At 42.0% G+C, this 61,096-nt stretch overlaps 1 protein-coding gene, 1 long non-coding RNA gene and 1 other non-coding gene across 3 annotated transcripts; 2 read left to right on the top strand and 1 right to left on the bottom strand.

The window, feature by feature from the left end:
- Positions 1-498: 498 nt before the first annotated feature.
- Positions 499-30,782, bottom strand: BPNT2 (3'(2'), 5'-bisphosphate nucleotidase 2). Its single transcript, XM_077751822.1, has 5 exons — positions 30,701-30,782; positions 13,999-14,161; positions 12,804-12,899; positions 5,965-6,126; positions 499-4,499 (listed from the first exon to the last, which is right to left on the bottom strand). Exons 1-5 carry the CDS (start codon positions 30,770-30,772, stop codon positions 4,228-4,230), a joined length of 765 nt encoding a protein of 254 aa, XP_077607948.1. The 5' UTR covers positions 30,773-30,782; the 3' UTR covers positions 499-4,227.
- A 61-nt stretch (positions 30,783-30,843) lies between these two features.
- On the top strand, positions 30,844-41,807 carry LOC144221388 (uncharacterized). The gene is made up of 3 exons (XR_013332065.1): positions 30,844-31,348; positions 39,460-39,562; positions 41,726-41,807. It is a non-coding gene; the product is annotated as an uncharacterized LOC144221388 (long non-coding RNA).
- A 17,508-nt stretch (positions 41,808-59,315) lies between these two features.
- Positions 59,316-59,422, top strand: LOC144221396 (U6 spliceosomal RNA). The gene has a single exon (XR_013332071.1). It is a non-coding gene; the product is annotated as a U6 spliceosomal RNA (small nuclear RNA).
- Positions 59,423-61,096: the final 1,674 nt, after the last annotated feature.

The raw sequence follows: 61,096 nt of genomic DNA, 5'->3' as shown, positions 1-61,096 counted from the left end.
TTAAGTCACATAATACACGGTATTTTGTAGCATTAATAAATTATTGATATGGTATCACGAACAAATTGCTAATTTTTAAAAAAACAAAGCAACTCAGAGGACCAGTAGTAGAACAGATACAACACACTAAAATGATTTCAAAGTCAAGTGAAAAAAAATGTACCTTACCTTGGTCATGTATTAATTCAAATTAAGAACCAAAGGATGAAGTATCATTTCAGACCTATATACATCAAGATGCCAGTTCTTATAAAAATGTACTTCAGTTGTAAATGCTAGATTATGCAAAAATAATTTTATATCAATTGTATTTAACTTTAATGAACTTTCCCCAACTCTAATATTAAAAATGTTAAAAGAACTTAAATTTTAATGGCAAAAAGTTCCTATCTTCCCCATCTATTAAAAAAAGATTTTGTTTTCCCTTATTAACATACAATGCCCTATTGTTAAGGCACAACTTTTTTTTTTTGTTTTGTTTTTTTAGGATAAAAATGAGACCACAGAATCGGTTTATTTTATACAACAGTTACAAGACAGACGCTTTGTACGCATAGACTGAAAATAATACATCTTAAAATTCAACCCATCAAAATGAAAAATCACTGTTTCTAACCAGGACCAGTCAACACACACCCAGCATAAATCGTCACGGCTAGAATAATCCACGCAGTTTCTATTTTCAACCTGCCAAAGACGGTCGTCCTAAGGCCATGTTCAAGGTGTTATCAAGGGTTGACAAGCTGGATGGCAGCCCCCCCAGCTTTCTTTACTTACTACGCTAGGCCATCAGAGCGAGTTCTCACCTTCAAAGCCTGCGGAAGATCCGCTTTCTGAATATCCGGGTCAAGGGCAGAGTTCCTGATCCTAGGGGCGGTCGATGCCTGACACCTCCCTCTGCAACCCTTCCCCGGAGACTTGCCCCTCCCGCACTTCTTCCGACCCAATTTGCACAATATTCCAAGGGCAAATGGAATTTGCACAATTGTTACTTAAACCACAGAAACCAAAGCACTTCTCAGCTTCATCCTACGGCCACTAAAATCAAGAAAAAAACACTAAAATGGGGGAAAAGGGCAATGAATACCAGACACACAGGATCCATCTTGTCGGTCCTCTGTAATCTCAACTGAAATAGGGGCAGAAGCGTGGAAACAGAAAAAGCAAGTTTTAAGCAGGCTCATATACCTAATTCTCATCTTTACTGCATTTTCATTCTGTGACGAATGGATGGGAAGAAATGCTCTGTATAGACAGAAGTACTGGATTAGACTTGACAGTATAAATCTTTGTGGTTTTGAATGATTTTCCTTCACTTTCGGAGAAGTCTTTGGAAAGGACTGGTCAACCAAACTCTAACAGGCTTCATCTCTCTGACCGAGAACTTAGCTAGAGTCTCCGTTCTACTTTAAGATTTCAGCAGCCAATCCTGAGAAAAGTAGGCCTATGAGAGAATTCAGGGGTTAAGTGTTGGGGTCAAGAAAGAGGGGCAGATACTGAAGAACATGAAGGGGCTCAGGACATCGAGAACGAGGTAAAGATGAAGAAGGGCAGAGGAAGGGGGCAGCTGATAAATTACTGAAGTTACTGGCGTCACTGTTTTCCCTAAATGTGATGTGTAGAACTCAACATTGTAAGGGAACACTGTGCTCTAAATGAGGGCAAAGGTAAAGGAAAGGGAAGACCAGGAGCTGGGGAGCGTACGAAATGTTAAACTCTAATGATTTTGAATGTTAAACTCTAATGATTTTGCTACATTTTATAGGTGATTTTCTTTATGTAATTCTCGGAGGTAGTACATGCGTTACTTACTCATGGTGGTGTACTGGTGTGTCCTGGCACAATGTCTCACATAAATATAAACACTGTTCTTTGTACTTCTCTTAGTTCTGTAATGTAGACTGACTTAAAAAAAAATTTTTTTAATGTTTTATTTATTACTGAGAGAGGGAGAGATACAGCATGAGCAGGGAAGGGTCAGAGAGAGAGAGAGAGAGAGAGAGAGAGAGATACAAAATCCAAAACAGGCTCCAGGCCTCTGAGCTGCCTGTCAGCACAGAGCCCGATGTGGGGCTCGAACCCATGAACCGTGAGATCATGACCTGAGCCGATCATGATGCTTAACCGATTGAGCCACCCAGGCGCCCCTCGACTGACTTTCAGAAACAAAAAAAAATTGAAAATGAACTTTCTATTAAAAGCCCGTAAAACCATTCGTAATTAGACTATACCCAATGAATTATAAAAATAATGCATTTAACTGCCAGCATCTATGTTTTGCACATGAGCCCTTCACAAAGTCATTATCTGCATGCAGATTAATGAAATGAAAACGTAAAACCAAAGCAATCACGCTTGCTAATATGAACTAGTTTCATTTCCATTAAACTAGAAAGTTTCCATCTATCATTGGAAAAAAAGAAAAAACAACTCCCAATCAAATGCCACTTGCTAATACTCTGGTCTTACTCCCCCATGTTTGACAGTACAATCCAACGCTTCTGCCTCTGCCGTGTCTCCCGAGAAAAAGTGTTCTCATGTCATTGCCAGGTAAGAAGGTGAGGTCTCTGACATTCTGTTCTGAATCCCTAAGTCCTATCTACATACCAAGTGTTCCAATGACCAAAACAGTGTATGAATTTTCACTGACCAAAATTCTACCTATTGAGGCCCCCTACGCTACCAGATTTGTGACCAGTTGCTGGATGTTGAGGATAAACATGTGCACCCTCCTAGAGTCCATTCCCTAAGGAGGAATTAAAGGGCTTTGGAGACAGTGTAAAATGCAGACCTACAGTTGTAAGCATATCGCATCAGGTGGGGATGTCCATTCTCGGTCAATTTTATCTCCAAGATAGGAAAATAAATGGAAAGCTATTTTAAAGAAAAGAAAATAAGGCATCCCTCCCTTTTATCAGTATATTATAAAATACAAAATCACGTGAAATAACGGTATTTGTTTACACAAAGTTTCCAGATATCACACGGAGAGAAATCCGGCATCCCCGTGAAGGACAGTTCACAATGCAAGGGTCTAATTATAGGGACTCAGCGAATCCTCTACCACCTCTCTTCCAACCAGATTCTGCATACGGAATTTTAAAAAATTAATCAAAAAGTAACGTTAACCATCATTCTTTTAATCTCAATGGAAACTTCCAAGTATCTTAAAAGTTATTACTTTTGAGAGTTTAGTTAGGTTAGGTCCATTTATTAATGGTAAAAGCAACCATAAATCATTCTTGAGAAGGAGAGAATCTCTACATACAAACCCGGCAAATTTTTTAAGAAGTACTAAAACAAAGTGTTTTAAAATAACAAGAGCTAGCTTCATTCATGGAATTATCAAGTAAGCCAATTAACAGAATCATTTATATTCTTGTAGTGCATCATTTATCCCGAATGAGCCAATGTACCCAAATCCCAGTGCAAACCCTGAAACCTTAATCCAGACCTGACGAGTTAAAGACTAAATGTTGGTCAGGAGGGAAAAGAGGGAACCTCCACCCTTAGAGCAAACGAAAATCAACAGGAAGACGGCAGAAGTGTTGAACCCAGGGGTACAAATACACTTTTCTGCATCAAAACCAAACCAAACCAAGCCACACACCCGGAAGCTACAATTACGACACAACCATCATACAGCTACATTCTCGACTCGCTGGTGAACCAGTTATTAAAATCTCAAAGAAAGAAAACAATTTCTGCTTTTTCTACTTTAATCCTTAAGAAATATTCAGTAACAGATAAATAGAGCATTTGTTGCATATTAACGAATGTGTGGCTTCTTGTGCTTTCTATTTGAACGAGGGGTAGGACCCCCAATTATTTTCAATGAGATACAGTTGTAATTATTAAATCTACACAAAATCAATCCTTTCTTCAGCCCAATTCTATATGAAAGTACTAACAAATAGTGAAGATTCATGATGTTGTGTGAAAATGGTGACTCATAACAAGGTACTCGGCTATAGATTTTAATTCACAAATATATATATATATGTGCCTTGTGTATGACAACTGTACGAAAATAGTCTCAAAAATAAAGACAATACTTGAGACAGGAAGCAGCCCACTTTCCCTGATCTTGCATCCTATCACAGGGAAAATAAGTCTCTGATGCTTCATAAATACTTAAAAAGTTCAGGATGGCCTTAACCATGCATAGTCTCTGCCGCTGCTTTGACCGTTTGACTCGGAAGAGCTGTGACCTGTGGCGAACTTTGCTTATTTATGTCCTGTCTTCTCGAGATCTGGGAGTTTCCTGACCAGGGCTTGGTGGTTCATTCTGATGCTGGCAAGGAGCCCTCCTTCAATGCCGTCAGAACCAGTGTAGCTGATCTCTTCACCATTCAGGGTAGTCATGTGGCCCCCTAGGGCTTTTAAGATGGCATTGCCAGCACATATATCCCACTTTTTGATGTATGTCACGTGGATGTATAGATCGGCTTTTTCTTGACTCTTATCGGGCACATCCAAGAGCGCTAAAACTTTGTAACCTAAAAGATGAACACAGAATTTAGGTTACTCTTCGGAAGATTTGAAGAGAGTAGCTTACTGTTTAAGGGCACAGGATGTGGAGTTCTCTGGACTGTGTCTGCAACTGCTACGTCTCAAATTGTGGGAAAATAATTTTGTTCTGTTTTTTAAAAAAAAACTAACGGCACAGACCTGAAACCCAAATGAGCGGTTAAAAACTACTGCAAAGTAACTTACGAAGCTATTCTCCAGTGTGACCAAATACACGTCTATCATCTTCTAAATGTGAACCTCCTCTGTGGTTGTTCTCTGTGGAATGACACACTCACTATGACACACTCACTAAGTCTCGTTTCCTATGGACACTACGCAGAAGCCACGTGCCGTGGGTTTCCTCTAAATACCTGTGAGCGCTGGGCCTGAAAGAAGACCAAGTAACACTACAGTCTTAAGCCCTTATGGTAAGGAGGCAAAGCTTTTACAAAAAATAATATAATAAAGCAAATGCACACGAAACCAGCTCTAGAATCTGGTTTATCCCATTCCCACCGGTATTTCGAACCTCACGCTTCCTAACCAGCCAACAGACGGCTTCTAAGAAAACAGCAAAGTCCTATTAAGTAAGGTTCATATGTGTAATCGCTAAATTAAAATTATAAGGCTTAAAAGTGAATGAGCATTACTTTTTCCTTGATTTCTGTGGTGAAAAGGTCTTCAAACGCACGTTTCTGACCATAATGTGTTCTTCATTGGAATGAAAACATTTCTGACCTATTAAACAGCGTGCAAAACCAGTGTGAGCAAACGGCCTGTCAGCCGAATCCAGGCCAGGCACCTTCTGGGTAACCCTAAAGCTGCGAACGGTTTTCTGTGTTTTAAAGGTACTAAAACCCCAGAAATCCGAGAGGGTCCAGATGTGGCCTGCAGCGCCTTACATATCAATGGCTGGCCTTTGAGAGAAGGGAAGCCAACCCGATTAGTATTGGAGGGAAGAAAATGGTACAGAACACGCAGCAGGCTGGCGGCCGCTAGACTCTGGCTCCTCCCAGACACGCAGGCTGCAGAGTTCACGGGAGTCAGAGTGATCCACGGCCCGGCCGTCCGAGCCACGCTTCGGATAATGCCTGGCAGCTTTCTGCCGTACAAAGCATCGTAATGTGCTGGGGCCTCCCTTTCCTCCCTGCTATTAATACAGATGAGCGAATAGCACGATTATTTCATCACGCACGCGAAGACGCTTCTGCAGTATTCGCGGAGCAGGGGTCATGTGGTGAGACTGGTCGCGGCTGTGACACTGGAGCGCAGGGGCTCCTGTGACTAGCATCCCACCGCGACGTCACTGACTAGGAGACCAGGCCTGTTGGGGAGGGACACGGTCTCTCCTCATTTTCTTCCCCAGCACAGGACAACTGGTGCGTCCCCCGGGAGGGCCCTGGGCACGCTGGGGACGCCGGGCACAGGGGCCGCGGGGCGGGAGGGACGTACCGGCACCACCGGCTGGGATAATGGTAGTCTGGTTCCCAAAGGTCTGAAGAGCAACCTGCTTGACCATTCCTGAGTGGGAGCGCGACACAACGATCCTTGGGGTCTTCTCATTGTAGGAAGCGCGGGCTCTCACGTTTGACCCGCCGTCCACCATGGCCCAAGCTGCAGAGCGAACACAACACCCATTAGTGGCACTGAAGCTTCCTCAAACTAAAACTCAGAGTACAGAGAGCTGATGCAGAAAATACCCTTTGACACAGGATTACTTGTATTTTCTTCCAAAACAGAAGTGTTTGCTTTTCTGAGAACAAGAGTAATATTTAATATTTTTTACATTAAAATAGGCAAATATTAAGACAAAGTTAAAAAGAAAAAGGCCACATAATCCTGCCCAACCAGAGAGAATGTCTACTAAAGACTCGAGTTAACAACCCCCAGGTTCCAGAGCTCTCTGTGAGGGCCGAGTTCTCACTGGGACTGCGCTACAACTCACCACGGCCCTGCATCTCATCCCGCTTCGTTCCCTCCCTGACACAAATAGGATCCCAAGGGAACACTTCAGTAAACGTCCTGCACGCTAATCTCCATCTCAACAATCTGGCTCCCGTGCCCCTATAGATCTTTTTTAAAGATGTTTATTTATATTGGAGAGAGAGAGAGAGAGAGAGAGAGAGAGCCAGTGTGCACATGAGCAGGGAAGGGGCAGAGAGAGGGCGAGACACAGAGTCCAAAGGAGACTCGAGGCTCCAAGCTGTCAGCACAGAGCCTGACGCGGGGCTCGAACCCACGAACTGAGATCATGACCTGAGCCGAAGTCGGGCGCTTAACCGACTGAGCCACCCACGAGCCCCACAGCTCTAATAGATCTTAAAACTATTTTGTGAAAGGCTTCATGGAATCCTAATCTCAAATGGTGCCAAAGTATTTCTCCAGACTACCGGCTGGCAGCCAGAGAATCAAAATAATTTACAACAGAGACCCAGTCATGACCACTTTAAACATCTTCGTCTCACTAGTAACGAGACAAGATGGGATATGACACGTAAAATCACGCACCAGCAAGTACAGGGTGAATATCTACAATGTATTCTTGACAAAAATGCTTAGCCTTAGTCCTGTCAAGGCTTCAGACCTCATTTGCACTCGAGAAGAAAGAGAGGAGGAAAAATAGACAAGCTAACGGACACCCTGAGGAAATAATGAGAAGAATCCAAAAAGCAGGACATTATGTAACAACTAACTTGATCTTAACAAGTAAGGTCATGGGGAGAGCAGGACGGGAGGTTGTTCTAGGTTAAGAGAACTTAACAGAACAAGGAAAAACTGTCACTTGGCTGGATCTTGGTTTGAAGTAAGCAGTTATAAAACCCACTTTAGGAACAACTGGGGACGGGGTGTCTGGGCGGCTCAGATGGTGAAACATCCGACTCTTGGTTTCATCCCAGGTCATGATCTCACAGGTTCGGGAGTTCGAGCCCTGAACAGGGCTCCGTACTGACTGTGGACCCTGCTCAGGATTCAATCTCTCTCTCTCTGCACCTTCCTTAATCATGCGCACACACACTCTCTCTCTCTCTCAAAATAAATAAATTCAAAAGAAACAACTGGGGAAAATATGAGTATTGGATCAATTAGGGAATAAATGTTAATTTTAATATTATAGTAACAGTTCTATAGAAACAAGTCCTTTTTAGGGATGCACAGTGAACTATATAGGGATAAGACATCATGATCCTTGTAATTTTCTTTAAAGTACATGAGAAAAAAATAAGGAAGAAAACATAAAAATGTTTTAACTGTCAAATCCAGGTGAAAGAGCATATGCAAATTCAGTACAATTTGTGTTTGCTTGAAATTATTCATAAAAGTGGAAAAAACAAAAAAATTCTCTAAGTTCTTTTTAGCGGTGATCAAAAACCACACTTCTACTAAGAAGTGAATTTACAGTGCTACAGCTCTAGAGGTCAGTATTGTGTAAGAGAAAAAAGACGGTAGATCTTTGTAGATAGTATCAGAATAATTTAGGTAAGAATTACTAATTTAGTATTTTAAAGATATACTTCATGTCATATGCTCTCAATATATTCTCTCATAACACAGGGACAAATATTTCAAGCACATTAAAAATTCAGTAGGTACTTAAATAAATGATTGATGATGAAGAGGTAATTGTGAAAAGGTAAAACAGCAGCTAAAAGAATGTTTCATTCTATCTGTAAGATATGCCCCCCCCAAAAAAAAATCCAGTGGGAAATAAAAAGTGGTGGGTATTTTGCTACATAGACCTCAGACATGATAACTTCTAATAGCTACAAATTTCCCCTGCGTGGATACACCACACTTACGCATGTATGTATTACTTTTAAAATACTGTTCAGTACCTGTTGCTTCCAAGAACTTCAAACCCAGTGAATTACTTCTAATTAAGTATGATAAGGATTTTGATCAGTTCTGCTCTAAGTGCTGCCAGTAACAATACTATCCAGCTCCCAAGTGCAGCTAAACTCTGGTAACACACAATACTTGACAGTTGGCACGCTGCCAGTATCAAATACAGGCTGGGTCTGAAAATAACAGTCTGGAAAGAGGGACAGAAGGCCCATGCACACCTCATTAAGGATATACCGATTCTTCTGGAACGTTTGCTGACTGGCAAGCCCCTTATGCTCCAGGATACGGGACAAGTCGGCTGCATCACCGAAGAACAGGGCATTTGATTCGAACTTACAGAAACGTTTGTGGGACACAACTTGCTCCTAAGTTAGAGACTTCTAGCTTTGTTATTTTAAAGGAGGTAAGACTATTGGGGGTGAGGATACATGTCCTTACAGAATAAAGATTTTTTTTTAAATGGGATTTTTATTATTCCTATTCTCCACCACCCCTAAAATGAACAGATGTGGAAATCAGGGCTCAAAGAACATGAATCTCTTTGCCTATCCAGTATCTGCTTCCTCTGTATTTCCTTTTCTCTTCGGAGGGGCAGGCTGTTTACAGCTAAGGTGCCCTGTGACATTTGGCCAATGACGTGAAGCAGAGGGCTTCAAGTTACTCCTTCCTAACACAAAGAGTATCTGGGATAGATCTTTCGTCCCTCTTCTTTCCTCTTTCTTCCAGCCTGGAATAGAGCCATTGTAACCAGAAGCACCTATCTTTGTGAAGGTGCCAACAAAAAGCCACCTTTCTAAGAAAAGCAGTGAAAAGTCAGGTGCTTAAGGGTATTATAAAGCCACTGAACCATTCTACCCCTTGGCCATCTTACTATGTGAGAAAAAGAAAACCTTTACTTGTTTAACTACTGTAATCAGATTTATTCTGTATGCAACTAAATGCAACCTTAAGTGATACAGACAGGCAATGAGAAGCACTGTCAAAGGATGAGTCAACTATACTTCAATTAAAAAAAAAAGACAAGAAAAGAAGCAGAGAGAGGACTTAAAGATGTAAGCCCTGTACATAACCTTTAAAATTTTTTTAAATGAATATTTATTTTTAAGAGAGAGAGACAGACAGAGTATGAGTAGGGGAGGGCAGAGAGAGAGGGAGACACAGAATCCAAAGCAGCTCCAGGCTCTGAGCTGTCAGCACAGACCTGACATGGGGCTCAAACTCACGAACTGTGAGATCATGACCTGAGCCAAAGTTGGATGCTTAACTGACTGAGCCACTTAGACACCCCTGTACATAACCTTCATATGTCTGTTTTCTCTTTTATTAATTGAAAGTCACTATTATTCCTCTTTTATATGCTTTCCAGAGTTATTCTGAGCTTGGAATGGATTGATGTCAATACATTTCATAAACTGTGAAAATACTAAACAAACATCAGCTATTAATATGGAGTAGTTAGCTCTTGCTGTACCACTTTGAACTACGTGGCTTTCATGATAAGAGCTGCTAAGCACCTTTTCTCATCTATAAAAAATGGCAATGTCAACACCTTCCCTTGTCACACAGTTATCACAAGCTTCAAACGAGATAACTTAGGTATATTTCAGATGGTTAAACACTACACAGATGTTAGGAATTGTGGAGTTATAAAAATGGTGACATACACTGAGTTGCATAAAATTTGTGAGGTTGATTGCTCCTAATGCAATTGGATGACCTTGAGAAATATATCAAACTTCTGAGTTGCACTTTCTCATCCAATAAGTGGGAGTATCAGTAGAAAGCATATCCTTCCCTTGTGAGTTGTACTAAGCAGAACAATACTGCTAAGTTGAGTTCTACTCCAACAGCTGCTTGCCCACATCTGCCCTGAGTGACAGAGCCCCTGAGCTGGGTGCTTGGACGGCCATCGAGAATAGAGGCTGCATTTCCTAGCCTCCCCGCAGCCGGCTTTCAGCTACATTCGTGTCAACGGGATGTGAGCTGAAGTGATGTGTGCAACGTAGGGTCCAACCCTTAGTGGGAAACGTCCTCGACGTCTGCCTTCCGGGCAGTCTGCACTGGTGAAACGCATCAGAGCAGAGCCACCCTGGGTCATGCAGACGCAGGCAACAAAACCGGGCAGAACAGAGCAGTAGGTGACAGTGGCCTGCACACCCGCCCTGCCTGCACGCCATTCTCAGCGGAGGCAGGAATCAGCTAGTTGGTTCAACCTCGGGTATTCTGGCGCATTTTACTATGGAAGCCTACCTTAGCAGCCTAACCTGGATCCTAACTCACTCACTAAGGATGAAAGGAAAGATGTGAGAGCAATTGACAAACCATAAAGCAATTATGTAATTAATCTTAAGGCACATTGTCGTAGTAACGGCCTCAATCTTCTGTAGCTCATCAAATTGTCAAGTGCAAAAACTATCTGAACTGTGAAAAGAAGATAAAAAGTCAAATAACACACAGCACATTTGGTCTCCACACCACTGAGATGAAGCGGAGGAGGCTGCAGTCGATGGTGCAGCCGAATGCACGCGGGGTGTATTCGTTTCCTAGGGCTGTGGCAACAAGTCACCACAAACATGGTGGCCCACGGGGAAGAGATTTATTTTCTCACAGTCTGAAGGATCAAGGTTTAAACTCAAGATATTGGTGGGATTTAATCCTTCTGGAAGCTCTAAGGGAGCAGTCATTGCATGCTTCTCTCCCGGCTTCCACCACCTCTGCCTCCAACATGCCACGCTCTTACCCCCTGCGCCTCTGTCATCTCACTTCCGTCTAAGGCCACTCTCGTTGCATTAAGGACCCACCCTAGTCCAGGACGACCTCGTCCTGGCGCCTTAATTACACCTGCAGAGACCTGACTTCCAAGTAAGGTCAGATTCTAAGTCTGAGGTCATGGGTTTATGTTCCCCAAAAGAGATGCCGAAGTCCTAACCCCCAGCGGAGCAGAAGTCTGAACTTATCTGGAAATGAGGTCATTGCAGACGTAAGCAGCCAGGAAGAGGCCGTGTTCGGGCAGGGTGGGCTCTTAACCCAATGCGGAGTCTTTAGAAGAAGAGAAGCGGCACAGAGGTGGACGCACAGGGGCAGCACAGAGGCGCACGCGCACACACGGGCAGCAGAGAGGCGCGCGCACGGGCAGAACGCTATGAAATGGTGAAGGCAGACACCGGAGTGATGTGTTCACAAGCCAAGGAAGAGCATGGGCATGCGCTGCTGTCAAACTATTAGAAACTAAGAGAAAAACATGGAGGAATCCTCCCTTCTAGGTTTCAGACAGAGCATTTCTCTGCCAACACTTTGATTTTCAACTTTGAAGCTTCCAAAACTGTGTTAATACATCTGTTGTTCAAAGACAGCTTGCGGGGTTTTGGGGGTTTTTTGTTTGTATGGCAACCCTAAGAATTAATTTGGAGTGAAAATGAATTGGAGAGGGGCTTTACTTACCACACTACACCTTGTCAGTAGCGCTGCTTTCAGCACTGGCACTGGCAAAACGGAAACTGTCACCATCAAGAACCTGATCGTAGTGGAGCCAAAAGGCCTCGTGACGGGGACTCCCAGTGAAAAATATGATGAGTCCCTGCAGACTGTCAGGGATACTGTTTACACCGCTAACTGTCACCCTCGACCTCTACATCATGACAACTCACGGTGTCATTCTGGACTTGTGACCACGCTGCACGCTATCCCTGCTCTCCAGGAGACCATGGCTAGTCTCTCTAGCAAACTACAGCATAATGGCTGTGGTGACACCAACATGTCACGTCCGGATCCACCAGCAGTGGCGAGGCTGCTGGTGAGGTCACCTGAGCTGCCTGGGGAGCTCTTGGGCACGGTCCTCCACGCTCCACACTCCCAACGTGACCACCGCTGATCTGACCTGCCATCCGCACGAAGCTAGCACACGTGACTACCTCAAGCCGGTGGGGGAGGCAGGGTCAAATGGGGCTCTGCACAGTGCCCGGGGCTACGTGAGGACTTTCACCATGACGTCCTCTGTTTTTGATGCTGACGTTGCCAGGTTGCCACTGCCCTTCACCAGCACAGCATCAGGCTCATTTCCTGACATGACCACAGATCTGGCTATAGCCACTTGATGGCAGGTCTCGGAACCCACATGGAGCCCAATGTATAAGAGCCCCAGACCTTGGCCCCAGCAACAGCACAAGAGAAACAGAGAGGAACGCAGTCTGTGCCCAACTGGATTCCTCAACACTGTCTATCTCTCACGGTCACAGTTCCTGTCCTCTAAAGAGAGTTTAGAAAGCTCCTCTAAAGAGAGTTTCGTTAGCAACACCAAATCCTCACTGTATCCAATCAAAGGGTGAGCAATGGTGGGGACTGACTTCAATAATTACTGAGCTACAGTTGCGACTCTGATAAGACAGTTAAGTACTAAATACAAATGACCTAATAATATTAGCTCTTGAGAGCTTTAGTTAAGCTCTTACCTGTATATTCAGAAAATGGCTTATGTATCACTCCCAGCACAGGTTTACCATTCACAGCCACACACACCATTGTAGTGACGTACTTTCGAAGATCCTCTGGGAGAAAAAAAAAACAAAAAACCAAAAAAAAAAAACCCCAGTAACAAAAATTATTAGAATAAGTAATTTTAAATTTTAGTTTTAAATCTGAAAATCAAGTTAAATACTTAGAATAGTCCCTGCACAAGAGAGGAGCTCACATTTATTATCACTATTATATAATCAGGCCAATCTCAGTGTAGGAAAACTTTTTATAAAAAGCCCCTCAATGGTCTATATTTCTATTACCTACTTCCACAAAATAGTTTCTAATTTCAGTTGCTATGAGACACGTAGTGTCTTCCTCCTGTTCTCCAAATAGTTACCTACTGAGTGTCTATTATGGGTCAAGTTCAGTGCTTGAGGAAGAATACAAAGATGAAAAAGTAAAAGGCCCCACATTCAAAGAACTTACCATGTAGAAGGGGGGCACACAGATAAGCAACTAAATTTACTATATACGCCCACTGAGCGGAGAGAAAGCAAGAATTGGATCTATCTGGGTAAGAAGGCAAGAGAGAGGACCTACAGAAATGAAATCTGAGTTAGGCCTGGGCAACAATACAAACAAACAAAGAAAATGGGGTGGGGGCAGTAATTCTCCATTTTGCTACTTACTTCCCCCTGGGTGCCTAGGGTTTACTATTCTGAATTCTAAAGATAGATGTGTATGCAATAAACCCTCAATTCCTCAAATCACGAGTAAGCAACGTATTCTGGCTATATATATAAATACCTGAATAATGTGCGTCTCAATATAGAGTAACTCAGTCTGTAAACAAACACCAACAGGTGTCTACCAGGAGCCATTCTGTTGTTGCCCCTGATAAAAACGTCCCTTCGCTGAAGGATGGGTGATGCAGTGAATCCCTATCAGCAGCAGGAGGTGCCATAATACAGTGGTTTTGGGGGGAGAAAAAGGTTGAGAATAACAGATTCAATCCCAAGGTTTCATACCACGCCGCAATAACCCAGCTCTGTCTTAAAATCTAACTGGAAAGGTTTGTGCGCAGCTGGTAAAGTATTTACCACCAAGTATATACCGCCCGGCTTTGTGCGGATTCTCCAACACGTAACGGCAATCTGAAGTCTGACATAAACGTTAACGTAAAGTCACCTGTGTATTCCTGTGTAGCATCCAGTGGATCGATCCAGACAGTGACGCTCTCTGCCGGGACCTCCTTAGGGGTGCCTATTTCCTTCAGGATGTCCTCGGGGACTTTACGGTCCCATACGATCACTTCCTGGTCAGCGGCATCCACTCGCTCCTCTGTATTGATCTGCACCAAAAATAGAGGACAGTTAACACACTTAAAGACAAAAAAGTACCCCTTCGGAAAATAAGAGAGAAACTTTTCACACCAGATCACATAAACTGGAAGTGGGTAAATCAGTATTTTTATTTTGAAGCATTTCGTTGCAAAATGGAGAAATAGAAAAGAAATTCCAGCAACATTCTGTTTTCAAGTGCTATGTAGTTAACTTAATATTCATAAGACAGAGAATCCAAATATAGAGAAATTAATCATCAAAGAAACAAGCTATTTAAAGCTTAACGATATTTATAGTATATGTGCTGCCGAAGCGAGCACTACGATATTTATAAAAATAATAGATCTGAAGTGTGCAATATTATGGAACACTGAGCTGAACACAGTAACTATGAAGAGGAGAAAAATGACAATGGACTTAAAAGAAATATGCTTTAGAACAGATAATTTATGGAGGCTAAGAGACACGATGTCCTAGAAAAGTAATCATCTAAAATACACCTTTGATAAATAGAAAAAAGAAACCTGGAAATAAGGAAACATAATAACTTAGCATATTAAAAAATGTAAACAAGGCTGAAATGAATAATCTAAAGGGACCAAAAAAAAAAAGATCAGTCATTTAAACTTTCATTTGAACCAAAGGTTAAGTCACAGGATAAAATGCCAAAGTCAAATTTTCTATTTTTATATACTAGAAAACAAAATTAAAATATAAAATAAATCAGAATTGCCACATAGACATGTAAAGGTGTAGATGGGTAGAGAACCACTGCTTTCAATACTAAGCTTCTTAATGAATACTTAAAACATATTCTGGTTTATGAAACAATGATGTAAGGTATTACAGGGGCTCCTGGGGGGCTCAGTCAGCTAAGTGTTCGACATCAGCTCAGGTCACGATCTCGTGGTTTGTGGGTTCGAGCCCCGCGTTGGGCTCTGTGCTGACCGCTCGGAGCCTGGAGCCTGCTTCAGATTCTTGTCTCCCTCTCTCTCTGCCCCTCCCCTGCTCATGCTCTGTCTCTCTCTCTCAAAAATAAACATTAAAAAAATTAAATAAATTGATGTATTACATTTACATTTACTTTTGTAAATAAAGACCTACTGAAATGAGGCAAATCGAAGAACTGACTACGTTTTAAGAATTAGGTTAATAACAGACTGTCATTAACTTTATTCATTTACTACCTTATCAAGAGACTTCCTCTAACAAATCATAACATACACATGCAAGATAAATGTCCCCAAAAGGTGAATTTCCAGTAGGGATTAAGACTTAAGGCAGACAGGTTTCTGGGAACTGTGCTTTCTGACAAGCCCCCTTTCCAGAGCAGATCCCGTGTTTACACTGCGTGTGACGCCATGCCCATACCCCACCCCACAGTGTCAGAGTGAGGATAACACTGACAACTACATAAGTAAATAGTCGCACACAGTAAAAACCCTACAAATACCAACAATGTCTGAAAAGTGCCTGAAATATCCCAAATTGTCACAAAGTTAAAAACAGTAATATCTCAGAAACATAAAACCACTTAAATAAAAAAAAATTTAATATAGTGTACAGTAAACGTCCAATTCATCCATTCACTTATTCCTTGATGGACTCAGCCAATTCCTACGGATCGCCGACCACATGCGAGCCAGCTCCGGGAACTGACGTACAGCGGCGATCAATCTGAGATAAAAATCTCTGCCCTAGTGGAGGCTAGATCCTAGGGAAGGGGTTACACAATAAACAAGTATGTAAAACATGTGATATGCTTAAAAGTGATGACAAGGAGATGTAAAATCTAGCAGAGAAGCACAGGCCGTGTGTTGTAGGAGATCAGAAGGGTTACTGTTTAAGACAGGGTGGCTGGGATTATTCATATTAACTGAAAATAGCAAACTGCCAAATGTCCATCAACTGATGGATGGAGAAACAAAATGTGGTACATCCATTCAATGGAATGTGATTCAGCCATAAAAAGAAATGAAGTACTATTCATGCTATAGCAAGGGTGATCCCCAAAACATGTTAAGTGAAATAAGCAAGAAACAAGAGACCACGTACTGTATGATTCCATTTACGTGAAATGTCTGAAACACGCAAATCTATGGAGACAGTAGATCAGTGGCTGGCTGGGGCAGGGGCGGGAACACAGATTAGTGGTCACTGGGCACAGGGACATTACTAGGGTGATGAACATGTAAAACTGATTAATGACAATGGCTGTACAACACAGCCAACCTAGTGAAAACTAGGGAGTTGGATATTGGCAATGGGCAAATTATAGTGATATGTAAAATCACGCTGCAATAAGGTTGTTTTCAAAGATAGGGAAGCCAAGGAAAAGGTGGTATGAGAGTGAAGATTTAAAGCAAGTGAGGCATCTAAAGGAAGCACCGTCCGGCCCATGGAGTGAGTAACAAATGCAAAGGCGCTGAGGTGGGAGTGTGCCTGGTATATTCAGAGCAAGCAAGCAGGCAAGTGTGGCCAGAGCAGAGTGAGAGAGAAGGAAGGAGCCGGAGATGAGGCTGGCAATGAATGGAACGTGATGGTGAAGGTCCCCGCAGGCATGTCACAGAATCAAGCTGCCCTCCATCATAACCTCTGTTTACAATGTGCACAGGGCCCTCGCCACTGCAGAAAGCTAAGGTGGGGGGGTGGGGGTGGCAAGCGTAGGGAGGCAAAGGCATAGAAAGGAAGAAGTGAAAACTGTAACATGCAATTCATGACTTCTTCCTGACAAAATCCAGAAGAACTTGTAGATAAATTACAGAATAACAGAATATAGCAAAGCCTCTAGGTAGAAGATCAGTATTTAACAATCATCTGCATTTTTTATACACCAGCGACAAATATTAAAAATTATTTAACATAAAAATGGATCCCATTTAAACTCACAAAAAAAGTAAATTTATCTGGAAATAAATCTATCCAAGATGTACAAACAGTACGGAGAAAATTAAGCTGTACGAAAAAACAGTAATATTTAAAAATGATAAAGAAGTCGATTCTTCCATCAGTAAACTATAGATTTACTGAAACTCCAATCAAAATCCCTATACTTTTTTTTAAAACCCCTTCTTGGAAAAAGAACAAGGCATTTTGGTGAAAAGGGGGCGGAATCATGGTGGGATGACTTTCCTTACCAGCTATCAAGACTTACCTCGATGCCAGAATAATTAAGATGGTGGCCCTGGGGACATAGTTGCCCTTTCCCTGAAGCTTCCCTGAGAAAGCTACACACACATCAGAGGTGCACAGTGCAGTGACTTGATATATGTATATTCTGTAAAATGATCACCGCAATCAAGTTAATGACTACATCTATCACCTCGAAGATTTACTTTTTTGCTTGCGGTGAGAATGCCTAAGACCTAGTAAAATACAGTATTATTATTCCCAGTCATCTTCCTACATATTTGAGCCTCAGAACTTACTCTTCTTAGTTATAATTACCGGTTCACACCTTAGACCAACACCCCCCTCTTCCCTCATTCCCTAGACTCTGGCAATCACCATTTTACTCACTGTTTCTAGGAGCTCAACGTTTGTTTTTTAATTAATGGCAGAATAACATTCCATTTTATGTATGCATGTGTGTATACACACACACACACACGCACATGTACACACACAGACACACACCATATTTTCTTTATCCATTCATACACTGACAGACACTTATCCATCACTTTCGTATTCTGGCTATTTTAACTATTGCCACAATGAACACCGGAGTATAAATATCTCAAGACATTCAGGTATATATCCAGAAGTGGGATTGCTAGATCATATGGTAATTCTAATTTTAATTTCTTGAGGAACCTCCAGACAACCTTCCACAATGGCTACACCAATTTACATTCCAACCAACAGTACAAAAGGGTTCTCTCTCCTCCACATGCTTGCTAACATCTACCTCTTGTCGATTTGATAATAGGCATCCTAACAGGTAACAGAACATTTCAATTGTGGCTTTGATTTCTATTTCCCTAATGATTACTGATGCTGAACAACTTTTCACATAATTGACAGTTACTTGCAGGTCTTCCTTGGGGAAATGCGTGCTCAGGTCCTTTACCCATTTTTAAACTGGATTACTTATTCTTTAGCCATTGGGTTGAATGAGTTCCTTATATATTCTGGATTTTAGCACCTTATCAAAATACATGGTTACAAATATTTCTGGCCATTCCAAAGGCTGCCTTTTCCTTTAGTTGTTTCCTTTGCTGTGCACAAGCTTTTATACTTGAAGTTGTTTGACTTGCTTATTTTTGCTTTTGATTTCTGCACTTTTACTGCCCTTTCTAAAAAATCATTGCTGAGACCAATATCAAAGAGCTTTATAGTGTCAGGTGTTAAATTTAAATCTTTAGGCATTTTGAGCTAGTTTCTGATGAGTGGTATTCGACAGGGATCCAGTTTTATTCTTTTGCATATAGATAACCAGCTTTTCCCAGCACCTTTATTGAGGAAACTATCTTTTCCTGGTGGTATGTTCTTGATGTCTTGTCAAAGATGAGGTAAATGTACACGTGTGGGTTAATTTCTAAATTCTATTCCTTTGGTTTGTTATGTTTTATGCCACTGCCACACTGTTTTGATTGCTATAGCTTTGTAATTTGAAATCAGGAAATACGATGCCTCCAGCTTTATACTTCTTGCTTAAAATTGCTTTGCTATTCAGGTCTTCTGTGGTTCCACATGAATTTTGGATTATTTACCCCATTACTTTGAAAAGTGCCATTGGAATTTTGATAGGGATTGCATTAATGTGTAGACTGCTTTGAGTAGTATGGGCAGTTGAACAATACTGATTCTTCCAATCCAAGACATATGATACCTTTCCATTTAGTTGTGTCTTCTTCAATTACTTTCATCAGTTTTCAGTACCCAGGTCTTTCACCTCCTTGGTTAAATTTACTCCTGAGTACTTTACTGTTTTTGAATTACTGTAAATGGAAGTGTTTTCTTAATTTCTCTTTCAAATAGTTCACTGTTGCTTACATACAGCAATAACACAGGGGCGCTTGGGTGGCTTAGTCCACTGAGCATCAGACTTTGGCTCCGGCCATGATCTCATGGTTCATGAGTTCAAGCCCCACATTGGGCTCAATGCTGTCAGTCAGAGCCAGCTTCAGATCCTCTGTGCCCCTCTCTCTCTCTGCCCCTCCCCTGCTCATGTGGTCTCTCAAAAATAAATAAAACATTTAACATAAAATAATAATTTTTGTTGAATTTGTATCCTGCAGCTTTACTGAAGTATTAATATTAGTTGAACAGTATTTTGCTAGCAATCTTTTAGAGTTTTCTTTCATAATATCATACCATCTGAAAACAATTTTACTTTGGACGCATTTTCTTTCTTTTACTTACCTAATTGCTCTGGCTAGGGTTTCAGTACCATGTTCAGTGGGAGTGCTAAGCATGGGCACCCTTGCCTTTCTGATGTTAAGGAAAGCTTTTAGATTTTCATGACTCAGTATCATGTTACATGTTAGCTGTGGGCCTGTCATATATGGCCTTTATTATGTTGAGGTGTATTTCTTCTATACCTAATTTGTTGAGAGTTTTTATAATAAAAATGTTGCATTCTGTCAATTCCCTTTATATTTTTGAGACAATCACATAACTTTTGTCTTTCATTCTGATAATGTGGTATATCACACTGACTGACTTGCATATATTGAAACCGTCCTTCATTCCAGAGATAAATCCCACTTGATTATGGTGTCTCATCCTTTTAATGTGCTGTTCAGTTTTTCAGTATTTTGTTGAGTATTTTTGCATGTATGTTCACAAGGAATGATGGTCTGTAATTTTCTTTTCCGGTAGTGTCCCTACAGAGCTGTGTGGTATCAGGGTAATGCTGGCTTCATAAAGTGAGTTTGGAAGTGTTCCATCTTCAATTTTGGGAAAGAATTTCAGAAGGATCTGTATTAATTTTTCTTTGCTTGATAGAATTCACCAGTGAAGACATCTAGTCCTGGGATTTTCTTTATTGGGAAACTTAATTAACGATTCAGTCTCCTTACAGGTCTGTCCATCTATTCTATTTCTTCATGATTCAGTCTTGGCAGGTTGTCTGTTTCTAGGAATTTATCCATTTCTTCTAAGTTATCCAATTTGTTGGCCTATAATTGTTCATAGTAATCTCTTACGATCATTTGTATATTGTAACAATCAGGTATAATGTTTATGCTTTCATTTCTGATTTACATAATTGAATCTTTTTATCTTTGACTAGCCAAAAGATTTGTTAATCTCTTTTCAAAAGATCAGCTCTTGGTTGGTATTTTCTATTGTTTTTCTAGTCTCTATTTCTTTTTTTTTTCTTTTTCTTTTTTTGTCTCTATTTCTGATCTGATCTTTGTGATTTCCTTCCTTCTGCTAACTTTGGGCTTTGTTTGCTCTTTTTCTATCTAGCTCCTTAAGGTGTAAATTAGGTTGTTTACCTGAGATACTTCTTTTTTTCTTAATGTAGGCATTTGTCACTATAAATTTCCCTTTTAAGACTACTTTTGCCGTATACTGTAAGTTCTGGTATGCTGTACCTCCATTTTTGTTAATTCCAAGATTTTCTTCCATTTCCCTTTCGATTTCTTCTCCAACTCGTTGGTTGTTCAAGAATTATGATGTTTAATTTTCACATATTTGTGCATCTTTCAGCTTCTGTCCTGTCGTTGACCTCTAGTTTGATACCACTGTGGTCAGAGAAGCTGTTTAATATCATTTTAATCTTCAATTTGTTAAGACTTGTTTTCTGGCCTTACAGGGTTATCTGCCCTGGAGAGTATTCTATGAGAGCTTGAGAAAAATGTGACTTTGATGTTGTATAAAATGGTCTATATATGTCTCACAGTACCTGTTATCACTCTGAAGTGTAGTATCAGTCCACCATTTCCTTATTTATGATCTGTCTAGATAATCTATCCACTGATAAAAGTGAGGTTTTGGGGTCTCTACTATTATGGCATTCCTGTCTGTTTCTGTCCTCAGATTTATAATATTTGCTTAATATATTTAGTGCTCTGATGCTGGGTACCTATGTCCTCACAATTGTTATATATCCTCTTGATGAACTGACCCTTTTATACCGTTATATAGTATCTTCTTTGTCCCTTGTTAGTTTTTTTTACTTAAAAGTCTATATTGTCTGATACCACTATAGCTACCCTGTTCTCTTTGGGTTTCCATTTGCATGGAATATCTTTTTCCACCCCTTCACTCTGATCCTGTGTGTGTCTTTAAAGCTGACGTGTGTCCCTTGTAGGTAGCATATAGTTGGGTCTTTTTAAAAAAAATCCATTCACTTAACTCTGTTTTTTGACTGGAAGATTTAGTTCATCTACATGTCAAATAACAATTATTATTAGTAAATGTGGACTTGCTAATGCCACCTTGTTAATTGCTTTCTGGCTTTTTGTATCTTCTTTGCTCTTTTCTTACTCTCTTGCTGTCTTCCTTTCTGATCGGAAGATATTCCAGGGTGATATGCTTTGATTCCCTTCTCTGTATCCTTTGTCTATCAGAGGTTTTTACTTTGTGGTTACCATGAAACTTACATATCTTATGCTTATAACAGTCAACTTTTAGTCAATAACAACTTTGCATATAAACTCTTCCCTCCACAACATTTTATTTTTGATGTTATAAGTTACATCTTTCTATATTGTATATCCAGTAACAAATTTTTGTAGCTAGTTTTAAAAAATACTCCTTTTAACTTTTATATTAGAGTTAAGTCCTTTATACTCCACTATTATATTAGAATATTCTGAGTTTAACTATATACTTACCAGTGAATTTTATACTTTGTCTTCATGTTACTATTTAGCATCCTTTGATTTCAGCTTGAAGAACTCCCTTTAACATTTCTTATAAGGCAGGTCTAGCGATGATGAACTCCCTCTGGTTTTATTCATCTGGGAAAATCTTTACCTAGTCTTCGTTTCTGAAGGAGAGTGCTGCCACCTAAAGTATTCTTGGGTGGTGCTTTCATTTTGTTTTGTTTTGTTTTTCTTTCAGCACTCTGATCAAACATTATCAGCCCACTCTCTCCTGGCCTGCAGGCTTTCACCTGAAATATTTGCTGATAGCCTTAGGAGTGGTTCCCTCGTATCAGATGAATTTCTTTTCTCTTGCTGCTTTCAAAATTCTGTCTTTGATTTTTGACAGTTTGATTATAATATGTCTCAATAAAGTTCTCTTTGAGCTGAATTTATGGACTTATGAACTTCATATAAGTTCCCATTCTCTTCCCCAATTTGGGAAGTTTGCAGCCACTATCATTTAAAGAAACTATCTGCCCTTTTCTCTGTCTCTGTCTCTGTCTCTCTCTCGGAGGCTCCCAAAATGTGAACAGTTTCACTTGATGGTCCCCCATAATGCACACAGACTTCTTCCCTCTTTTTAACTTCTGTCTCTGTTGTATCTCTCCTTTTGTTCAAGTATTGTTTTCCTGATTTCCTTGAGTTGTCTGAGTTCTCTTAAGCTCACTGAGCTTCCTTAAAACAATTATTTTGAATTTGTTGACAGGCAGTTTGTAGATCTCTGTTTTTGTGGGGGGGGGGCAGGTACTAGAAAATCATATTCCTATGGTAACGCTGTGTTTCCTTTATTTTGTGTATTCCTTGACATCTTGCATTGCTGCCTTCACATTGATAGGAGTTACCTCCTCCAGTCTTTACTGATTGACTTTGGGAGAGAGTTATCTTTACCTGGAATCTGATGTGGGATTCTAGGGTATTCTCTGACATTTTCTACTGATCTGTCTTCTCCAGGCTTCTTGTTCCCTCTTGGAGGCTAACTCTTAAGATTATAAATTTTATCTCAATCCCACAAAACCCTCGGGGTGCACGGAGCCTCCCGTTTGTTTTCTCTAGGGTGCTACCCCGGGGCCTGGGCCTTCTCCCAATCCCGCAGTCATGTGGCTTTCTGCACCTGTGTGCTGGCCATTTACAACGGCTCGGCCTCACTGTCTACAGGAGTACATGCTAAAATCAGGCCATCGTGGGCGAGTGGAGTAGGTCTGGGAGAGACATGAAGAGTGCTGGGGGTGCCTGTGGGCCAGCTGAGGGGCTCTGACGGTGAGAAGTCCCCAGCCACACGTGGGCAGCCTTCCCGATGGGGGTCTACAAAGAGGTTAGTAGCGCCCCTTCAGGTGAGCCCTGGGGTAGTGTCCTCACAGCCTCTCCCAGCTCCTCAGTCTTGCCGATCACTTCAGCCATGGAGGTGACAGGGGACAGAAGTGGTTTCTCGGGCTGTGTCCCGCATGGCTGGAAAAGGCACGTCCCGTGGGTGAAACGGCAGGCTTCCGGGGTCTCGTGCCGTCTCGAGAGGGGCGGTGGTGAAAGCAAAGTGAAACATTTCTCTTCCTCTCATCAACGCATCCACTACCAGTTTGGTTTCCCCAGTGGTGTGCTGGGACTTCTCCGGCGGACTCCAGATGCCTACAAAGGAACGCCTATCTGGGGGTGTGGACCAAAGTCAACATTCTGTGAGGGGTGAGGGGATGGTGGGGGAGAGCTCCTATTCTATCGCCCTGCAGCCATCACCTTGAAGGATCATAGCTCTGGGGCCCACATACGTACTGACAACACAACGTCAGGCTACATCAGATAAATGAAGGTAAGTGTAACACCAAGCAAACTCCACAGAAGAAACTTCAAACAGCAACAAACGTGACTCCCAGAAAGTACAAGGTAGTTTCCGGGTCTGGAGCATGAGAGTTTACAAAACTTGTGGTGCCCAGTCTGGGGAGCAACTTTCGGGCCTTGTGATGAAGATTTCTGCCCAGGGCTCAGATCCGCTTCTCCAGGTCCTTTCGTGTGAGTGCGACCTAACAAAGCGTAGGACTGCATTTCCCTGAGAGTCAGGTTAGGAAGAAACAAATGGAGGCAAGAGAACAGGAACAGGATCGGCAGCGCAGTGTCCTTTGTCAGCTCTTGCACAACCACGATTTGTGACCTGCCGCTACCACTGCACGCCTACCCACGGAATAAATCCACCATACAACATTGAAAACGGCCTTACAAACCATTGGTAAGATCCAACCAGAAAGTTCATCTCGACTCTTTTCCACGTTTCACCAGCCAGGAGGTCCTGGAAATTCTACCCCCGATTCTAAATACATGAAACTATGAATACCAAGCAAATCTTCGCTTAGGCTGCCATCTGTCTCTTACCTGGAATTCTAAAATAGCCTTCAATTGCTCTTGCCTCCTATAGTGTGTTCATGGATTCATAGGTTCATTCAACAGCTATTAACGACCACATATTCTGAACCGTTAGGAGTCCTGGGATATAACCATGAACAAAAGGGACAAAAATCACTGCCTTTATGGAGCTGCCCCCTGGCAACCCAGCAAACTGCCATCTTCCTAAATCAGATTACTGTCAGTCCCTGCTTAAAACCTGCCTGTGGTTTCTCATTACACAGAGATCAAATCCAGGCTCCTTACCATCATCTAAAGTAAGGCCTGGATGATCTGGCCCCAGCAACCTCTCTCTATTTGCATCCTTATTTATACTACACTCCAGACTTGTCCTTTCTGCTCCCTTGGCTTCAGGGCCTTTGTATTTTGTACTAGAAAGTTATGTTCCTTTGGCAATGTTGTGTTTCCTTAACTTTTCCTCTTCTGCTCATACACACTTTTCTTAATCTCTGCAGATTTTCCCCAACTCTCTGCAGGATGAGCTGTTTCTTATCCTTCAGATCTCAGTTCAAATGACAGTCCCTCACAGTGGCCTGCCCTGGTTATCATGGCCAAAGCAGAAGCCCCCACTCACTCTTCTGACATGGTCTTATTTTTCCTTCTCCAAAATCCTTACCGGTATCTGAAATCAATTTATTTGATCACATGTGTACTCTCTATCCTGAGCTACCAGAACAGAAGTTTTATGAGTTGAAGGACACAATTTCCTTCATTACTATAGCCTGTCTCACTGCCTAAACCAGTCCTTGGCACAGTAAGCCTTAAATAAGTACTTCTGAATTGACAATATTATTCTTTGCCAATATACTTACATTTCTTCCCCATAACCCTTTCCATTCAATCTACTCTTCCTCCCTCATTGCTACTGCCTATCTGTCTCAGTACTCAATAGGAATTGAAGAATAGGAAATCAAGACTCCAAAACACAATTAAAGCTATTCATATGAAAGTTCAGTTGCTTTGGGGTTGCAGAGGATTTTGGTTAATGCCATAAGAAGTACCAATTATTGCATTCTTTTATAAATCATTATATCCTAAAATGTCTTTATATACAGTGCCTTACAACGTGCCTCTCACCTAGTAGGCATTCAAAAACTATTTTCTAGATAGATAAACACGGCTCTACTTGTCTTCTTCCACCTCTTCAGAAGCTTTTTATCATTAATATCATTTTTCAGATATGTATCTATAAATAATTAAGCATGCTCTAGTGTCTGTCTCACATCTTAAAAACAATACAAAAAAAGAAAATCCATAGAAACTTCTCTTAGTCCCATAGAGAACCCCAGGCAAGCTCTTGAGAAGTCCAATTTCTTGAAAGCCCTGTCTTTTCTCTCTCCATTTTTTTAAATCTCCCAACTTTTTCAGGTTTGCTTCCTTTCCATCAAGCCACCAAGCAAGTTCTCACAAAGTTCACGAGTGACCATTCACCACACAGAACTATTATTAAGAGTATGTGTTCCGTCACTGCCAGCTCCTCAGTCTGTTGGGAGTGTGACTTTATCTAGGCCAGTCCCCTAATCTTTCTGAGCTGCTAAAAGTGAATGATAAACACATCCCCCTACAGAGTTCTTTGGATGAATCAATGAAACAGAATAGGTAAAACAAACAAACAGAGTATAGGGCTTAACACAGAGTAAGCATTTAAGAAAAGCTGGATGTTATTAATCTTATTAAATGATTGTTTTCAATCTGTGTTATCCTTGGCTGCAGGCCCTTGACCTTCCCCTTTCACAATATATTCTTTCCATAAGCAATCCTGTCCACAACGGGTTTCAATTATTATCCTAACACTGATGACTCACAAATTCCTATTTCCCAATCCAGACGGGTCTTGGGAGCTTCAGACCAATATATTCAACTACCGCCCTAACCTGTCTCCTCGGCCATATCGAAGGCAACTCTAACTTCACAAGTCAAAGATGGCACTCATCATCTGCCCCCTTTGACTCGTCATCGCCCACTCCTCAATACCAGTGGTCAAAATCTGATATAATGGGGTCATTTTTGTTACATCCTTAGAAATTCTCTCATTCCCTCCCTTCCAATTCTATCTTCTCCATAACCATAAGCTCAATTTAAAATGTGTCATCTCTCACTTGAAAAAACCTCCTACCTGACTTACCCCTCCAAACTATTCTCCAAGCATCTACCCTGAGCTCTTCTGACCCTTCAAAGCACGAGACGTTAGTTAAGAGGACACTGTAGTTATATCTCCTATATTGCCTTATAGACAGAATTAAACAGACCTGAGATGATTCTCAAGCCATTAAGCCAATCTCTGAGAGGCTAAAAGGATTTTCTAGCTGTGTAATGTTTGCTAAATTCGTTACTCTCACCAAGCCTCAATTTCTTTATCTGCAGAATGGAGGCAAAAGTTCTTAACTTCCTACATTGTTGTCAAGAGTAAATTAATGACGGCAATAAAAAGCTTAATTCAGTGCTTGCCACTTACAGAGGACTAAATAAACGTTAGCGAATAAACCAAGTGGAGTATATCTTTCCTATTAGACACATTCTGGGCCTCATCTCTTGCACAGCCTATCTTAACATACTTCTAACTGGTCTCACTCACCTCCAAATGCCCGCAGCCCAAACAAAGTATGGCATATTGCAGGCTTCAAGAAAAGTCAGGTAAATCTGGCCCTTTTTAATACTTTAGGACTGAACTAAAGATCAGGTCCAAACCTCTTTGAGCGTGGCACATGAATACCTTCCTAATTTCTTCCACAGTGATTTCCCCATGTGCATCAGATTCAGACTCCTCAGGTTACTGGGATTTACTATACTACCATTCTACTGGGCCAGCTCCTTTCAACTTCGTTTTATTCTGTCTGCAGTGCTTATGTCCATGCTAATTATCAAATTTACTAGTTATCTAGATTTTACAGAAGAGGAGCTGTAGCTCAAAGACATGAAATGACTGGCCAGGATCACACAGGCACATGACTGGGTAATATATCAAGGCAAGCGCTCTAAGCACTATATTAAACTTCGCAAACTCTTCTAATGAGTACTGCTGTTGAGAGAAGGGTTTAACTCCCATCCTCAAAATCAAGGAAGCACAGGCCCAAGACTCCTACCAGCTTGGAGCACCATGCTTGATCTTCAAATAAAATGAATCACTGTCAAAAACTTTGAGCAAGTGGGGGCGCCTGGGTGGCTCAGTCAGTTGAGCGTCCGACTTCACCTCAGGTCATGATCTCACGGTTCATGAGTTCAAGCCCCCGTGTTGGCTCTGTGCTGTCAGTACCCAGTCCGCTTCGGGTCCTCTATCCCCCTCTCTCTCTGCCCCTCCTCAGCTCATGTTCTCTCTCTCAAAAATAAATAAAACATTAAAAAACAAAACAAAACCAAAAAAACGTTTAACAAGTCAAGTTGAGGACAGGAGACTTTTAGATACAGAGTTCCCCGCAAACTGAATTGAAGCCATCCATTTGAGTGTGTCTATTCTGTAGCTATGAATCCACTCCAAAAAGCCATCTCCAGCCTTCCTTTTCATCATTATCCAGAAGAATATGATGAAAGTACCACACAAATGGCTCCAGTTACTACTGTTTTCACATAAAATCCAGCAGAGCCCATGTGTTTAAGAAGAGAAGAGAAGGTTGCCCTGAGGCCTCTCCCAAGATCCCTAAGGTAAGAATGGCTGAACGCCAAAGGAAATCCAGGGATCCCAGGCCAAACCTGAGTTTTCTTAGGACAACATTCACTTCTCTAGGGTAGGGTTGTAGAAACCAACTGCAAAACGAGGTTGCATCATTCTTTGTTGGGGAGAGCTGTCCTGTGCATTGTGAGAGGTCTACTGTCCACCTACTGGACAGTAAATGCCGGTAGCATTCTACCTCCATCTGTGATAACCAAAAATCTCCAGACTGTGCCCCTTGAGGGCAAAACTATCCCCCCTCCCATGAGTATCCTAGAGTGACACCTGGTCTATATCCGTGTACTGAAGAATAAACATGAGGGAGGAAAGCTCAAGCCTCTGACTCTAGAAGGAAAACTGGTTAAAAAAAAAAAAAAAAAGAGACTTCCCTCTATTTGCACAGGGCAACAGGATAGAAGAAGAAAGGGTCTGTGTATGATCACTGCTAATTTTCCGCAAGGAGGTAAACCGAGTGGGCTCGGACTTTAAATCATTACCAAAAAAATCCAGGTGAGGCTTCAAAAACAGCTAGACATTTAGGACTGTACTCTGGCTGCTGGGGGACGAAGAGAGGGGGGGAAAAGGAACCCAGAAGTCTCTACTTCAACGACTATAACATTTGGCCTCTAGTCTTAAGAACACAGTGACAAAAGGCCGCAAAAGGCCGTTCAAGACGCCACGATCCTTAACATTGTATAAGTAAGCGTGAGCTCCTCTAGGCCAGCAAAGTCCACGCTAAAGGTGTGCGTGGAAATATCCAGTCACGAGAAAGCAAAAAGTGATTTTACATAAAGGCAGAGCCTCCGACATCTGCAATTCTGAAAGCTGAGCTTTTGTGTTTAATAAAACGCAGCTCACCACTTGGCGGGCATGCCCTTCCCGTTTGCTAAAAAGCGAGAAACAAATGCAGAGTCCTGTGCAAGTTCACCAAAGCCAAAGGTCTGGTTCACATGTGAACACACATGCGCACACAGATACACGTTTTGGGTACTGAAGAATATTTGTGTCTTTACCTTTAAAAAAAAAAACAAATTTCAACTCTGTTTGATAAATTTTGCTATTATGGCTTTGAATCTCCTTCAATTTTATGTTTTCCCTAGGAAATGACATGGTAAGGTTTAAGCAGCCTCCTAGAGATCTAGCTAAAAGGAAGAATTAGGCAGTTCATAGAAATGGTCGAGTGCCGTGAGCCTCACATTCCCATCTGCAAACTGGGCATAAATGAAATTTACTTCCTAGCATTGTCATAAGGATCCAAGAAGCTGCGGGTGCCATTATCTGGGTGCCTAAAATAAATCCAAGAAATGGTTCCCATTTCTACTGATGGAACTCTCCCACATCAACTTCTACGAAATGCCTCTGTTACTTCCACAAACCCTTAGAGAGAAAACTGTCTTCTGGAGAAAAGGTATTTTACCAGCACATCTTCCATCTATGCAAACATGAGATAAGAATTATTTGTGATGATAAAGCAAGGCAGGACAAAAGAAAAATAAATGTTGTGTCCCTTGTTTGAGAATTCTCGTGGCAAAAACATCTGGTAGCCAGCAGCTCACGAAATGAAGCCAATGCTCCTTCCCCCTGAAAAAAAATTTTTTTAAAGGGGGAAAAAAAGACAGTAAGAAAAAATGACAGATGGAAAGAGGAAAAATGATACGATAGACTGGAGGAAGGGTTACACAAAACAAGTAATTCTACAGTGACAATACTCTTCCAAGAACAACAGTAAAAGGTCAGATACTTTCCAAAGAAGCGGGGGCTTAGATTTCACTGTTTACCTAATTAATAGAATTCCACTGGAAACAATTTTTCTTCCCGGTAGCCAAAATCTACTGGTGGGTGACTTAACACACACTCTTACAAAGTACTGCTAGGCGGGGTTAGGCGCGTCCTCTGGAATTCTGATACATTTTCAAAAGCGTTATTCATTCAACTGTGGCTCCACTAAAATTATGAATTCCTCAAGTATTAACAACAAATCCGAAATTCTGGATTTACCTACGATGTCAATTCCTTCCCCAGAAACGTACCTAAATAAAAGGCAAGTGCTTTTCAATTCTTAGTGTCTGTAGAAAATACAGGAGGGAGGGGAGGCGGGCAGCTGAAATGAAGGTGCTTGGGAAATATACTTCCCGACACTTCTTTGAAGAGCTCCCCAAATACATGCCGTTAAGAGGGTCCCGATCACTCTGCAGCCCAAGAAAAGCTAAAGTGTACGTCCCGCACGGCCCCGCACGCTAACAGGCAACAAGAGGTCTACACTTCTTGGTCGTCGACTAGGTCCTGGTAGGTCGGGCAGAAAACGTGTATTCTATAAAACAGCCCTTCCAGCAAGCACACGAAGAAAGGCAGAGGTCCAACGCCTTCATCTTACAGAAGGGCCTGCAGATGGGAAGGAAGTTAACTTTCACCGCCGTTCAAGGCCCACCCAGCACCAAGGGCTTCTGACCGCAGGCACCTAGCGCTCGCACACACCTGGGGACGGGTCAGAAGGACCAGGGCTCTGATTACCCGCAACCTCGCCCAGCCCCCGGGTCAACTGTGCGTACGACCTTGAGCACCTGCACTTCCGCGTCTCGATGTCCACGTCGGCCACATGGGAGCCAGGGCCCCACGACCTGGAGCTGTCGGAGGCGCCGCGGCGCTGGGACAGGCTCCGGGGCGCCCCCGCCCCCGGCGCGCGCGGCACCCACCTGCACGTTCGGGAAGGCGGTCTTGAGCAAGTAGAACATCTTGCGGTTGGACAGCACGTCCCCGCTGGTCATCTTGTCCTCGGCCCCCNGTGAGTGCTGAGTGCCTTGTGCACACTTACACTCAGTCTCTCTGAACGACGGCGTATGGTTGACATCAAGTCTAGCCGTTATTTTACAGCCTAGACTTGCCATCGCCGATGACTGGGGAACGAGGGAAAGAAATTACAAGCCATTTTCAGAGAGATCTGTATGGGTTTTTTTTGGCTTGTTTGTTTTTGTCTTTCTCCAGCGCTTGTGTAGACAGAGCCTGTATCTTTAAATCGCTTCTCCGCGTTGGGAGAGGTGAGCAGCGACCCACGCTGGAGAATTTGACTCGGCTCTTTATTCTTTGGTCTCTCTGCGATGATCTCAACGCGTCTGCGTTTACATCTGTATGTTTATATGGATTTTTCCCTGTACCTCCATCTGCCGGAACAAACCATCCTCTATGCAGCTGAAAAATATGCCTTGATTCTGGACTTTCATAACGGAAGAAACGCTCCTGGTTTCTTACACTTCCTGGGATACATTACACATACCTTCCTCCCAGAGGTTGAGAAGGAAGAGGAACGGTCTGAAAAAGCCTACTTGGTACAAAGGTTGTTACAGGTTGGCCAGTCAATCTGGAATGTGTAATCTTTGAGTCAACACAGGCCCTCCAAATGTATTTCCAGAAGCCTTTAACTGAAATAGTTGCTTTCTATGCCACTTACCTTAACAGTAATAGTGAATACTGTACTGACTAAATTTTAAAATTATGATAAGCATTAATAAGTGTATTTTCCATCTCACAAGTGAATGTTAAGATGTGCAGTATCATTCTCCAGTGTTAGACTATTTATATAAAATCAACTTAAAATGCAGCCTGTTTTACAGTTCATAGCCAAAGTCATTGGTTTTAAATGGGCTTTAATAAACACTAACGACCTTAAATACTGCAAGGGTACGGATTCTGAACATCCTTTGTTAGGCAAGTCAGCAGAGATAGGCTGACCTACCACTTCCCTGGGGTTCAGGACATCTGTAGAATTTGCGTATGGTTATATGGATACAATAAACAAAGACTATGGATTGCTCGGTTTCCCTGCCAGCAATCTGTAACTAGCTTAAAAATAATCACAGCGCAAACTCAAGTACAAATACAGATCAATTAAAGAACAGTCTCTGAGTGTTGGCAGCACCAGGTCTTAAAGATCTGGCACCGTTCTCGTCAGCTTTTGGGAACAAATTCATAATCAAGCAAAGCTGCTCTCAAAAGAAAGCTGAAGGTGAAGGTCACAGGGTAATTGGGGCTACCACATCCAGAGGTCAACATAAAGATCTGGCGTGAACTACAAAGGCTTAAGCTCAACAGAAATGCCTAAAGCTATGCTATGAGATCAACAAAAGGTTTGAGTTGGGGAGTAGTTATGAAAGTATTAAAAGAATCAATGGAAAGTATAGATGAGGTTTGTAAAAATAAACTGAATCATATTTTCCAAGGGTATTAGAAAGGACTAGCGGGCCCCATTCACTGTGGCACTTTGCAAAGCACCTGTGGCAATCTAACAGAGCACCAATGGGACACCCAGAGAGATACTTAAAGCTCTGGAGCATTTATACTTCCGGGAAGAGATTAAAGAAGTTGCCCTGGAAACAATGAATGAGGTTAAAGGTCACAGTTCCGAAGAGGGTCCTAGTAACCAGCTGACAATAGATAATACTTTATAGATACTGATAAAATATAACATGTAATCATCAAGAGAAACTTTGTGATGAAGAAAAAAGTTTAATTAATTGCATGTGGGACAGTGATGTTGCCTTAGAACCTTCATAGGGATATGATTGCCAGAAACTTGCTTTTTCAGTAACAAGTTGTTAGAGGCTGTAAAGAATAAACACTTACCAATGAAAATTATACGAAAGTAAATGTAAATTAATAGGTTTGTGGGGGTGTCTGGGTGACTCACTTGGCTGAACATCCAACTCTCGATTTTCGGTTCAGGTCATGGTCTGGTCCTAGGGTCATGGGACCAGCCCTGCCCCTTCCCCCGCACTGGGCTCCTTGCTGCCTGTGGAGCCTGCTTGGAATTTTCTATCTCCCTCTGCCCCTCTCCACGCTTGCATGCTCTCTCTCTCACTCTCTAAAATAAAGTTAATCAAGAAATTAAAAAAATAATAATAGGTTTGTGAACTAGGCAAACTGGACTTTCAAAAATAACCTTTTTTTTCTAGGTGTTGAAGATGAGGCGTGCCTATGTTCTGTATAAATACTAATAGCAACAAGAATTGATTGACACACAGTAGAAACTTCTTTAACCACTTTGCACTTAACTGGCTCTGTCACCTGTTTTCCACCATCAGCAGGTTTACACATAATAAATTCCGCCTTCTGGGGCACTGCCCACTTGCACTCCCATATCTAAGCAAAGATATCATAAATATCTACTCAGAAACTGTACTTTAAAAAAAAAACTAGTTTTAATGAAATTTTGTCTTTTGTGTAAAGTGTTTTTAAAAATCTTAAGTGTAACAAATACATTAAGGACCCAACATTAATTTTGTCTGTCCAGAACATTGTTTCACAGGCATACAAGGCAGATGAAATAAATATTTGCTTTGGAGCTGTTAAGATGTCAAATATTTGGTAATTTATGTGTGTGCTCTTTATTAAATCCAATGCTTGGCAAAGCATCAATTCAGTTTGTAATACGAGTTTCCCCACACTGTGTTTTATTCTCTAAGTGGTCCAAACTCATAATACACATTTTGCCCACTATCTACCTGAAACCTAAAGTAAAATTTATCTTCTTAAAACTCCATTTAGTAAAAAAAAAAGAAAAAAAAAGGCCCGCATGAAAAAGTATCTAAAATTTTCTAGTCTCCAAAATAGCATTTTTAAAAAATATTTTATTTATTTATTTCTAGGAGAGAGAGAGAGAGACAGTGTGAGCAGGGGAGGGTCAGAGAGAGAGGGAGACACAGACTCCGAAACAGGCTCCAGGCTCTGAGCTGGCAGTCAGCACAGAGCCCGACGCGGGGCTCGGACCCACGAACCGCGAGATCATGACCTAAGCGAAAGTTGATGCTTAACCGACTAAGCCACCCAGGCACCCCCAAAATAGCATTTGAATGTGTTTATCAATCATGATTAGAATACAGAGTCAATATGGCATTGTATTTATGATTTATACTAGAAGAATCCCAACATAAGACATGTTGCTATCACAGTGTTTGGGGTATAATGCAAGCCAAGTGATATCACCCTGAATGTAAGGATTCAGTATATTTAATAACATCTTAGCCAATGTGTCTCAAACTTACTTTTTTCAAAAGGTGAAAAAATGTTTTTACATGTAGATAGAACAAAGGAAAATTTTCCTTAAACAATGCTCATTCTGCTACAGGAAACATTCTTTTATGTGTGTGAACCCTCTATATTGATTTCATGATTCTACTAAAGAGTGACTGGAGTCAGTTGTCTGTAAGTCTCTGTTTCTGCTTGTCTTTCCAGCAAAAGCACTGACTGTTTTCAAGACTGCTGGCCTTTCCAGGATGTTTGTACAGCAAACAGCCTTGAAAGACGGAGAAAGATCTTCCCCCAGAGAAAGGACACGTTTGTTTCTTGCACATTAAAATAAAGAGAGTGGCAGGCAGGCTTAGTGCCAATTATAGATGTCTCAAGGTTCCTAAGCTCAAAGTTGCACTCCTCTGGACCCTCTGAGCGTTACTCTGTGGGAAGTAAGGCTTGAGAAACAAGTGCAGCACTGAGTCTGAACGCCCTCCCTTTCTCTCTTTATGAATGTGTTGAATCACCTTAGATTTGCATCTGATCTGATTCAGATTGCATTTTTCAATGTTTCTCACTTCTTCCATGCCTCTGCATGATACCACTTAATTTTAAATAGTCTACAATTTCTGATTTATGAATCGCTAATTACCATGAACCATCCCAAGAAACGAATCCTCAGGTTTTCTCACTCTTCACGTTTTTGAAGCCTGGAGGTCACAGTCTCCAGGAGGCTTCCCTGATGTAAGAATGGACGCCACGTTCTTTGTATGTGTTCCCGTACCCAACAGCACGGCCTCTGTCACTGCATGGTCCAATCCTCTCGTCACTGCCTGATTACATGGCTTCCTCCTCTACTCAACTGTGAGCTCCCGGGGGCCAAGACCCCACAGCTCATTCGGGGTTGGTATCCCAGACCCCAAAATACTCGATGCCTGCCCAACAAATGGCTTCTAATGCATTTTGTTCACCACACTACATTCGTGCCACCATTGTCCTTCCCCACATGCGTCACTTACCTTTGTTCATTACTCCTTATCTCTTCCTATTCCCACAGGGTGACAATGTCTCAGACACAAAATGTTACTAAAATCTAACCAAAAGTTAATAGGAGGAGAGGTAGGAGGTAGAGTTTTCTACATTTTCATTTTAATGGAACATCTCTTTGTCCTTAAGCTCGGACTGCTCTGTTTTTAGCCCCGGACAGATGTCAATTACAGGGCCTTCCGTTTGGAAACACGGAGCAGACTTGATCTCTGATGTACTAGAGCAAGTCAACAATGACGACGAGTTCCGTTGCAAATCAGTGGCAAAAGATAGACAGATTTTAACTGTTCCTGATGCTTCAGCATGCCAGTTAGGAAATGACCAGCAAAATGCCATTCCTGTAGATTAAGAAAAAAATAACTAGGTATTTATGTGACCATGTGGTTTTTAGGCTGCTCACGTCCCTCTTCATATTTAAGAAAGGGACCAAGTATGCCAGGGGCCGGGCTAGGAGGAGGGGGTTGGTTGCAAGAAACCTTTGAGAGAATGTCTAAGGTAACAGAAATGTTCTACATTATTGCTGCGCGAGTAGTTCCCTGACTCCATTCATTTGTCAAAATCAACAGACTGTATACTTGAAATGGGCAAATTTTATCAAATATAAATTATACCTTAAAAAACTGATTTTTTAAGGGTGCCTGGGTGCTTGGTTGGTTAAGCATGACTTCGGCTCAGGACATGATCTCACAGTTTGTGAGTTCGAGCCCCGCGCCAGGCTCTGTGCTGACAGCTCAGAGCCTGGAGCCTGCTTCAGACTCTGTGTCTCCCTCTCTCTCTGCCCCTTCCCCTCTCGCACTCTGTCTTTTTAAAATGTAAATAAACATTGATTTTTTAAAACTGATTTTTAGAAAGGAGGAAGGACAAACAAATCACGTCAAGAAACAGATCCTGGAGGTGATGTTAATGTAACTCTTTGGAGACAAAACAGGGCAGGGGGTGGGCTTGACATCCGTATTTCTGCCACAGTCATACTATAACTGCTGTTTCAAGAAAATTGTCTGAATGTAATATCTTCACAAGATAAGAAATAACTTCAATTCCTGTCTAGCACCATCGCCAAGCTCATTCTCCCCACCGACGTGTGCAGGTAGAAACAACTACAAAATAATCAAGGGAGAAAAGCCAGCGCTTCCACTGCACAAACTAGAATGCAGACGGCCCGGGAGGGGGGCACATGGATATTTCTTTCCAAGGCAGCCAATGAATGTACATCCTGAGGGTGAATATAGTCCCCTGTCTGGCTGGATTTGTGACCTAAGGTCCTTCAAAGGTTGACCTGGATGAGAAAAACTAGGGCAACTTTTACAAGTGAAGTCACGCGTCTCCATCCATCACAGCAAGGCTCCAGCCAAATAGAAGGAGGAGACAAATGCACGCGGAAGAGTCTGGAAGGGCACTCTGCTTGCATCCTAACTAGGTGCTCAGGGCAGACTGCAGCCAAAGCTTGCGAGCTCCAAGACAGGGCTGGTGAGGCTGAGACTACGGCGGGAACAGAGATGCAGAGGGAAAGCGTTAAGACTTTGCTTTCCCTTAATGTCGATGCGCACTTTGTAACAGTGGGTCTTCCTGTCCATTTCAGAAGCCCTTTTCCTTTCTGCTGTGCATCCTCCTCCCCTTCTGGGCCTTGCCGGATCTCAGCCAGATCTCCAGCCCGGGGCAGTCGGCCCACTTCCCACCCCTGCATCCTCTCCACAACTCAGGCTCTGAATTTCTCTTGTGCTGCTAACGTCTCCTGTTCGGCTGTGGGCCTGCCCTGTCTTCCTAACTGTTTCTGCCCACTACTCCCAACTCTCTACTAACATGATCTAGTCCCTTGCGCTTGAAGAGACACAGTCCCGCAACCAAATGATCGTTTCCCTCGAATTCTGGCTCTTGACTTGCATTTCCCACACGCTGCCGTGCAGGCCATGCTTTTCTCTCCCATCCGCTTTCCTCAGAGGCGGGGTGCACATTGGCTTTCCTAGGCTGTCTCGGGCTGTGGAGGGTCCTTCCCCAAGGACAAGGAACTCTGTGACCCATTGGCCCCTGGAGTGGCTGAGATAGAGAGGCATCGTGTATTTGCACGGCCCATCCTAGGGGAAGGACAGGTTACCCCTGCTCTTCCTCCTTGTGCCCTCTCCCTTTCGAAGGCTCTGTGGCTTCGGGGGCGTGCCGCGCATCCCTGTGTTTCAGGTGCCCAGTCTGACTACCCCAACGGGACTGTGCCAGCTGGGACAGGACTACTTGTTGACTCGATGCCTTGTGTTTTACATAGAATTTTACATAGAAATAGACTGGGATGATGAGTTCTCAAAGGCTTAGAATCGAGTTTTTCTTTATAACTTCCTCACTGCCTGGCACAGACCTGGACAGATAGGGTTGTTGATTGGTCACATGATGCCCTGTGCCTGGGGGGGGAAGGGACGGAGGTGCCCAGTTGCATCCAACCCACGCAGCAGGGTGCCAGATGTAAGGTTTTACACTGTCTTGCAGTTTTCGCTGAAATTCGAAAGCTGAGAGCAATGAAGAGACTCTACATTCTCAAGAGAGGCGCTTGCCAGCTCATCTTTCCAGAACTATTGTCAGGATCTGCAAGGAACAGGGCCAGTCCCTCCCTTTCACCATCCCATAGACCAGGAGCACGATCTGAGGCAAAGGAGGAGTGAGGATCCATTCAGAGCTAGTTTCTGAATGCGGTTCTTGCCTTGACCCCCTCCCATCTCTGTCTCAGAACGAGAGGGGTTTGGATGGAAGTGTTTAGAGAAAAGAAAACAACCCAGTGCCCTAGATTTTAAGATTACGAGATTTTCCCGCAGGGAGTGGCCTGGGCTCAGAGAGTCTGGCAAGACAAAGACTTGTGTTTTCTGTCCCAGACAAAGTAGCTGTCCAGAAAGTAGCCAGGCCACGGCTCTCTCGAGGTGACACTGGCCTTGATGACGGCCTGCTGGTCACACCGAGGTGACTGTCACCTAGGGCCTCTGGCAGATGAAGCTTCCAAGACAGACTGGAGGGCGTGGAACTGAACTGGACAGTGTCTAGCAGGAGAGTGGGGATAGAAGGCTTCAGGGAACTCACAAAAGTGCCCCAGGAGAGGAAAAAGCCAGAATTTGGGCTTCCGTCATCCAGATAGCACCACCACCATCTAAACTCTTCCATATGCCACAGCTTTTTTTTTTTTTTCTGCTGTTCATCAGGAGAGTGGCCAGAGAATGAAGACCACACAACCCCCCCCACCTCCTCCCTGCAGCTGTCTGGGTCTGAGGCCAGCCTGAAGGGTCTGGGGGGTAGAAGAGTCCACCCAAATGCATGATGTGCTTCCTTTGATGTGCATTTTCTTGTTTTGTGGGAGGGTCCCCTCCCTAAGGAAAAAAAAAAAAAAAAAAGAACATCTCAAGGCAACCTTGCTATTCATGTGTGTGATGACATCCCTCACGACCTGGTAACATGAGACCACTTTAATCAGACTTCATGTTTGTGTGTTACCATATATGGGAGACAGAGGAGTAAAAAATATACAAAAACCCCAAAAAACAAAAACATGCCACGTGGTGTTCAGGGCTCAGTTCTTCAGGTACAAACCCAACTCAGTGATGCCGGATGGAATAAAGTTGCTTCCTGGAGGGAAAAGCCTCGGTGTCACAACTCTCTGTGTGAGAATCCTGCTAGTTTGTCCACATACCAAGCAGACTGTTGCCAGGGGTGTATATTCTCCTTACATCTATGTAGACTGTATGGAGAATAGAAAGAGAGGCAAAACTGAGGAAGAGAAAGAATGGGAAATTGAAATAGGTAAGAAGGAGAGAGTTTGTCTCACGATTGTGGGTTCAGCTAATGGATTGCGTGTTACAGTGTATTATAGTGAGACTTTTCAAAAGATCATGGTAGGGCCCTTCACTGTCATGAATCCGAAGAGGGAAGCAAAACTAGCAATCCCTTCGGCATTGTTTGGCACCTGTTGAGCCGTTATGGAGGCAGGGTGCGCCCAGAGCAGGGAGGTGTCACCACAACCTCCTTTCCCAGGACCTTGCAGCGTCCAGCCGCCATAGCTTTGAACTGTGTCTATGAGCATCTGTGCTTTATCTCTATGTATTTTGTTCATCTGTTAGCAAGATGTGTCCTGAGGTATCAGAAAAGCCCAAGGGAGATTATGTTTTGAGCCTGGGAGCACTCAAGGAATTTTCCATGTAAGTTAATGGCAATTGCTTCTTCCCTTTATGGCTATTTTGGCTGATGAAAGATTTCATGGGAATGTTCTACTTTTGGATAGTTGGGGGAGAGGCAGGGGTAGGGTGACCTGTCCTTCCCAGCTGCTTTAACATGGTTGTAACTGAAGATGGGTAGGATCTAACTGTAATCTTTACCGAAGTCTGTTATGACTTTGGGCACCTGGTTTTGCAATTTTTCACCATAAAACCACATTGGTTAGGCAGGAAGCTCGTCATGAGCGACAGAGGGATGGACCTCAGACATCCTGATGGACAGCCCCAGCCCAGGACCGCCGCGGGACCGCCCCACATACCCATCTAGCAGTGAGTCTATGGTCACAACATCCCGGCCCAGAAAGAGCTAAGTCTGACGTGTTTGTTGCCCTTGTGAAGATCTGACCTATGTCCCTAGAATAGAAATAATGTTGTGATTCCTACCCCATGCAGGCACTAACCGTAACTCTAATAAACACAAGAGTCAAATGAAGAGAGGATAATAACGCCTAACACAAAACACCGGATGAGCACGTAAATCTCCTATGTGGAAAATGGTTTTGTCTTCCTCATGGATGACAGATGTGCACTTTTTACGTGTTAGCTTTAAAAACAAAACAGCCAGTTATTTTGATCAGAATCATTATTTCAGAAGATAAACGATTTAGTAGGGCATCTCCAGACTATCTCACCATGAGTGGTTAGGTTATCTAAATGTATTTGGCTTCAGATGAGATAAAGGCAGGCATCACATGCATCAGGGAAGAAAGAAATGACACTACTAAAGAACACTATATATATATATGTAGTACTATTATGTATAGTATATGTTATTATATTACATGTAACTAAGATCAATTGGGAAGAAGTTACGTAAAGAAAAGTTTTTGTTCCAAAGGAAGTGAGCTTGCATCCAGCAACTAACTTTAACAGTGCAATAGCTTGGAGACATTGGAGACTGCTATTCAAAGCCAGACGGTTACCTGGTGGTAATATTGTAGAACGGGTTACACAGTGAGGAAGGGAGTCAACTAAATCATCTTCAATGACCCTGCAATTTGTCACTGGACTAAATATCTCAAGTCTTACTTTTCTCATAGACAACAAAGTATAATACAGTAGAACTATCTTCAGACGTATAGTTTGAACTAAATGTTCGTATTCTTGAAAAATTTCAACCCTGTCTTAAATTTGAGTGAATAAAAAGCTCTTGAGGTACAAATGAGAAATGTTTCTCTAAGAAGGCAAGTGATAGTTGGGGCATCTGGGGTGGCTCTGTCAGTTAAGCATCTGACTCCTGATTTCGGCTCAGATCATGATCTCTCAGTTGGGACATTGAGTTCCCCAGTGAGCTCTGAGCTAGGGATAGAGCCTGCATAAGATTCTCTCTCTCTTTTACTCTGCCCCTCCCCCACTCATGCGAGCTCTCTCTTTCTCTCTCTTTCAAAAAAAAGGGCAAGTAATAGTTAATTTTATCATTTACTTGACATAAAATGAATTTATCATTATGTCATCTCGGTATCTTGGTCTTGTTCAAGGGTCATTGCCTTATAATCACAATTTGGCCTATAAGTGGCCCAAATAACCTTTACTGAAAGCTCATCATCCTACTTTAGGAGCCACACATACTTTTCTAAAACTATAAAGATACAATTAAATATGAACAATCAATGAGCTCCTTGAATCTTCTCCTTGAATTGTTTCTTTAAAAATGTTTATTTTATTTTGAGAGAGACAGTGAGAGAGAAAGAGAGAGAGAGCACAAGCAGGAAGGGGGCAGAGAGAGAGGAAGAAAGAGAATCTATCAATGTGGAGCGCGACACGAGGCTCAATCCCGGGAATCGTGAGATCTGAGCCAAAATCGAGAGCTGGATCCTTAACCAACTGAGCCCCCCTGAAATCTTAACTAAATTTCCCCTGAAATCTTAACTAAATTTCCCCTGAAATCTTAACTACATAATAAAAACCATCACGTTGTGACAGGATGATGATGCCATCTAGAGTGATGCATGCATGTATCACGTAGTGTAGAGCTTTTGAAATATTATATTAGTGACACTATGGCTGTTGTTCAAATGGATTTTTAATTAAAACCAAGAGGGAAAATAAGGATGTTGGGTGGAAGAAATAATCAATTAATAATGAGATTTGTTGTAGAAACATGATAAACCCTCACTTCATGCTTGAATTGGATTCAAAACATTAACAAGCATTTATAATCAGTCTTGATGCCTGTTAAACCTCTCCACGTAGAATAAAAGAGGTTAGAAAACCTAGTAACATTTATCATTTATAATAGGAGATACAAATGGAGGTAACTGAGTTCAGAAAGCAGTTGTAAAAAGGCCAAAATTCTAGCTACTGATATGTGAACAGCTCCGTCTTCTTTTTTCCTATATCTCTGATTAGTTGGGTGTTACAATGAACATAGACATTATGTACCCGAGTCTAATATTACTAAATGTGACTCTTTATTTCTCTCACAAAACAAAGACAAAACCAAAAACACCCATGAGATTATGACGTCAGACGAAATCAAGAGCAGGACGCTCAACCAACCAAGCCACCCAGACATCTGACTGATTGTGAGTCTTGTAGAAGAGTTTTTTTTTCTAGCTTTCTCTAACTTATACAAGTTGTACAGTAGAGACATTGAATGCTTATTTCACACCTAGGATTGGTCCTCCTCCATTTACTAGTCTCCTTTGCAGCTGGTTGGTATCGTGTAACTGGTCTGGCCAATGGGATATGGGAGGAAGTGAGCNTTATTATAGATTCTTAGAGAAGTATCCTCTGATTGAGAATGTGAACGTGATTCCCTAAAACCCTTAATTTAAAAGTGAGGTATATTTTATGGTCAGTCTAGAAAATTCTTTCCGCAGCTGAGGGTCCTGCACCTCCCTTTTAAAATTAAAAAAAAAATTTTATTATTATCTGACCAGAGGAGGGTCAGAGAGAGAGGGAGACACAGAATCTGAAACAGGCTCCAGGCTCTGAGCTGGCTGTCAGCACAGAGCCCAACACAGGGCTTGAACCCACAAACCGTGAGATCATGAACTGAGCCGAAGTCAGACACTTAACCAACTGAGCCACCCAGGTACCCCATGTCCTGCACCTCCTATTGCCTAATATGGAATCTCAGTCAAGTTCATGGATATAAACACTTCATCATTCAAATGAACTCTCTTTAATTCCTCCAGCCATAGGACATAACACACTCAGAAGAGTGAAATTCTCTTTCTGTGTATCATCACACCTCTACCCATATTTGTTTTCCCCTAAGGGTCCTTGACTATCATGCTGCATAATGGAAGGTTTCCTGTCTAGGTGATTAGGCTGCCCCAGCTACTCCAAAGGTTGCCTAGGGATAAGATGGAAATGCTTTTTTCTCTTCTTTTTCATCTTTAGGGCTCAGAAGGATTTACAGACTTTGAAGTAGAGTCAAGGGAAAGAATTTCAGGGAACTTTGTGTCCCTTACTAGGGCTCCCATTGTCTATGTGCATAAGCCATGTAAATCTCACCATTGCCAACAGTTCAACCGCATCCAAATGACCTTCTCCATCCTTAATGGGGACATCTTTCACTTCTTCCGCTTTTTGGGGGGTGTTTCACAACCAAGACCAATTGTGTTTGCCCATACTGGGCACTGGCTAGGGAGCGTTAGTGGGAAAAAACATCACAATATCACATTACAAGGGAGCTTTACTGGGGACATGTATAAGCATATGCTCAGTCTCACGAAACACTCTTCAAGCTGTGGAGAAGATCCAGGGACCTGGACACACCACGAGTCGTAAGAACCTGACAATAAGATCTGGGAAACCTCTATATAGTCCCTTAATAAAATACCCTTCACACCCTTCAAATTTAGCTGAATACCTCCACTGAGAGAGCACTATTTAATCAGGGCTGTCTAAATTAGAGGAATGTTAACAGATTTTTTAAAAAAAGGCATTATCAATAACCATAACCTGGACAATAGGCTACATGACGACTGCTGTGGGCTGATGCATATCATCACTCCTCCCTTAACCTCATGGTGGCCCATTTTGTATCAGGTAGTTTTACCTTTAGTCGATGTTCATCCTGTCCCACACCTAAATGGTGTGGCCATTATTTTACACTTGGCACCCACTTGGATGTTTGGAGAAGAAGCCTTTTCAGTTGTTAAAAGATATCAAATATCACCACCATTTAGAATGTACATTCTTTTATGAAACCAAAATCTGTAATTTAACCCATCGGTTTTAGTTCTCTCTCTTGTAGCCATGCAAAGCCAATTTGATTCTCCAGTCCTCACTCTGCCCACAAAGCATCCACTTAAATATTTGAGAAGAGCTGTTTGAGAAATCACTGTCAAGCTTGAAATAGGGCTTTGGACAATCTGGGGACTTCCAAGATACCATTACAGTTTCATTAAGGAATTGATGTAAAAAGAAAAAGCAACTCTAGAGAGGGGGAAGGAAATATCAATGTATATGTATTTATTCACCCTCTAAATTGGGAAGAAATTTCTTATGTTAAGTCACACTGGAGAAAACTAAAAGAGTTTAGAAATGTTGACGACATTAAGGTTTACAACTTCAATAGACAAAATGATGAATAATAACAAAGTCAAAGAAACTAAAAAAGCAAAGTTGACAGATATGCTAAAGGATCAGCAAGTCAGTAAGGAAAACACTAAGGATAATTAGTTGGCGAAATTAAGTAAGTAAAAAAATTCATAAATGTGGAAATATAAGTGATTAATAGACTTGGAAAACTGTTGAATCTCACTAATAATCAAGGAAATGCAGATTAAAAAAACAAGACATAAATTTTCTCTTTCTAATAGAAAATATTTTTTAAGTAATGCCAAACACTAGAGAAAGATTGATAAATTGTGAATTCTTAGCCATTTACCAGCAGGAGAAAAATACTGAAAAACCATTTGGCATATGTATGAAGAGATTTTATGCAAGTAGACATTATGTTGATGAAATGAATTGGTAAAAGGCTTCTGCACACAAATGTGTATCCCAATGATTATTTATAACAGTGAAAATTTAGAAGCAATCTAAATCTTGATCAGCAAGTGAGTGGCTGTGATATATCTCCACAATGAAACAGTATGTTTTTATGAAACGGTATTTATGAAGACTTTAAAAACATAGAGCAAACACTTGCTCTTAAAATGGCAAAAACATGCAAAAATGAGAAAATAAGGTAAAATGGAAGAGCGTCTTAAAAGATTGTGCATGGAAAACAGTCTGGAAGGATCTATATAAAAGTTATGTTAATAGGGCTTGTCTTTGGATGGTGGGAATATGGATAACACCCCCCTGCCCACTGCCTCTGGTGATGTTGTTCAAATAAAAGCTTATTTTGGGGGGCGCCTGGGTGTCTCAGTTGGTTAAGCCTCCGACTTTGGCTCAGGTCATGATCTCACAGTCTGGGTTTGAGCCCTATGTCAGGCTCTGTGCTGCCAGCTCAGAGCCTGGAGCCTGCTTTGGATTCTGTGTCTCCCTGTCTCTCTGCCCCTCCCCTGATCGCTCTCTGTCTCTCAAAATAAAATAAAGACATAAAAAAATTGAAAAAAAAATTTAAAAGCTTATTTTTTAAAAATATGGATGTAAAAACCATTAAAGCCCCTCCTCCATTGATGCTTCTTTCCTCTTCTATATGAATAGCTCCAGTTCTTTTAGCTCCTCTTCCTATGAGTTGGTTCTGGGACCCAGCTGATCCTTCTGCATGAGTGACAGAAACTGAATGAAATACTTCATGTTTGAGATCATGAGGGACAAATCTTGCATCTCTGTCATTCTGGACGTTGTTGATATCAGTGAACTTCATTGCTTGTTTGAAGACATTTCTGGTATTGATTTGTATGAATAAAGCTCTCTAAGTGAATGGATCTGAACAGTTAATTTTTTTCTCTGCAACTCACCTGAGTAATATAACCTCGTGCACATTAATGGTAGTGGGTCACTCAAGGTTAGAGATGGGGTCAGGGAAGGGAGTGGGTCCATCAGAAGATTAGGATGAGAAGGAATGGAGGGCAGGTGTGCATACTTATGAGATGCTGGGGTGAAAGATGTCGAGACCTTGCCAAATTCCCTTGTTCCTTTCTCCCTAACACACAGAGTTGCCAGCCCTTCCTTAAAGTTAGATGATCTTGTAATTGACTATGCAAATATCTCCCAAAGAGCATCCTTCATGGTGCTTCTCCTTCTGGTTAGGTGATATGGATTGAGTTGGATTTTGGGAGCCCAGAATATTGGAAGCCACGTACTGAAGATGACAGAACGCTGTCAGCCTGAATTCCTGAAGTATCTTATGGAAGAGGGCCACTCTGTCACATCTGCTCACCTTCCCAGCACTGCTACATAAGCAATGAATAGTCTCTGCTTGTGTGTTAATAATTTCATAATTTGAGATCTACTTATTAGAACAGTTGGCCAACATTAACTAATATAACATCCAATGATGTCCTCCAGGTGACCTTCATATTTCCTTATTTTTTTTCCCCTCGTCTCATCTGCTCCAAAGGAGAGAATTTGCCCTAAGCATCCTCAAATGCTTCAGACAAGACATAAGAAGCCATGCTATATGTGTGCTATACATATTAAAGACTATGATATAAGACTTCATATTTAATATATTATTAAAGTTCAACCTGTTGAAGGTGTCTTATCATTTTGCTTTTCAAACATCTCTCTCACCTTAATTATATCATTAATTTCTAGCCTTCTTCACCTTTAGTAAACATCCCATCTATATTATCAAGAAAGTCCATTACTAAAAATTATAAACTGGTTACATTAGGTAGAAGTTAAGCAGTTTATTAAGCATATAATTTAGAATATGGCAGTATAGTTACTTTCAAGCATTCTACCGTGAGAAAATGCTATTGCTTTTATCAATTAGCTTTTGCTGTATCACAAGCCATGCCAAAACTTAGCAGCATAAAACAAAACACTTATTATTTCCCACTGTTCTACATCCTGGCTGGACAGGGCTTTCTGTCTGGTCCATTTTTGCAACAAGTTGAAAAGGAGACTCCAGGATGTCCTCACTTACAATTTGGGACCTCACCCAAAATGGTGGAAAATCTAGAAGGCTGGAACCTTTCCCTCCCTCAGGAGGCTTGTTCCTCAGGTTTGTTCTCATGGGAGAGAAGGTTCTCAGGATTAAAAGAAATGGAAAGCTCCATAGAATCAGTGTAGGAGGCCCAGCCCATGGACCTGTCCACAGAGAAAAATCATGGCAGCCACTTTGCCAACAATAACCACAGTGCTCTTATCTGTTCGTTGATATGTATTTGCTGTTACAACTACACCCCAAAGTGCAGAGCTGTAACACGTACAAGAAGTACAGATACAATATAAGACTTAAGTAATAAAGTTATAGGTCTTAAAGGACTATCTACACCAGCATCCCTGGGCTAATGGAAACTACTCCAGGTGAGCACAAAGCTTATGTTTGAGCTTGTTATTAGGCGGAGGAGGAAGGGACAAAGTTCCTGATGAAGCCCAGCTTCACAAATTCAAACCTATTTGAGAGTAGGCAGCATCCTATAGTAGCATGTCATGTCTTAAGTCTTTCCTTCCCATTTTCCTGACTTTCCCTCCTGTTTGCCTTCCCTGATCCTCTCTCCTTGGGCTCATCTTCCATGGTAGCAATGTAGGAAATTCACAAGAGAAGGCAGTGAGAGAAACAGAGAAGGAGACTGTGAAGAAGATAAAGCAACATGGAGAGGTAATAGACACGGAGTCCTGGAGAAAATCCACATAGGAAACTAATTTTCACCTGAAGCTAAAGCTTGCTGTAGGGTATTTATCTGTTCATGCTGTTCCATCCCGCCTAAATGCTTTTCCTGCAGACCTTAGCCTGGCTTTGTTTTGCATGTCACCCAGCCAGACCTGTGTTCTGACATCACCTTGTCCCAGAGGACTTCCCTGGCCTCTCCTCCCTCCAGGCTCTTCTCACACTTTAGTCTCTTCTGCTGAGGTTTCTTTTCTTCCTGGCCATATTCAGTCTCTGAATTCATTCACGTGTTCACTTGTTTATTTTGTGACTCACGCACTAGACCCTGCATGTAGGTTACGGTCTTGAGCTGGAAAACCTAGGTTTCCAATCTTGGATCCCTTTCTTCCTTCTATCTAACTTGTTCTCAGTTTCTTCAACTGAAAAAGCAGTAATGCTCATTCTAATGTGTTGGGAGTTTGAAATGTGTCATTGCACATAGTGCCTGGCATGTGGCCAAACCTCAGTAACTCTTAGTAATTGTTGACTCATTCCTTGCTGTGTCTTTAGCACCTCGAAGAGTATTTGCCACACAGCAAGATGCTCAGTCAATATTTTAAAAATAAATGATAGCTAAATATTAAATAAATATAATGATAATCACAATGAACTCTTATATAGTGCTATCTTTGCTAGGTATCATACTGTGCAGCAAAACTATGAAAAAGCAATTCTTCTTCTTCTTCCTTGTTTACATCTGAGGAATCTGAGCCTTCAGTGAACTATCCAAGGTCATAAACCTGGTGTATAGCAAAGCCAGGGCACAAACACAGGGTTCATGTGATGCCAAATGCCTATCCCTTACCAATTTTTAATGCATCTTCTTAATTTCCTGCATTTTAATGAAGAATACATTACAGCTGTTTTATCATAATTCTTGAAAGAATATAATTCAAAAATACCTTCTTGATATGTCCCATTCTTTGTTAATCACAAACATTTTTTTTTTGGTCTGACATTTTAACCTGACCTTCGAAGAAAGCAAGACAGAATTAATAGACCCAGAAGCAGAAGCTGATTTCTTTGGGAGTACATTCTGGTCTAGTACAGCCCTTTATTCTTAGATAGAGCTTCCTGACCAGTGTTGCCCCATGTCTCCATTTCACTGTCGACAGAAGCTGGGTTAATGTGGTGTTAGCTGTGGTTACTCACATTTCACAGTAGCGAAATAGGCAGTCTTTTAGAGGCAACAAGTGAATCTGTTCATTATTCCTTCCCTAGGATAAAGACCAAAATCTTCAAATTTCTACACTGTTGTACTCTTTGTTGTCATTCTCTGCCTGGTTCTGGTCAAGTTACAACAGCTAAAACAAAACTGGGAATACCTGAACAAAAAGAAGTATAGGGAAAAATTTCAAAGACACATGAATGAGACACCAGTGGGGGAGCTAAACCAATGTTATTTGAAATATTTCTGGATTTCCCCCCCATCAGTGAACACTTGCTAAACGCAAGGATAATTTACAAGTTCTCTTGGCACAGTGAGTAAAATGTTCAATTGGTAGGGTTGTGGCTGGCAGAAAAAGGAGATGCGAGGTGTTCTTTTTGCATTGCCAGTATGTGAAGATAGTCTGAGCAAGTTACATGCTCAGGAAAGCCAAATAGCAATGCTTGAGCACCACTGAGCACAGCCCACACTCAGACCTTCACAGAAAAAGGTGTATAATGACATGGAGGGTGGCCTTTGCCATAAAGTGATACCTTTAAAAATCATAGCATTCTGGAATATGGTGTCAGAATTTGTAAAGAATTGCTGTAGTCTTCAAAGACATTAATATTTCCTTAAAAATCACCAAAGATCCTCTACTACTAACAAAATGGTTTGAGTCTTGGGTAGGGAATTCATGACCTAGAGTTGAGATTGACCCAGTCCTATTTTATTAACCTACAATAAAAAGGCAGAATTTTAGCAGTAGTCTTCATGTATTCATTCTTAACACAGGATTACAGTACTGCCCATCATTGATATTTATTGGAATATGTTGACTGAGGGTGAGTAGATAATATTGTTGCTATTGGTATGGTGTCCAGAAAATAATTTTCAGAGATAAAGCATGATCTGTAGAGCTGTCTTAATAGTTGATATGATGATGATGATGATGATGATGATGATGATGATGATGGTTTTACTGTGTATTATTTGCCCATTATAGGGGAAGTGATTCTTATTCCTGGTTTTGGCCAAGTGATAAGTGATTTCTCTCTATGCAAAGATTAAAAGGAGAAGCATGGCTACTAGAGCCCTTGGAGATCTCTCTGTATACAGAGGTACAACCACGAATCAGGCCACTATCCAAGTTGTACATGGACTCACACACATGGATGCATCCACACACACGTGAGCACATGGATACACACACACATCCACTTGTGAACACACACATACCATATACATCTTTTAATGCATACTCTTTTAGAATCAAATAATCTGCCAGGAGTTGGTAAAATAAATATTGTTTCTCTCATTTGGTTATTGTAAGTGGTTTACACAGTAAGACTAATCACTTAGTAAGATTAAGTGAGATTCAGTCGAGAATAAACAGTAGAGGGGCACCTGGGTGGCTCAGTCAGTTAAGTGTCCAACTTCAGTTCTGGTCATGATCTCACAGTTTCGTGAGTTTGAGCCCCGCGTTGGGCTCTGTGCTGACAGCTCAGAGACTGGAGCCTGCTTCGGACTCTGTGTCTCCCTCTCTCTCTGCCCCTCCCCCACTCGTGCTCTGTCTCTCAGAAATAAAATAAATGTTAAAAATTTTAAAAAAAGAATAAAAACTAATAAATACTAGAAAAATAACCATGCTGCCCCCATACATTTTTTTCTTTAATAGCATATATATTTTTTTAAATGCAGTGATCACTTTACCAGGTCAGGACAAAATGCTAAGTAGGTAACAATGAACTTTGTCATGAAATCCGATTACTAACACCGAGTAGGATGAATTTTTTCTTATAAAAACCAACTCATCTTTTTTAAGCAGTCAATTTGGAAGATATCTCTATATGATTACTAAGACTTCGTTATTATTCCCCGTATTTACATTTTGTGTGCTCTCTTTCCTTTAGGAAAGTGTGAAGACTGTAATTCTAAGAAATCAGCCACTTATTCTTGCACTTCATCATAGGGAAGCATAACCTCCTGTGAACTTGTCCTCACAATCGTTGCAAAGCCATTCGGAGTGGTCCCTGATGAAGAGGTTAGATTAGTTACCAACTCCCCGCCTTCGCTCCAGGGTGTGCCTTTGGGTAAAAATGTAGCTACTTTTCCTTCAGAGGGCCATAAACTAAATGACCTCTAGCAGGTCATGGAAGTAAAAGGTCAGGAGAAGAAAAATGGCCTATTGTAAACGGCCCTGCTTTCACAATTCTAGAAGCCTTGCTTCCATTTTTAAAGCTTGACATTTCGTTCTCATTTACATATTAAGAATATTGTTGCTCCTCCAGGAAAAATCCCAGGCATTTCAAAATCACTGGTCAGGGGGGTGCGTGAGATAGAAAGTGAAGGGGAGAGAGAGAGAGTAATTTAAAATAGCGCAATGATAAAGTGGATGAGAACCCCAGATTAGGAGCCGTATGCTGCCTGTGAAAGGTGGATTGGAGGGACGTGGGAAATCACTCATGAGGCCACTGAGTCGGAGGTAGACATTGGTTTTGTTGAGATATCACGGATGTGTGTAGCTACGTATTGAAAACCCACAGCCACTCTTTTTAGGCAGATTGGCACACACAACAGCACACCAGAACTCGAAAAGGCCTGTTTTTCTTCCTTTCACTTTCTTTCTCTTTCTTGTCCCCTCCCTCCCTCCCTCCCTCCCTTCCTTCCTTCTCTTTCCCTTCCTTCCTTCCTTCCTTCCTTCCTTCCTTTCTTCCTTCCTTCCTTCCTTCCTTCCTTTCTTCCTTTCTTTCTCCCTCTCTCTCCCTCCCTTTCTCCCAGCTTTACCCCCTTCCCTTCTTCCTTCTTTACATCCTTCCTTCCATCCTTTTTTCCTTCCTTAATGGCCTTCACTAGCTTTCTCAATGTAAATAGTAAAGCACTCAAAGTTTATTAATATTACATCAGTCTTGACTTCCCCCTAACTACTAGGTTTGCATCTTTATCTTAGTTTTTTTTTTTTTAATATTTTTATTTATTTCTAGGAGAGAGAGAGAGAGACAGCGTGAGCAGGGGAGGGTCAGAGAGAGAGGGAGTGACAGACTCTGAAATAGGCTCCAGGCTCTGAGCTGGCAGTCAGCACAGAGCCCGACGCGGGGCTCGAACCCACGAACCGCGAGATCATGACCTAAACGAAAGTCGGACGCTTAACCGGCTAAGCCACCCAGGCGCCCCATCCTTATCTTAATTTTTATACAGGATTTATACAATCTTTAAAAATGAACACACTTGGGGGGGGCCTGGGTGGCTCGGCCAATACCTAATTACTAACTAATACCAAGTTAGTAATGGCTGCTATACAGGGCTGCTGTCAGTGTTAGAAGACCTTATGCAACTGAAGGGTTGCATATTGTTATGTTAAGGGTTGTAAATCCTTAATTAAGAAGGGTAAAAGGTAAAAACTAGTTCAGATTCAGACTTAACTTACAAAGACTTATAGTTTCCCCCAGCCCGAATTCATTTGTATTGCCCTAAATCAGACTAGTACCTATATCTGCAGGCACCTTATCAATTTCTTGTAAGTTAGCTTCTATCTCTCCCCAATTGTCAAACAGCCTGTCTGGGGACCGTCACACGCACACACACCTATGGAATCCAATGACCCCTGATGTCCATGGAGCAATGCCCAACATTGACAGGACACTCGGGGGTCTCCCAGGCCCATTTCAAAGTCTTTTATAATTTCCCTGGACTTCCGCATTCCCGTTGGGTAGACAAGTAACCTCAGATTGAAATGCTGGTAATGTGCCCAAGGTCTTGACCTCATCGGCTTGGCTTCTCACCAGTGGTGACCCGATCCTGGGCCACACGAAGTCTGCTCTGTTGTCAAGCCTCCAGGTTGTCTTCTCACCGGGCTCTGGCCGGGGATGTGGACACACAAAGAGAAGGACTTTTCACGGAGGGTCCGGCAGAGGGCTTGGCTTTCTGGGAAGCCGTGCTCTGCACATCGTTGGGCTCCCAGGGTAGGGGACTCTCCCACCTGACCCTTCAGTCTCTCCGGAGAGAGGTATAGAGCAAGTGGCCATGGGGATCCCCATTCCTGTATGCAAGGGCCTGTGGCCAGATGTCTCTGAGATCTCCTGGAGTCAGGTCCCTCCTCTCATCTGGCTTCTGGAGAATGATGAGTCCAGGTGAGCCCAAGCCATTATATTTTTGGAGTATTAGAGCCTGTCCTTCCTTTTCTCTTACTGTACTTTCTGTGACTAGTGGCTCCTCCTCCTTCTAGTTTCTCCCCCTTCAGACCAAGCCTGCAGTCTCCCAGCTCACACTTTCCTAGGAGTGAAATCTGGGGAAGTTGGGGTGAAGGAACAAGCATAGGGTGAGGCCCGGAAGGGGAGAGAACAAATCTATCCCAATCTGGTGTGTTCCCAAGTAGGTTACAAGGTCGCTCGGATACCCTCAGGGATGCCAAGACGACCCCCTTTTAAAGAGTCTATGAGGATGGGGGGTGAGGAAAGGAACGGGGAAGAATTTATCTGTAGGCTTCCATCTGCCACTGGCCTCATTGGCTTTCCCCCCGGCCCCTTGGCAGTCACCAGAAAGCTGGACGGTAAAGTCACAGCAGTGACACCCAGGGCCCTGGCCACAGTGGGGTCGGGCAGGGGCACACTCCGGCGAGAGCGAACCACGTGAGGGCTTCAGGGAGGAGGGATTGCCGCGGTGTAGGAGCTGAGGGCATGAGAAAGGTGTCTGCAGGGGTGTCCGCCGGCTGGGAAGGGCAGGGACTGATTCCCGCAGGCCGGGCAGGAGGAGGTATGGCGCCCCTCCACCCCCCTGGTTGCTGGCCATGGGGCTCAGCAACCCCCACGATAACCTGGGGGTCATCTAGAGTTCACAGACTGCCCACAGGAATGGGGTTGGCACCCGGCCATCTTTATAGCATCTGGAGGGCCATGTCTAACATGGCGCAGAAAACCTGGTCTGGGGGAATCCAGGGCGGCCTGTACCCGAGAGGGGGATGGCACTGTAGGCACTCGGGTTCCTGGTGCTGTCTTTGCTCTGGCACCCCTGCCACGGGCTAGATCTGGTCAGAGAACGTGTGTCCCTTCCATTCACCTCAGAACGCCAGGGTATTTGTACCTGACATTTCTAAATTCTCCTGACTCTCTTTCTTCCTTTTTCTCTTCTCTTCTCTTCTCTTCTCTTCTCTTCTCTTCTCTTCTCTTCTCTTCTCTTCTCTTCTCTTCTCTTCTCTTCTCTTCTCTTCTCTTCTTTCTCTTCTCTCTCTTTCCAGTAGGCTTCATGCCTACTGAAGCCTACTAGTGATTGCTTCTGAGCTGGTTTCCTTATTAAAAGCAACCGCTCCCCCTGCCCCCCACCCCCCATCAAGTGGGCAAGTCCCACTCAGTAGATTGTCAGCTTTGCTGAGACAGGAATTGGCCCTGCTCTAACGACAGAACCCCAGTTTTAACCAGTGTCTGTGCCAAGGTAGGGCTTGGAGTAAGACTCTGAGCAGTCAGCACGGAGCCGGACGTGGGGCTCGAACCCATGAACTGTGAGATCAGGACCTGAGCCGAAGTCAGATGTCTAACCGACTGAGCCCCCCAGGTGCCCCGTAAGACTGCCGTCTTGACAGGCACTGCCTGAGCACAAAGATGAGTTCCTAGATGTGTGACGGTGGATAAGCTACTTTATACATCTGGCCTCTATTTTCACATCTGTAATGTAGGGATAATATTAGGATTTACTTCATATGATTGTTTAATATGTGTAAAGGGCTTGAATTAGATTCTTTCATATAACACTACTTAAATATTAGTGCTTATACTAGACATTTAATATTTATTTGTGTGAATGAATGAATCATTCCTGATTTAACTTTAGCTTATCTTACATTTTTCCCCATTGTTGTGGGTCTAATAGTTCCTGGTCAGGAATATGTAGACAAGTGCTGAGCACACAGTGATCATTCAATAGATACTTACTGAATGATTTACTGTTCTGGAGAAATTAACTATTTCCCTAACAAAATCTTATAATGTACTGGGAGACCACTCTCCATGGGTCTTTGTGGTTTGGATGTCTAAGAGTAGAAGTATTGACAGCTTTTATTCTAGATCATCCTTTTCAAGGATGATTGTACAATGAATAGCCTTGGGAGATATAGATAGGGATCCCACTGGAGCAAAGGGCAGGGTTATTTGCTGATAATGTCTCCCTCCAGGGTAAAAGCTGGGTAACCTTGCTTAGAGCCCTAGAAAAGATTGGGGGATTTAAGCTCAGGGTTTCTCAGCTGTGGTGAACCCCTGCTGAGTCCTCAGCATTCACAAGTGCTAGTCTGCCTTGTCCCTGTGAGGCACACGACACAAGTGAAAATTGCAGGAAAGTGAAGCCGAGGCTGCTTGCCGTGCCTTGAGTAATAGGCTCCTTTGTCTCTGATCCACGCATCTCATGTCATGTGGCAGCATCCACAATACTGTGGCCGGCTTACTTGCTAGCTTGCAAGGGAGGTAAAAACTAGACTCTTAGCCACGCTTGACATAAGGTTGAAATGAATGTTGAAAAGCACATTCATTTAATTGCTGGGTTCTGTATTGTTTAGATTCCATCTACTATATGGAGAACTATGTCAGCAGGACATTCAGGTTTAAATTCTCCAGGCTCTGCACCCTGCCGTTCCAGTTTCTATGCTGCCTTTCAGAATTATTGGTACATGGGGCACTTGGGTGGCTCAGTCGGTTAAGCGTCAGACTTCGGCTCAGGTCATGATGTCACAGTTCACGGGTTCAGTCCCCGCATTGGGCTCTGTGCTGACACCTCAGAGCCTGGAGCCTGCTTCCAATTCTGTGTCTCCCCCCTCTCTGCCCTTCACCTGCTCTCTCTCTCAAAAATAAATAAACATAAAAAAAAAAAAGAACTGTCGGTACATGACTCTGACCTGCAGAACAGAACACAGGGAAGAGATCAAATAATTTTATTTGAAATGTCGTCTCAAACAGGACTGAGCTGGAGAACATATTTAGAGTGCTTTCTTCTAGCAATGTGGCCTGGTGAATTTATATGCTTGTATATTTGCCAGAGGGCAGAGTCCAAGGCAGGTGAGCTGTTTTACAAAGAAAGGGGCTGTGTTGTACTTGAAGCACAGTAGGAGATGTGGCCAGGATGGCAAAGGCCTCGCCAATCCCGTAGCATGGTGAGCAGTGGAGGGAACTAGGGAAGTCAGTGCAGGGGCAGTATAGACGATCTCATTGAATTTTCCAAGATCTTTCAAAGGCAAGAGGTAGCAGATTTGGCTCCAGAGCGTGGAACTTAATCCGAAGAATGTAAACACCAAAGAAATCTTTTTTCAGCTCAGTGAAAGGAATAATCTGAACTTGAAATGCATTGTCTCAACGAATGGTACTTTCCAAGCCATGGGAAGGGGAAGAATGACTTAATGAGTCAGATGGTTGAATTGGATAACTTCTAAGATTTCCTAGGAGTTTAAGAGAGCTTAGTGCAAAATGATTTTTTTGTTGCTGTTGACTTACTACCTATAATACTTCTGTCCATATACGTGATATATTTTACCCACTACCTTGATACACAGAAGAGGTTCTTTCTGTTTGAATGTGCTTACTCCACTGACAGATGGTTTTGCTGACAATGATTGTTACTTGTCTCTGACACTATTTCTAAATGTTATAGCCATGCAGGCATTCTGTTTGCCCCAGCGACAAAACAGAAGACTTTCATTGCTCTGCCATCTCCCCAATGAGATAGCAATTTTGACTCATAGACAATATTATTGACCATTTGGTGCATGCCGGGCACTGAGCTACATATTTTTTATGCTGTGCCCCATTTAATTCTCACAATATCCTGTAAAGTGGGTGTTGTATGAGTCCCATCATGTGGTTGACTCAAAGTCATGCAACTTAAGGACTAGAGGGGAATTTGCGTTCCAGGCAATTGGAATTCCAATCCAGTGCTCTTACCAACTACACATTTAAAAAGCAGAATCAGATGTGGAGAACAAACATCTTGCAAGCTGTTAAAAAGGCACGAACTGTGGTAGTTTTCCTAAGGTGTTAGAAGAAAAGATTCACATGCTTTTCCTTGGATGTGAAAATAACCCAAGTGCTCTTTGTTCATTTCTCTAAATTATGATGTTCATGCTACGTCTTTGAAGGTTATTTTAAAAGATGAAGTATTTCCCAGCATGGACAGTATGGGAACATTTTTTGTTTAATTTGTTGTTTTGCTGACATTCTTTTGAACTCGGCTGCTCCGTGGGGAACAAGTAAGTTTGAAAAAGTTAACGATTTCTAAACACAGTTAAAAACACATGTACACTTTATGCCTGGAGAAAATCTTTTTTCATGGTACTTAAAGGTTTTCAGTCCTATAATACGATTATGCTACAGTTACATAATATTTTAGGACTCTTCAAAGCTAGATATGTTGCAGGTCTTTTTCTGGATGGGGGACTCCAGGGTCAAGGCTGACAGATTTCAGGGACAATACAATTATCCCTGCAGGCTCAGGAATGGGATTGTTAATTCTCAGATGATTGCTCTTGTGACAAGGAGCTGAAGATGGCCTATTCGAAGTGGATCTTAAAAAAAATTGCAATGCTACTTTTTCAATGTGAAAAAGTCATTAAATAAAGCTGGCTTTAAAAGGGGAATAGCCTTCCATGAACTTAATATTTTCGAAACCATTGAAAACTATTTGGCCTGGATGGCTGATTCTTGGGGTTGGTGAACTGGAGCCAGATAGTAAATAATTCAGATGTCGTTAGCCATATAGCCTTTGTCATAACCATTTAATTCTGTCATTGCAGTGTGAAAGTGGCCATAGATGATATGGAAACAAATGAGTATGGTTATGTTCTCTATTTATGGACAATGGAATTATATTTCATATACTTTCCAGAGTCACAAAATATTGTTCTTTCCTTTGATTTTTGTCAACCATTTAAAATAAAACTCACCCTTAGCACACAGGCCATATAAAAACAGGCAGAGGGCTGGGCATGACCTTTGGGCCATGGTTTGCTGATTCTGGCTTAACCTGACTTCAGCCTGGCTGTAACACATAGAACGAGACTAGCTCTTGAAAGCTAGCAGGTGCGGCTGGTGAGACTGGTACATTTCCTGGCACATTTCCACCCCTTCTTTCTGTATCCTGTCTCCATCCCTGTACCTCCCAAAGATTACTTGCCCCCAGTCAGGAGAGTTTAACACATGCAGCATGCACCAATGGCTTTAATGATTATAACTCCCAATAAACCCTTATTGGTACTGTTACAAGTGTCATTACCTTTTCTTTAACTATGCCAGTTGTCTTCATAGGAAGCGATTTAGGGATTGCTATTCAGTTTTTCTCAAGCCGGACGTAGTTCAACCTGCAATGCTTTTATAGCAAAAACAAAACGTTCTATTTTTCCATCTGTTCACAGATGCCGTTCATTATTGACACAAAGATGGATATTCCATTACTGTTTCTTGGAAGACAGGATTTCCTAACCTCCGTTGAAGTTAGGTAGAGACTATGTGACTGGTTTTGGCCAATGGGATGTAGACAAAAGCAGCACATGCTATATGAATGTCTGGCTCTTAAAACATCCCAAGCCATCTTTCATAGCCTCTTCTTCCCTCTTTCATCCACCCCCCTAAAAGCTGAGATACTGAAGCCCCATGATATATGGAGTCACAAAATAGAGGAAGCCACCCAGAAGGGCCACCCGATCAACAATGGATATTGATTACGATTACGAAACAAACTGTTATTCTTTTGAGCCACTGATTGTGGGGTTGTTAGAGCAGCTGTCACTAATTATCCTGATTAATGTAATTTTGCAGTATTACCCAAAGATTTTATTCAACTTCTCTTTGTCTTTGATGGAGTTTATTGACAACCTCTTGTATTGCAACAGTTGCTCATTTGTGGCTCCTAATTATAACAGTAAGGAAATTGTTACAAAAGTTTGCAAAACCCAGCAATCATACTCCTGGGAATTTGTCTCAGAAAAGGAAACATTTATACTCAGATAAACACCTGTATAGGATTGTTCATAAGTAGCTTTAATTGTTATAATTCCAAACTGGAAACAATGGAAATGTCCCTCAAGAGACGAATGGTTGAAAAAAATGGCACTTTCATACCATAGAATGCTACTCAGGAATTAAAGGAAACAAACTATTGGATTAAAGACCTAAATGTGAGACCTGAAGTCATAAAACTCCTAAAAGGAAACATAGTTATCCCTTGGAAACCAGCCTTAGTAACACATTTATGGCTATGTCCTTTTAGGCCAGGAAAACAAAAGCAAAAGTAAACTATTGGGACTACATCAAAATAAATAGATTGTGCAGAGGGGTGCCTGCGTGGCTCAGTTAGTTGAGCATCCCACTCTTGATTTTGGCTCAGTTCATGATCCCAGGGTCATGGGATTAAGCCCCGTGTTGGACTCTGTGCTGAGCATGGAGCCTGCTTCAGATTCTATCTCCTTCTGCCCCTCTCCCCTGCTTGCGTTCTTTTTATCTAAAATAAAAGTTAAAAAAAAAAAAAAGATTTTGCACAGAGAAGGAAATCATCAACAAAATGAAGAGGAACCCACTGAATGAGAGATGGTATTTGCAAATGATAAACCCAATAAGGAGTTAATAGCCGAAACATCTAAAGAACTTCTACAACTCAACACCAACCCCCCAATAATCTAATTAAAAAATGGACAGAGGATCTGAATAGACATTTTTCCAAAGGCATGCAGATAGTCAACAGACATATGGAAAGTTGTTCAATATCACTAATCATCAGGGAAATGCAAATCAAAACGGAAGTGAGAGCTCACTTCACACCTGTCAGGATGGCTAGAATTTAAAAAAAGAAAAGAAATAATAGGTGTCGATGAGGATGTGGAGAAAAGGAAACCCTCATGTGCTGTTGGCGGAAATATAAGTTGGCACAACCACTGTGGACAAGAGTATGGAGGTTCCTCAAAAAATTAAAATTAGAACTACTTATGATCCAGTAATTCCACTACTGGGCATTTATCCGAAGAAAATAAAAACACTAATTCAAAACGATGCATCCTATGTTCACTGCAGCATTATGTATAGTAGCCAGGGTATGGAAGCAACCCTAGTGCCCTAGTGTCCATCGACAGATGATAAGATAAAGAAGATGTGAGTATATATCACTCAGCCATAAAAGAGAATGAGATCATGCTCGCTTCGGCAGCACATATACTAAAATTGGAACGATACAGAGAAGATTAGCGTGGCCCCTGCGCAAGGATGACATGCAAATTCGTGGAGCGCACCATAAAAAATAAAGAAAAAGAAAAAAAAGAATGAGATCTTGCCATTTGCAAAAACACTGATGGACGTAGAGGGTATTATACTAAGTGAAGGAAGTCAGAGAAAGATAAATACTATGTGATTTCGTTTATATGTGGCATCTAGGGAACAAAACAAATGAGCAAACAAATAAAACAGAAACAGACTCAAATACATAAATAAACTGGTGTTTGCCGGATGGGACGGGCAAAATATGTGAAGGGGATGAAGAGGTACAAACTTACAGTTATAAATAATGAAGTCATGGAAATGAAAAATACAGAATAGGGAATACAGTCAATTATATCGTAATAACGTATGGTTATAGATAGTAACCATACTTACCCTGGTGCACATTGCATGATGTATTCGAAAATATACCCCGGGGGGCGCCTGGGTAGCTCAGTCAGTTGAGCGTCTGACTTCGGCTCAGGTCATGATCTCATGGTGTTCGTGGGTTCAAGCCCCACATCGGGCTCTGTGCTGACAGCTCAGAGCCTGGAGCCTGCTTCAGATTCTGTGTCTCCCTCTCTCTCTGATCCTCCCCTGCTCAAGCTGTCTCTCTCTCAGAAATAATAAAACATTAAAAAAATTTTTTTAAAAACATACCCCAAACATACTGATACCTTCCATGACTTGGATAGATCTCCAGGGTATTAGGCAGAATGAAAAAAAAAAAGTCCATTTCATAAGGTCACATCCTGTGTTATTCCATTTACATAAAACATTTGTGTAATGACAACATTACAGAGATGGAAAACAGATTAGTAGCAGTTGACAGAGGACAGAGAAGGTGAGGGCTGGGGTGAGAGGGTGTGTGGCTTCCTGACGAGCATGTGGGAGCCCTTGGGCATGACATTCTGTATCTTGATGGCAGTGGTGAGTATATGAATCCACACATGTGATGAAATCCACAGATCTACACACATACATCATACTGATGTCAATTCCCTATCAAATTATGGAAGACGAAGTTGCTGAAAGAAACCGAGGTGGCACACTCTTATTGCAACTTTCTGTCAATCTGTAATTATTAGAAAACAACCATTGATAAAGCCCTTACTCTATGTTGGGGTCCAGGCATTTTTCCTGGGTCAACTCAGTCCTCATAACATTATGAGGTGGGTATTTTTATCCTCGTTTTACAGATGTGGAAACTAAGGAATTAACAGATGAAATAACGCAACGAAGCCCCCACAACTAAACACTGATGGAACGAGGAGGCACATTAGGTTATCCGCACCCACAGACCACCTTCCTCACTCGTACATCTACTCTGCATTTTCTCAAGAACAGTGCCTTGTCATTTTAGTGCCACTTGGTAAATGGACATTATTTTGATAAGAAAGTGAAAGAAAGATACTGGAACTTGAAATGCTTTTATGGCCGCCAGCAGGGAGAGATGACACTTAAGTCTATAAAAAAGAGTGGCTAAATAGCACCACATCCAGAATGTCTCCATGGCTAACACGTCCCCAAATGAAAGCCGAACACAACTGCTTACCCAGATCTAACAGTGTTTGTTAATCGATTATGGGCCAACTTCCTTCATTGGGTCTGTAAATTTTGAGTTTACTGTCCTGGCATGGAAATGATTTATTTTTGTTTTACTTTGCTGGTTATATTTTACATCCAGGAAAGCATGTAAATCCATTTCCCCCAAAGCT

Source organism: Crocuta crocuta, unplaced genomic scaffold (genome assembly GCF_008692635.1).
Source record: "Crocuta crocuta isolate KB4526 unplaced genomic scaffold, BGI_CrCroc_1.0 scaffold20, whole genome shotgun sequence".
Lineage (NCBI taxonomy): Eukaryota > Metazoa > Chordata > Mammalia > Carnivora > Hyaenidae > Crocuta > Crocuta crocuta.
The sequence above is the reverse complement of the archived record's forward strand: the minus strand, read 5'-3'. Positions and strand labels throughout refer to the sequence as shown.

Excerpts from the sequence above, each read along its gene's own strand:
- BPNT2 (XM_077751822.1), bottom strand. The coding sequence starts at position 30,772 with ATGACCAGCGGGGACGTGCTGTCCAACCGCAAGATGTTCTACTTGCTC. Across the intron at positions 14,162-30,700 it reads CCGCCTTCCCGAACGTGCAG|ATCAATACAGAGGAGCGAGT; the intron begins GTGGGTGCCGCG and ends TTTTTGGTGCAG. Across the intron at positions 6,127-12,803 it reads GCCATTTTCTGAATATACAG|CTTGGGCCATGGTGGACGGC; the intron begins GTAAGAGCTTAA and ends TTCGCTCTGCAG.